The 61,661-nt window shown below is 31.4% G+C and overlaps 1 pseudogene; it reads left to right on the forward strand.

Moving 5' to 3' along the window:
- Window positions 1-32,314: 32,314 nt before the first annotated feature.
- On the forward strand, window positions 32,315-41,092 carry LOC111289167 (receptor-like protein kinase FERONIA; annotated as a pseudogene).
- Window positions 41,093-61,661: the final 20,569 nt, after the last annotated feature.

Below are 61,661 nucleotides of genomic sequence, written 5' to 3' on the forward strand. Positions count from 1 at the left end.
AACGAAATTATTATGCAACGTTTTCAAAATATAAAATTATATTAAAAACAATCATAATTTTTTTTAACATTTACGGTTAAATATGAAATTTTTAATTTTTCCTTATTATTGTTATGTTATTATTTTATTATTTTTATAATTTAATATATTTAAATTAAATCTCCATTAAATAAAATTTTGGGCTAGGCGACTATGTACTTCTTTTCTATAGAAAAAAACAAAACAAAATCAAATTTCTCAAATATTTCTAAAAATATAAATATTAAAATATTTGTATAAAAATTAAAAAATATAAAAATTCAATTTTATATAAAAAATTTTTCTTCATAATTCTTTTAACATTTTTCATATATAGTTGTTTTAGAAATACTTTTTATCTAAAGTTCAAAAGGATGTTTATTCAAGTTTACTTTTGGGATGGTGTAATTAAATAAATTTATTGTGCCTAAACAAAAATATATCACATAACTTCAAATAATAAAAATGAATTTGATATCTTAAAAAAAATTGAATCTTTATATTATGCTTTCAAAATTAATCTAAATCTAAAAACTTAAATAAAAATTTTCAAATTTCAAATAAGCTTACTTGACCACACTAAAATAAAAGAAAGTAAAAAAAATGTTTATTTAGTTTTTTTAGTAAAAATCTTATTGTGAAATTTACACTAAATTAACTTAGATCTCATTTTCCACAATTTTTTCTTTTCTTTTATTTAATTGTTCGATTCCTAGCAAATAGTTATTTTTCTTTCACCCATTATAATTGTTTTTAAGAATCTTCTAAACTTTTTGAAATTCTTTTTTTTTAAGATTTAATACCAACAAAAATAAAAAAAAAGTTATTATATTAACTACCAATAATAATAATAATTTTATATTTACGTTATGAACTATTATTTTACTCAATTATCTTTTTGATTTTGTTAATATATTTTTATGCCTTTCAATATAATAAAAGACCTATACTTAAATGCTGTTTTACAAATTTGTGGGGGAAAAAAACCAAAATTTAAAAATTTTGGATTTGTTTTTAATAATTCTACTTCTTTTTTTTAGATTTTAGTGGGGAAATCATTAAATTTTTTGGTGAATTACTAATAACAAAATTTATTTGTCAAGATTCCAGATGGGGTAGCTGCCTTGAACTCAGGCTTCGTCCTACCTAAATAAAATATATATAAATTATTATAATTGTGTAATATATACGTGAATTATTTTAATATTTTATTTTTTTAAAAGGATATTTTTTATTAGATAAAATTTTTAAATTAATTTAAATTTTGAGTTGAATTTTAGACAATAAATTTAAAACTCAAGCTTTGACTAATCCGATGTGAATAAAATATATAATTTTATATTATATATATATTTTTATTTTTTTAAAAATAATTTCTTTATTTTTTAAATTTTTATTATATAAATTAAATTTCAATGGATAAATTTAGATAACATTAATTCAAGCAAAAAAAAAATTTTTTTAATTCAAAATATTAAATTAAATTTAAATAAATAATAAATTATTAATACTAAATATAAAGTTATAATAAATCCCCACCCTTCCGGTGAGCATCTATACAACTAAAAATTCAACATTGTGACCACCTCTACACCTTCTAGATGTTTCATGACAACTTGCTTTTTGGTTCATTTGTTATATAACATTTTTTTTTTTTTTTTTGTAAAACTTGTGCGCTCAGCGAGTTTTAATTTTAATAAAAAATAAGGACCCCAAAAAGATCAGCATTGAGTCTTTAATTAATTAGCTATTTTTTAATCAAAATTACTTAGCTTTTAAACAAAAAAAGGATGAAAATTCTGTATATCTGTGTCTGACAACTGAGTCAAAAGAATCACCACATAAAAATTAATTATATATTCCAAAGTTGGAAACGATTATAATTTTCTATGATAGATAATGATACATTGATACTTCGAAACCGATCACGATCGAACATCTAAGGTCTGACTTGAACTAGTGAGGAAAAAAAGAGAAACAAGAAAAAAAAAAAAAAAAGAACGTAGTAGGGAAAGGGAGGGGGCCGAAGGGGAAGATTTTATACCCTGTAAGCCACTGAATATTGGCAAATCAACAACTCATTTGCGCTGTTGGTGGCAGCCACGATTGAACGTACTCCCTTTGCAATTTTCAGATCTTTTAACATCTGTATTACCTGGTGGAGTGCACAAGTTGCCGAACTTATCACGACCACAAGCTGCATTGCCAGGATTAAGGGTGTTGGTGGAAACTCTACCTCTCTGCTGCAGCCTTCTTCTTGTTTCTGATAGAATTTAAGTCAATACGGAGATTATTAAAAATAATAACTCAAATTTCATAAGAGATTTATTTGAGATTTATTAAATATTATTTGATGGATAAAAAAATTATAAAAGAAGAATTTAAAAAAAAATCTTAATAGATAAATTTGACTTACTAAAAAAGAATTTTAAAAGAAAAAAGATTCTTAATAAGTAAATTTGTGTGATTATAATGTTGAGCTAAAAGTCTCCAATCCAATCACACCAGCGAAAGTGAAATCAAACAATAAATCAAACACACAAGAGATAACAATTTAACGTAGTTCGGTCTAATTGACTTACATCCACGGATGAGAAACAAGATCCACTAGTTGTAGAGAATTACAAACATACATCATATCATCAACCCTACTCAACAATCAATACTCGTAAGACACTCTCAATCTCCTCTAGTTCTATGAAGTATTCTTTACCCAAACAAACACAAACCCAAACCCTAGTGCACCCTTTCAACATAACCAAACACATACCCATATGTTCCCATACATCATACTTATGTGGACCCTCTCAGTCTCCTCTAGTCCACTCATAAACAAACATACACACCCATAAGACGTAGAGCCCCAATACTCCTATGGGATGTCTATCCCACAAAATCCTACAACTCTCTTACATCTTTTTTCTCATACCTAACCCTGTAGAGACTTCACATATTTATAACCATACAAACTTGCTCATTAAGAATCTCTCTCCTCTTAGAATTCTTCTACTGTAAGTCAAACTTGCCTATTAAGAATCCTTTTCCTTTTAGAATTCTTCTCTTGTAAGTCAAACTTACCTATTAAGAATCCTCTTTCTCTTGAAATTCTTCTTTTGCAAGTCTTCTTGTCCATCAAGCAATATCTGATAAATCTCAAACAAATCTCAAACAAATCTCTTATCAGATTTGAGTCAATATTCCCAACAATCTCCACCTTGACTCTAATTCCATCAATTATCTGTCTTCATGTTAGACATCCTTGGCTCCACCTACAATGGAAGTCTTACAATCATATTCTCTTCTCTTGTGTCTTCACGCTTCATACAAACCAATCCTCAATCTTCAAAACTTGAACTCGAACTCTTCTCTTGAATCGAGCTCTTTTGGATTTGCTTCTTCCCATGTCTCAAACCATGAACTTCCCAAACCTCGAACTTTCAACTCTTTCCCGTCTCGAACCTTCGACTCTTTCCATATCTTGAATCTTCAACTCTTCTCACGTTTTGAACCTTCAACTTTGATACCGCTTGTTGGGGAACACCACAACTCTGATACTATTTGTTGGGCTAAAAGCCTCCAATCCAATCACACCAGTGGAAGCGAAATCAAACAATAAATCAAACACACAAGAGACAACAATTTAACGTGGTTCGGTCCAACTGACCTACATCCACGGATGAGAAACAAGATCTACTAGTTGTAGAGAATTACAAACATACATCATATCATCAACCCCACTCAACAATCAATACTCATAAGACACTCTCAATCTCCTCTAGTCCTATGAAGTATTCTTTACCCAAACAAACACAAACCTAAACCCTAGTGCACCCTTTCAATATAACCAAACACATACCCATATGTTCCTATACATCATACTTATGTGGACCCTCTCAGTCTCCTCTAGTCCACTCACAAACAAACATACACACCCATAAGATATAAAGCCCCAATACTCCTATGGGGTGTCTATCCCACAAAACCCTACAACTCTCTTACATCTTTTTTCTCGTACCTAACCCTGTAGAGACTTCACATATTTATAACCATACAAATTTGCTCATTAAGAATCCCTCTCCTCTTAGAATTCTTCTCCTGTAAGTCAAACTTGCCTATTAAGAATCCCTTTTCTTTTAGAATTCTTCTCTTGCAAGTCAAACTTACCTATTAAGAATCCTCTTTCTCTTGAAATTCTTCTTTTGCAAGTCTTCTTGTCCATCAAGCAATATCTGATAAATCTCAAACAAATATCTAACAAATCTCTTATGGGATTTAAGTCAATATTTCCAACATATAAATAAGTGAAGTCTCTACAGGATTAAGTATGAGAAAAATATATAAGAGAGCTTTAGGGTATTAAAAGATAAACATCTCATAAGATTACTAGAGATTTACGTCTTATAGGAGTGGATGTTTGTTTATAAGTGAACTAGAGGAGACTGAAAGAGTCCATATAAATATAATGTATGAGTGCATATGAGTATGTGTTTGGTTATGTTAAAATGGTGCACATAAATAGGTGTTTAGTTTGGTTGAAAATACTCCGTAGGACTAAAAGAGCTGGAGAAGGCATGTGGGTATTGATTGTTAAGTGGTTGATATGTTTTGATATATGTTTGTAATTCTTTATAACTAATGGATCTTATTTTTCATCCGTTGACGTAGGTCAGTTGGATCAAACCATGTTAAATTGTTATCTCTTGTGTGTTTGATTTATTGTTTGATTGTGTTTCTACTAATGTGATTGGATAGCGACTCTTTAGCCTAACAAGTGGTATTTGAGCTATGGTGATCCCTAACAAATGATATCAGAACATGGTTCAAAACATGAAAAGAGGCAAGTTTAGAAGAGCTCGATTCAAGGAAGAAGTTTGAGTTCGTGTTATGAAAATCGATTTGTATAAGGTGTAAAGGCATACAAGAGAAGATGATTGTGAGACTTCTATTATAGGTGGAGCCAAGTATGTCTAGCATGAAGATAGATTATTGATTAAATTTGATCAAAGTAGAGATTGTTAAAAATAATAACTTAAATCCTATAAGAGATTTATTTGAAATTTATTAGATATTACTTGATGGACAAGAACACTTACAAAAGAAGAATTCTAAAGGAAAATAAATTTTTAATTAGCAAGTTTAACTTACAGAAGAAAAATTCTAAAAAGAGAGAGATTCTTAATAAGCAAGTTTATATAGTTAAAAACATGTGAAGTCTCTGTAGGATTAAGTATAAGAAAAAGATATAAGAGAGTTGTAGGATTTTGTAAGATAGACACACCATAAAACTACTAAAAATTTACATCTTATAGGTATATATGTTTGTTTGTGAGTGGATTAGAAGAGACTGAGAGGATCTACAGAGGTATGATGCATAGGTACATATGAGTATATATTTGGTTGTATTGAAAAAGTGTACATAGATATATATTTGTTTGGATTAAGAATATTCTGTAAAAATAGAAGAAATTAAGAGGGTTTATAAGTATTAATTATTGAGTGGTTGATATATTTTAATGTATGTTTGTAATTTTCTACAACTAGTAATCTTATTTTTCATCCGTAGATATAGGTTAATTGAACCAAATCATATTAAATTATTGTCTCTTATATATTTGATTTATTATTTGATTATACTTTCGTTGGTGTGATTTGATAGAGGCTTTTTAGCCTAACAATTTCAAAAACCATTTGGCTCGTTTCCAGCTCCAACAAGAACTCGAATCCTAAGTCGTGCTGATCATGACGGGCGAAGCATTCAGTGGATGAGCCATTGCAATAGAAGAAGCTGAGGCTATTGCTTTCGTGTGAACTGACTGAAGCATGGCTTCTACATGTTGGAATCATTGTCATCATCGTCAAAATCAAGAATTGCAAAATATAAACCTGTTTTTTTAAGGTCTCCCATGTTCTTCTTCTTTTCTGCCAAAGCAAAATTCTCTTACCTTGGCATGTTCAATTACTACTTTAGAAGTGGCTGATTAGGCGGCTATAATAAAGAAGTATGTACCAAGTGGATTGAGTGATTGATTTTCTGCCATAGATGGAGAAAAGTTGTAGCCCCATAATTGAGCACATCACATGTGCTTGATTTAATGATCTGTCCGCAAGTTTTTTGTTTTCTACTTTTTTTTTTTCTCGTGTTGTTCCGCATGTAGTGGGATACAGCTTGAGCCACCATGTTTCGCAGACGTTTTAGAGGAAGTTTTTTTAAGTAAAATTTATGAAAATTTAATTAAAAATTATTAAATAAAAATTAAAATTAAAAGTTAAAATTGATAGGTTAAAAATTTTTTTTATATAAATCAAGTATGTAAATTTTGAAAAAAAAAAAAATAAATTTTGATATATTTTTACATAATTATTTTTAATAAAAATTTTATCAAAATATTTATTATTGAATATGTATTGATTGAATTTGAATTTTAAACAGTATTTTAAATATTTTTTAAATATTATTAATTTTTTCATTAAATTCTATTAATATATCGGTTTGGTTTTTTTTTAATTGAATCATTTATATTAAAAAATTTCATGAATTTTTCCTAAAGACCTTTATTTAGGTTTTTTTCTCACGCTGTTATCTTGTGATAGTTTACTTAGAGTGTTTAGTGTGAGGTGATTCGTCTAAAAACTACAATAATTTGTACTCAATAATTACATTATCTTATTTCATAACAATTTAAAAATTTTGTGACAGAAAACTTATATAAATGGGGTGATAAATTATTACATTGGGATTGACTCGATTTTATCATTATGAGAAAGTAATTTTTAATACTATTTTTTGACAAATTGATCTTGATGAAAAATATAATTAACATTACCCCCAAAAAGTTGAGTGCTAAAAATTTTAAAAAAACCAATTTTTAATCACTTATTCTAAAAATATTTTATGATATAAATTTATATTAATTAAAAAAGATAATAAAATTTTTTAAAAATTATTTTTATCAAAATTGATTTATACTTTTTAGTTTTTTATAAAATAACATTTAATTATTTTATAAATTGTTGATTAAATAAATATTAAATATTTTTTCTCCCTTAATTTGTAGATTGAGAAATTTGATTTTTTTTTTCAATAAGAAGATGTACACAGTCGCCTAGCCCAAAATTTTATTTAATGGAGATTTAATTTAAATATATTAAATTATGAAAAATAATAATAACAACAAGAACAATACTAATAAAAACTAAAATTTTGATATTCAATCATAAATATTAAAAATTTATAATTATTTTTAATATGATTTTTAATTTTAAAAGCATTGCGTAATAATTTTGTTATCAATTTTTATTTATGTTTGTAATTTGAAAAAAATGTAAAATCTATTTTGTGGAAAATAGGTCAAAGTGAATTTTAATTACTTTAAGAATTTTTTTCAATAAATGCCTTAAAAAAAGTAAAATGAAATTTTAAGTATTTTAATAATTTTTTTAATGAGACTCAAAAAATTAAATTTTAAGAAACCTTTTTTAAGCAGAGCTCAACCTCTCTAGAGCCTGTAATGAATTCACCCTTACCCCACGAAAAGCACAATAAACTTAAAATATTTTTTTTCAGTACGGCTCAAATCCTCGTTCACCCCGCTAATCTCCGTTCTTGAATGTACAATATCACTAAAATCAAAATATTATATCCAAATATCAAGATTATATAAATTATGCATTAAAAAATTTTTTTTGCACGATCTTAAAGGTTTTGCGTCAGATATATATATATATATATATATATATAGAGAGAGAGAGAGCGAGAGAGAGAAAGAGCTAAAAGATGGGTACTTTTAGCATCCTGTAATTACCAAAACTAAATTTGGAGATTTGAAATTGAAAAAAACTTGGTATATTATAATCAATAAAATGGACGTGTTTGTTTTCAAATAAAAATCTTTATATAATAAAATCATGAATTCTGTCAAATCAGTGAAGAATATTTATTGATTTAATTTTTTAAATGGAATCTAACAAATTATTGAGAAATTTTATAAATCATTTTTTTTTTTCAAAAAATGATAATAAAAAATAATAAAAGATATTTTTTATCTTTTAAATTATTAGAAGATTGCTTCTTAAATTAAGTCTTACCAAACTATTAGGAGACTTAATGAAATTCACAAAATTTTTAAAATATTTTTGTAATAAAATCTCTCTAAACTATTGAAAGATCTGCTTTAAAATAAGTCTTACCAAACTATTTAAAGACTTTAATGATTTTTTCGAATAAAGAACCTTAATAAATTCGATGACAAAGCCTTTTCAGAGTGTGATACTAATTTACATTAATACTCTTGAGATGAAAGAATTATCTTAAATTATACTAAACTATTGGGATAATTTTAAGACTAATTTTCAATATTTAATACTTTGATAAAAGTATAAACATTTTCAAGGCTTAGATAATTTGAGATCAAATTGGTACCATCTTTTGAATGGGCACTATGGGGGTGCTATAACCTTCTTCACGCGTAACCGTACTTCTGAATCTAAACTCTAATTTTGTAGATCATAATCTATTAATTAAAGATACTTAAATTAATCTTGAGACTCCTCTTTAAATAGGACAGATGCAATTAAGTGGGCAATTATACCTAATCAAAAAAGATTGGTGATGACTCATCTAATCCATGTCTAGCGATACGTACATGAATCTATATATTATGACAATATAATGACTTCATTGGGGACATTGAGAGTTAGGCTAGTGAACAATTTCTTATCATCCAAGCCTTGCCTAATAAATTTGGAATTTTTTTCTCTTTCCTATTTATTTTTTTTCATTGCTTATATTTGTTAGTTATTCATTTATTTATTGTATATATTTGTCATTCATTTGTATATACATAACATAAAGCTTTTCACCTGGGCTCTACCATTAAGAAAAAGTGAAGTACCTATGCTCTTATGAGACTTCATATCTCTCTATGGGTCTGTGAAACACTCCCACTTAAAGTGAACCCTTTCTGTTTGTAGCTTATGATGGGTGAGGATTGGGGTGCCTTACTCGTCTGTGATGGACTATGATGTAAAGAATAATTTGAGAATTTTTTACAAATAATCCAAACCTTATGTAATTAACTTTAGAAGCCTAACCATAGATAGAGCCATGTCCTTCCACCCTTTATAGATAACCCAAAATTTAGGGTCATGTTATTATTTTGCTTGCTTTATAGTGTTTATTCTTTATTTTTTTATTGAGGTGACTAATAGATTTGCTTGTCTTATTTTTTTTTTCATTCTTTTTGTGCATACTCATAAACATACATGCGGATTACATATTATGCGTACTAACCTTTTTTTTGTTGTGTATGCATGCATTCATTCTCATGCATAATCTGATGGGTCCATAAACATCATTCTAAATTTGTACCATAATTATGGAAAATCAAGGTTCAAGAATAGCTCAACACCAATACTATACTCGAGCTAGAGCCAGGAAGATGGAGCAAGACAATGAGAATCGATTTGAGAGGTTAAAAAAAGCCTAAGAAGTAATTGAAGGGAAGTTAAGCAAGATTTTCAAAGCTTTAAAAAAGATAAATAGAGGGAAAACAATAGAAGAAAACATCTTACATAAAGGTACTTAGCCACTATATCCTCTAAGTTTTGCTCCACATTAAGCCCAAACTAGTTTAAACCTTTAGCAACAACAAAACCACATTCCTAAATTATAAATAAGGGAATGTTCAGAGCTATACCAATCCTATCTTTGCTGAAAAGGCAAATGAGCCCATCCAAATACCTAAAATGAATAAAACAAAAAAAAGTGAAGTTGCAAATAGCTACACCTCTAGAAGACCCTAAGACTGATCAAGCCATGAGTACAATTGAAGAAAGATTGCAGTTTGTGGAAGGCATTGATTTTTATGGATCTATGAATGCTGCTAACCTTTGTCTAGTTCCAGATGTTGTGATTCCCCTAAAATTCAAAGTATCAAAATTTAATAAGTACGATAATACTAAATGGCCCATTACACACATCACGATGTATTATCGTAAGATGATGACACATGCTAGTAATGAGAAGTTGCTCATGCATGTGTTTCGTGATAGCTTAACCAATTCTGCTACGAGGTGGTATGTTCAGTTGGACAGGACTCGCATAAAGTCATAGAAAGATTTGACTCGATCCTTCATTAACCAATACCGTCACATCATATATATGGCCTCTAATCACTTTTCATTACAAGAGATAAAGAATAAAGCATCTAAGTCCTTCAAAAAATATGCCCAAAGATGACAAGATGTTGCTGCCCAGGAACTACCTCCCCTAATGGAAAAGGAAACGATAGTGTTATTTGTAAGTACTCTAAAGTCATCATACTATAAGAAGATGATAGGGAACACGACTAAGAATTTTACTAATATGGTAGTTTTAAGGGAGATCATTGAAAATACAATCAAGAACGACAAACTGAAAGAATGAGAATTATCTATTGTTAAATAGATGCCTACAAAAAAATGTGAGACTCAAACTGTGAGTTTCAACAGGTAGTAATCTAGAAACTACCATCAGTCAATCTATCCCACATATTATTCTCTTACAAGTAATATCTCTATTACAGTTTTTCAATCAACTCCATGACTTTTTTATCCATCCATACCTAGGCCCTCTGTTCGTCCAACTACCTCACTAAGTGGTGTGTGAGAATCACGAAACCAAGAAAAGCCAACATTTGACCCTATTCCTATGAGCTACACAGATTTGTACTAAGACATTTACAAAAACTATTTGATTCCTTTTGTTTTTGCAAAACAACCTGAACCTCCATATCTCAAATGGTATGACTCCACTGCTCACTATGACTATCATTTTGGGGTGGCAGGCCATTCGATCAAAAATTTTATCCCTCTTAAACATATGGTGCAGAGTCTAATCAAGGGAGGACTGATAAATTTCGATACTGGTGGAAATATGGCATCCAATGTCAGTGGTAACCCATTGTCCAATCATCCAAGGGTATAATTTTGGAGAGATTGATTGAAACTGCTTATCATTTTAGGCTTTTTAAGAATATAGATCTTTTTTTTTATGTACTTGAATTTCGTATTATCTTTTATCATTTTAATGAAACTGATAAACCTAATGCATTTCCATGACATTATTCTTTTATGTGAATACCCATTATTTACTTTTACCTTTTCATGCCTATTTTCATACCTTTTTTTTTCGATTTCGAATAAGGGTAGACACCCAATTTGGTCTAGTCCCGGATCAATTGGGTCTAGTCCAAATGGGTAGGCCCATTTTATTTTTTATTTTGTATTTTATATCTTTATTTTATATTCATATTTATATTTTATATTTTTTTTGTATCTTATGTATTTATTTATTATTACTATTTATTAATATATATTTATTTTTTATCTGTTAATATTTATATATATTTATCTATTTATATATTTTTAATATTTATATATGTTTATCTATTTATATATTATAATATATATGTATTTATTATTATTTATCTATTTATATATTATAATTTAACTATTATTATTTTTATTTATCTGTTAATATTTTTATTTATCTAATTATTTTTCTTTAATTATCTATTAACATTTTTTATTTGATTTGATTTTCTTTTTCTTTTTATTCGACTGAGATTGGAATGAAATTTGAGGAATCCTACCGTGAATTTGGGATTCAATCAAAGTCCATATTGGATTCAATGATTGAATCACAATCCAAGGAGGAGTTGGGATTGATCAGAAACTCTTCTGATCAATCCCTATAAATAGATCCACGAATCAAAGGACCAATAGACACAAAAAGGCAGACACTGGCTGAGAGAGAGTGAACAGAGAAGAAACAGAAGCTAAAAAAGGGTTTTTGTACATTAGAATAGCTTTAGGAATCTGTGGGAATTTTTTAAAAACTTTGATGAATTTTTTTTTTGAAAATTTCTAAAAAATTTCTAGATTTCAATTGAATTTTCCAGTGAAGTTTGAATTTTTCAGTGACTTTTTCGGCCAAGTTTGAATTTTCTGGCCAACTTCCCAGTTTTTGATGACTATTTTCAAAAATCGATCAGCTTTACAATGAACTTTTATCGAAAAACCCAGATTTCGATGAAAATTTCTAGAATCTGATGAGAATTCAATTGAAGTTCTTCATCTGTTTAGAGAGAAGGGAGAGGAAAAGAAGGAAAGAGAGAGAGAGGGAAGGCTCGGTCTGCTAAAAAATAGAGGAATTAGCCTTTTTATATCCAATGAAAATGACATCGTTTTGGCGTTACTGTGCCTAGAGGATCCGCGCAGTTTGAAATCGAGTGACCCGACCCGAGCGTCAACTTGCTTTCGATCCGTATTCAACCCGAGTGCGAGCCATTTTCGAAGTCGAGCCGATTCGAGCCGAGTTGCACCTTCAAGCCGTCTTTTCTTCCTCAAGCCGTGTCGAGCCGAGCCGCTAAGTCGAGCCATTTCCAGGTTATTTATTTATTATTATTATTTTTATTATTTATTTATTAGATTATAATTTTTAATACATTTTATTTTATTTTGTTTTATTTTATTTTTATTTTATTTTTTTAATTTTATTTTCATTTTAATTTTAATTTAATTTAATTTAATTTTCTTTAAATAAAATTTTAAAAAATATATTTTTGAGGAAAATTTGAAAGTATCAATTTTCCTTGAAAATAAGTTTTCTAAAAAAATATTTTTGAGGAAAAGATGAAAGTATCAATTTTCTTTGAAAATAAGCTTTTCTAAAAAATTATTTTTGAGGAAAAGATGAAAGTATCAATTTTCCTTGAAAATAAGCTTTCTAAAAAAAAATATTTTTGGGAAAAAGTTAAAAGTATCAATTTTCCTCGAAATTAAAGTTTCTAAAAAAATTTTTGAGGAAAAGTTGAAAGTATCAATTTTTTTTGTACAAAAGCAATTTTTTTCCTTCTTTTTTATTTTCTTGAATTTTCTTTAATGTTAAATAATCCAACAATGGAGCCTCTGTAAATGAAACAATAGTTTTCTTTCATACTCTCGAGGTGAGGGAATTTTTTCAATTTTCTGCTAAAAGTATTAGAGTCAATTGAGAATAATTTTCAATAATTAATTACTTGGTAAAATTTTAAGGTTTATTGGATAGTATAAAATTAAGCGGGTACCATCTTTCGATGGGCGTTGTGAGGGTCCTATAACCTTCCTTACACGTAACCAAATCCCGAATCCTTTTCTGGTTAGTAGACTTGAACCTATTCTTTTAGGGACCCTTAAACTTAGATGTTCATTGAAATGATAGATTCCTTAGGTGGCCAATTGCACCTAGATAAAAAAGATTGGTGACGACTCCTTCAAGTCAATGTCTAGTGATGGATCCTCGGATCTAGACGTTATGACAGCTTGGCGACTTTGCTGGAGACGTCTGAGAGTCAGGCCAGCAAATAAATTTGTGTTATCAAAAAGCCTAATAAAATTGAACCTTTTGTATAGATTCTTTTATTCATTCATGTTTATGTACTTTATTAATTATGTCATTCATATGCATATGCATAACATGAGCTCTATACTCGAGCTCCGTCCCTCTAGGAGGGAGTAAAATACCTATTGCTTTCGTGAGGTCTAATGCCTCCACAATGGCTAGCGAAATACTCTCACTCAAATTGAACTTTTTTGCTTGTAGCTTGTAATGGGTGAGGATTAGGGTACCTTACTAGTTTGTAATGGACAATGATGTAAGGAGCAATATGAAAACCTTTAGACTTTAACCTCAAACCACATATAGTGAACTTTAAGAGTGCCTAACCTATAGATAGAGCCATCATTCTTCTTTTTTAGAATTAACCAAAAGCATAGGATTCATTCCTCTTATTCTTTGTGATGTTTTAATTTACTTAGTTATTTATTTATTCTTTTTTTCTGGGTATACTGACCTTTTCTCTCATCCTTTTGCATTGGTTCATACTTATATCATAAAGTTGCATAAAAAATATTTGCTTGAAAGACGGTCTTCAACAAAAATTTTTCATGGACTCCACAGCATGACTAGTTTATTCTTCATCTGTATTAACACCTTGTAAGTCACCCAACGAAGTAAGGGTCCAGTCAGAAAAGATTCAACTGAAGATGGGGGATTGTTTACCAATTAGATATGATTCAACTTTATCTAAAGAAACATTTATCTTTCTCAAACAAAATAATTTAAAGGATTTGGTTGACATATGAAAGAAGATGAGTCTGTCAAGACAAGAGTAGTTTTGCCAGAAACATAGGCATATAGCATACCTTCTTGCAGTAGTCATCGATGATCAATTAATCAGAGCTGTAACGTAATTCTGGGATCCTGCATATAAGTGTTTCATCTTTAATAAAGTTGATATGACACCAAGCATCGAAGAATATTCAATTTTATTGGGTTTGCACCTCAAGGCTCCTGATAAGATATATGCCAAAAAACACAAGTCAAGATTTCATAAGGGTTTGGCTTAACTCATGGGGATAGACAAAGAAGTTATGGATTCTCATACAAAGAAGAAACAAGAACAGGTTTGCTTACCTTGGAAGTTCTTTCATGAGTTTCTAGTGCAACATGCCAACGAAGAACGGGGGTTAGATTTTGCCTTAGTCATATACGAAATAGTGATCTTCCCAAAAGTTTTGGGTTATATTAAGATAGCAGTGGTTGACTTCTTCGAGAGTGTGATCAATGGCTGTAACCCTTCAATGGTAATATTAGCAGAGACTATCAGATCTTTGAGTTACTGTCGTCAAAATAGAAGGCGTTTTATAGGCTATATGCAGTTATTATACTTATGGATAAAAAGCCATTTCGAATGGGAAAAAGGTGCTTTCTTGAAGCTTTATATTCGTAATCGAGCTTCGATTAAGGAATTCTATGAAAGTGGGTGGTCAAAACAAAAGTCTAAAAAGGAATGGATAACTTTTCTACAAAGATTGACCAGTGCTGAAGTAAGATGGTTGGCCCCATGGATGAATCATGAGCCTATGTTGTATCAATGTAGGGATAATACAGTGGCCCCACTTTTGGGTTTATAGGGAGCGATAAATTATGCACCACTCCTAGTGAGAAGGTAGTTTGGGGTAGAACAGTTCATTCCTATGACGCATGGGCTTCATCAGTTAAATTTCTCTTACAGTGAGCTAAAAGCATTTCAGAGGATGAATAAGATGATTAAAGCATGAAAAAATCCTCGAAGAGTGAGTCCTTGACCGTTTACTAATAAAGTCACTCCAGGGTATTTAGTTTGGAGAGCAAAACGAAGACAAAAAATGGCATTCACTTATGAAAGCTTTCAACCACCAACAGAAGAAAAACTTGAAGAGACACCATCATAATTAGAGCTTGCGACAAAAGAATTTGAGTCTGAAAAGGGTAAGTTAAAGCAAGAAATCCAGAAGCTTTGAGAAGAAAAAGACCGATGGAAAGATAGAGCTAAAAGTCATGAAGCTAGAGTTCGCAAGATTGCTAGAGAACGTGATACAGCTGTTGAAGACTTAGCAGAGCTACACCAAGAACATAAAAGGTTATGTGTGAGAGAAAAGGCCAAAGAGATAACCATTGTTGAGCTGACTGAAAAGAATGCAAAATTGAAGCACGGGTATGCTGAATTGGAAGAAAAAAGTACCCAAGTACAGACAAAGAATAACATGCTGAATAGCTATTTAGGCAGGCTGAGACAAAAGCTGAATGAACAAGAAGACCATATTGCTGCACTAGTTAGGGAGCATAGAGAGTTATCATACCAAATCTAGTATGGTAAGATAGAGAACTTTTGAAGACAGAAATACATTGAGCACCTAACAACCCAAATTTGTAAAGGGGTATGCAAGGTAAGAGAGATGGTGAAAAAGACAGAGGCATTGAAACAAGTGGTGGCCCCAATAGAAGAATATGGACATCGTCTGTTAAACTTCATCGAAGAAGTAGAAGCCCAGTATGAACAGATCAAGCAATTTTATGATTATAATTCTAGGATGATAAACTCAATGTAAATAAAAGTTTTTTGGAATAAATGAAATCTTTTAGTTAAATATCGTTTTTAAGGCAAATGTTCTTTGCATACATGCATTCTCATTTATTGCATTCTCATTCATTACACTTAATAAAGTAACCATGAGATAGTCATGCAAATTTACTAATTCTAAGATATGGTACTTAAGGTTCAAGGATAGCTCCATTTAGCGAAAACCCTATTCATCGATACAACACAAGAGCCAGAGCCAGACAAATAGAGCATGAAAACTCTTACAGATATGGAAAGCTAGAAAAAGCACAGAAAAAAATTGGAAATGAGTTGAGCAAGATTCTAGATGCTCTCAATAAGCTGAACAAAGAAAAATGAGTAGAAGAAAACACAAGCCAACAAGTTCCCCTATTACAAGAAGTGACTGACCCTTTGTATCCTTCAGGTTTTGGTCCACCTCAAGCCTCGTCTACACAAGAGGTTCCACCACAACACTTTGCATATCCTACATATCCTAGAATGTTATCAGCTTTCAATCTAGCGCATTACCATAGCTATGTAAATCTTGTCTTTATTGAAAAAGTAGTAGAACCGATTTCTGACCTAGATGACATGAAAAATAAAGAGAAAGTAAAAGTGACAGAGTCTTAAGAAGATACAAAGATTAGTATGCTAGAACAAAGGTTACGGGCTGTGGAAGGGATTGGATTTTATGGTTCTGTTAATGCTGTTGGGCTGTGCTTAGTCCCAGATGTAGTCATTCCACCAAAGTTCAAAGTATCAGAATTCAAAAAATATGATGGTACGAAATACCCCAAAACTCACATCACCATGTATTGCAGAAAGATGGCAGCTCATGCTCATGATAAAAAACTCTTGATGTATATTTTTCAAGATAACCTTACAGGCTCTACTACTAGGTGGTATGTTCAGCTAGATAGAACCCGCATTCGCTCTTAGAGCAATATTGCTCATGACTTTATCAGTCAATATCGACATATTATCGATTTGGCTCCTGATCGTTTATCTTTATAGAACCTAAAAAAAAAAAGCAAACGAGTCTTTTAAAGAATATGCCCAGAGATGGAGGGATGTAGCTTTTCAGGTACAACCTCCTCTGACTGAGAAAGAGACTACAGTGCTATTTGTTAGTACTTTAAAACCTCCCTATTATAAAAAAAATGATAAGGAATACAACCAAAAATTTTACTGATATGGTAATTTTGAGAGAAATTATTGAGAGTGCCATCAAGAATGGCAAGTTGAAAGGAGGTGAAGCATCTAACAAAAGAGTCCCGAAGAAGAAAGAGACTGAAGTTCAGGTTGTGGGCTTTGATAGAGCAATTTGGAGGTTATCAACCCTACTCACCACAAGGATACCTTCTATATTACCCTACTGTAAATAACATTTTCCCTTACCCATACCAACCATTTGTATAGTCACCTTATCCCCAGACATATCAAACTCATCTTAGGCCTCAGAATACCATATATAGCCCTAACACTCAGCCTATCCCAAGACCTCAAACTCGTTCAGCTAACCCAATTGGTGGTTCACGAGAGCAACGAACTATTTACGAAAAACTTATATTTGACCTAATCCCAATGACTTATACAGAATTATATCAAGAGCTTTACAACAGTCATTTGATTGCTCCTAGTAAGTTAGAACCCTTCAAGCCACCTTGCCCTAAGTGGTACGATCTTACAGCCTATTATGACTATCACTATGGGATTGCTGGTCACTTCATTGAGAATTGCACTGCCTTGAAACATAAAGTACAGCGATTGATCAAAGATGGAATGATTAGCTTTAATACAGGAAGGGTGACTGCACCAAATATTAGTAGCAATCCCTTGCCTAATCATAATGTGAATACTTTAAATGAAGAATAGGAGTGCCATTTGAAGAAAAAAGTGACAGATATTAAGACACCTCTCAGCCAATTGTTTAATGTTTTATGAAAAGCTGACATGATACAACCAGTGGGTCCACACAACTATCATGGATATATATAGTCGGTACTAGTTGTAAATATCATAGTGGGACAATGGGTCACTCTATTGAAACTTGTGAGTAATTTTGCCAAGAGGTGCAAAAATTCTTGGATTCATATCAGATGGAGGTCTATGAAAGAGGAGAAAACTTAGAAAGTATTGAGGTGTCCATGACTGGTAAGCCTGTAAAACTATTTCTAAAGCCAGTGACAATTCATTGTGGGAACAAGCCAAAGTCAATCATAGACAAACTCATTCCCAGGTCGGTAACTTTTAAAGTTTTGACTCTTTTCCCATACAAGGATGATAAAGCTATACCCTAGAAATATGGCTGCGATATAGTAGTTTAGGGGTAAGAAAGGGATGTCTCTAAAGCTGACACTTTCAATATAACTGGTGTAGGAGGTATTACTCGAAGTGGAAGGTGCTATACTCTAGAAATATTAGAAAAGGCTAAGAGAGAGAAAGCCAAGGAAAGAGAAAGATGAAATAACCCCGAAGTAGAACCTAAGGAAGATCGCCAGAAGTCGGTGTCAGAAAAAGAGGTTTGTGAATTCTTGAAGCTGGTAAAATATAGCAAGTACTCAATTGTTGAACAGTTGAACAAAATGCTAGCACAAATCTCATTATTATCACTACTATTAAATTCAGAGCCATACCAAAATGCCCTGCTGAAAGTGTTGAATTGAGCATACGTGACACATAATGTATCTGTTGAATATGTGAACCACTTGGCTGAAAATCTAGTCATGCTGAATCACATTTCATTTAGCGATGATGAGATTCCCTTGGAGGAAGAAAATGCCAAGGCTTTGCATATCACGATCAAGTATAAAAGCCATACCATAGCCAAGGTCTTTATTGATAATGGCTCTACTATTAGTGTCATGCCTATGTCAATTTTGACAAGGTTACCCATTGACTACTCTTATATGAAAGACAATCAGATGATCGTGAGAGCTTTTGATGAGACCAGAAGAGAAGTCTTGAGGGATATCGAGATGCCTTTGTAAATTGGGCTGTGCACTTTTAATATGAAGTTTCAAGTGATGGATATCTCTCCCTCCTACAGCTATCTACTGGAAAGGCCATGGATTCACATGGTAGGTGCTGTGCCCTCTACCTTGCACCAAAAGATTAAGTTCAATGTAGAAGGTCAATTAGTAGTGGTAGTTAGAGAGGAAGACATGCTAGTAACCCAACCATTGAATGCTCCGTATGTAGAGGCTGTCAAATAAGCATTAGTATGCTCCTACCGATCTTTTGAGCTAGTTAATTCTGTAGGTAAAGGACTTAAAAATCAACATTTTTCAAGGATAATGATGAGCTAAGTCATCAATAAGGGTTGGGATCCAGGATTAGGGCTGGGCAGGAACTTACAGGGAATAAAGAAACCCCCGATGGTGATAGACAATAACGAAAGGTTAGGCCTAGGCTATGAGGTAACAGAATGGGAGATCAAGAGAAGGCCAGTAGGAAAAACAACAAGACTAATGGTTATCCCACACATGTACGAGACTTTAAAACCTAGAGGATTCATGTACCCAGATATAGGAAAAAATGTGAAAAAGACTTTTGCCCAGCTAACCATTAATGCTATTGAAGATGAAGTGGGGCTTAATCAATAAGGGTGGGTTTGCCTTTGTCCACCAGATTATGAGCTGAGCAATTGGAGTACCATTGAAGTGCCTGTGACTTTTGAAACTAATACAATGTAATTGTAACATCCCAATAGCTATTGCCCAAGGCATTGGGGTGATCTTTCTTATTTGGGTCATTTATCTTTTATTATTTTAATAAAAATTAAGAAGGATGCATTTTCATTCATCTCTTCTTGTGTCTTCATTATTTCTATCTTTTCAAACACATCTTGCTAACATATCCCATTTCATCTAATTTCAGGTCCTTAAATGAACATGAAGATAATCATGATAACAATCAATAGGTTAGATTTGAGAATTCAATTAATAATGATGAACTTTATAATGAAGAGAATTTTGAGGAATATGTTATGCCTCCGGATCTAATGAGATTGATTAAACAAGAAAATAAGCCAATTGAGCCTCATCAGGAGATAGTTGACTTAGTGAATCTGGGAGATAAAGAGAATAAGAAAGATGTCAGAATTGGCACTTCACTTTCATTAAGAGATAGACAACATTTGGCATATTTACTTCAGGAATTCATGGATGTATTTGCTTGATCTTACCAGGATATGTCAGGGCTGAGCACGGAGATAGTAAAGCATAAATTACCCCTGAAGCTAGAATGTAAGCCAGTCCAGCAGAAACTAAGAAAAATGAAACTTGAAATACTACTAAAGATCAAAGAAGAGGTGAAGAAACAGTTTGATGTAGGTTTTCTACAAGTGGCCAAGTATCCAGAGTGGGTAGCCAATATACTACCCGTTCCTAAGAAAGATGAAAAAGTATAAATATGTGTAGACTATCGTGATTTGTATAAAGCTAGTCCAAAGGATAACTTTCCTTTGCCTCATATTGACACACTAGTGGATAACATGGCTAGGCATTCAATTTTCTCCTTTATGGATGATTTCTCAGGGTATAATCAGATAAAAATGGCTGTAGATGATATGGAAAAAACCACTTTCATGACCATATGGGGAACTTTTTGTTACAAAGTTATACCTTTTGGGTTAAAAATTGTTGGGGTGACATATCAAAGGGCTATGGTAATATTCTTCCATGACAAGATGCACAAAGAGATCGAGGTGTATATAGACGATATGATTGTAAAATCTTACGAGAATGAATATCATGTCGCCAGCCTTAAAAAGTTATTTGAGAGATTGAGAAGGTTTCAGCTCAAGTTAAACCCAGCTAAGTGCACCTTTAGGGTAAAGTCAGGGAAGTTACTAGGCTTTGTGGTCAGTGAAAAAGGAATTGAAGTCGATCCAGACAAGATACGGGCCATTCAAAATTTGTCACCTCCGAGTACACCAAGAAAGTTCGAGGTTTTCTGGGAAGATTAAACTACATTTCTCGATTTATCTCTCAGCTTACCTATAAATATGATCCCATATTAAGCTTTTCTGTAAGAATAATCCTGAAAAATAGAATGAGGAATGTGAAGTGGCTTTTGATAAAATTAAGCAATACTTTCAAATCCTCCAATGTTGGTGCCACCTATTCCAAGAAAACCCTTAATTCAATGGAATATGTGCTGGAGCAACAAAACGAGTCTAGCCGAAAGGATAGAGCTATTTCCTATCTGAGTAAAAAGTTCACAGAATATGAATCCAAGTATTCCTCATTAGAGAAAAAATATTGTGCATTAAAGTGGACTGCCAAAAGACTCAAATAGTATATGCTCTATCATACCACATGTCTCATAGCAAAACTGGATCCGATTAAATATATCTTTGAAAAGCTTTCTTTGTTTGGAAAAATTGCTGATGACAAGTAATACTCTCAGAATATGATATTATATATGTGAGCCAAAAGGTAACAAAAGGGGGTGCTATAGCGAAGTTCTTTGCAAATCGCGCTACTAATGAATATGAACCAATGAGGTTGAAATTCTCTGATAAAGATCTAATGACTATTTTCCAACTGAAGAAAGGGGAGCATGGAGAAAAATGTTGGAGAATGTATTTTGATGGAGCTACCAATGCCTTGGGATATGGAATTGGGGCAATTCTGATCTTTCCAGAAGAACAATACTACCCTGTAACAGCAAGGTTAAATTTTAATTGCACAAATAACATTACTGAATATGAGGCATGTGTCATGGGCTTACAAGCTACTATAGATAGAAAAGTGAAAGCATTAAAAGTGTTTGGGGACTCAGCTCTAGTTATATATTAGTTGAAAAGGGAATAGGAGACGAGGGATTCAAAACTCGTTCCATATCATAAGTATATTCTAGAGGTGATAAAATAATTTGAAGATATCCAGTTTGATCATTTACCTCGAGAAAAGAATCTGATTGTCGATGCATTAGCTACTCTAGCTGTAATTATTCAAATTAATGACAATACTGACATTCAACCCATCAGGCTAGATGTTAAGGATATGCCAGCTCATTGCTCTAATGTAGAAGAAGAGGAATATAGGAAGCCCTGGTATTATAATATCTTATAGTATATTAAAGATCAGCAATACCTAGTTCAAGCAATAAAAAATGATAAAAGGGTCATCTGAAGATTAGCTATGAGCTTTTTCTTGGATGTGGATGTTCTGTACAAAAAAAATCGGGATCAAGTATTACTAAGGTGCATAAGTAAGGCTGAAGCAAGGAAAATCATTGAAGAGGTGCATGATGGAATTTGTGAGGTACATACCAGTGGACATATGATGACAAGATAGATTAAATGACTGAGACTTATAAGATTGGCATGAGAAGTTGCCATTTGCATTGCATGCATATCGAACGTCAGTTCGCACCTCTACTGGGACAACCTCATTTTTTTTTTGTTTATGAAATGAAAGCTATACCACCAGTGAAAGTGGAAATCCCATCCTTAAGGGTTCTAAAAGAAGTTGAGTTAGATGAAGCTGAATGGATTCAAGAATGCTATAAACAGTTAAATTTCATAGAAGAAAAGAGATTGACTACATTGTGCCATGGTCAGCTATATCAAAGAATAATAATGAGGGCGCATGATAAAAAGATTTGATCCCGTTGCTTTCGAGAAGGAGAGTTGGTCTTAAAGAGAATCCTTCTAATCCAGCGTGATAATAGGGGAAAATGGACTCTGAATTAAGAACGGTCGTATCTGGTAAGACAGGCTTTTTCAGGTGAAACACTGATACTAACTGAGATGGATGGAAATAATTTACCACATCCTATAAATTCTGATGCTGTGAAGAAGTATTATGCTTTAAAAAATGAAAAAATAAAAAAATAAAAAAAGAAGACTCAAGGCGAAAATCCTAAAAGGGCGGTTTGAGTCATAGGGGGTTTATCTAAGTTAAAAACCTGAAAAGGCAGCTTAGATAAAGAGAATACAGCATCAAATTTAAAAATTCGTTGACATGGAGACTAGCAAATTTGGAGGAGCTTTGAGTTGTTAAATACATCAGATGGTTGGGTTTTCAAAAAAAATCTTAAGATGTGTTATCATGATTATCCGATTGTTCATTTTTGGGCATGAAACTCCCCATACTTATCCTTGTATTTCTTTCTTGGCTAAAGTTTGCCAACATTTTGTTAATAAAAGACATTTTATTTCACTCTTTGTGTGCCTCTTCTGTTGACAGTTTCTCAACCATTCTTATTCTTTTCTTCTTGATACTCTACAATCGAAGAAATATGCAAATGCATTTTTACTTGTTGAGTTTGAAATAATGATTAATAAATGAATAATGGCATGAAAGACTTTTACATTACATTGAAAAAGTCAAGAGTGATAAAAGTATAATCGAGATGTTCAGTTCCTGATAAGGGCATTGAATTTGAAAATAGATTTTTTACAAGAAGAATGTGAGTGGAAGAGATGATTGAGAACTACACTGGCTCAATCTTAGAAGAGCAGTGTAATCTGGTTTTTAAAGAATCAAAGGGTTTGATGCCCAAGAAAAGAGCTTGAGAAACTTGAGTACCATAATTGAATAGGAATTAATTAGCCAACATTTACATAGCATGCATTGAATTTCATATGCATTACATAGCATATACTACATTCAAGAAAATATAGAGCATAAATTCAAGAAGCAGGGGTATTCCAACATCCCACATAGAGAAGATAGATGTGAAGACATTTTCAAATTTGAGAAAAAACTTGTCAGGTAAGTTTTTAATCCTTGAAATAGGATGTTTCTCGGTATCAGGATTGATTTGTAAGACCTTTGGCCATAATATCCTGAAATTCCTTCAAACACAATTTTTAACTCCTTTGGACTTGATTATCAAGGAGCAATTTTATTTTTCAAAGTTGTGATGCCTCTGTTCAGAGGAGCAATTTACTTTTCAAAAGTCGTTGAGCCTCTGATTAGAGGAGCCTTTTATTTTCAAAAGTCATTGAGTCTCTGATTAGAGGAGCTATTTATTTTCAAAGTCGTTGAGCCTCTGATTAAGGGAGCTTTGTTTATTTATTTTCAAAAGTCGTTGATCCTCTGATTAGAGAAGCTTTATTTATTTTCAAAGTCGTTAATCCTCTGATTAGAGGAGCTTTGTTTATGTTTTTCAAAGTCATTGAGCCTCTGCTTAGAGGAGTTTTGATCAAATTTGTAACACAAAAAATGAAAAAAAGAGGTCGAGTGAAGTCTTGAATGGGTGTTTATGTTTTTACGCAATTTCTGTTTCACAGAAAATGTACAAAGAGGGGCAACTGTAGACACTCAATTTAGTCTAGGCTCAGATCAATTGGGTCTGGTCCAAATGGGTAAGCCCATTTTATTTTTTATTTTGTATTTTATATCTTTATTTTATTTTTTATTTTTATTTTTTATTTTTTTGTATCTTATGTGTTTATTATTTATTTATTTATTGTTACTATTTATTAATATATATTTATGTTTTTTTATCTGTTAATATTTATATATATTTATCTATTTATATATTATTAATATTTATATATGTTTATCTATTTATATATTATAATATATATGTATTTATTATTATTTATATATTTATATATTATAATTTATCTATTATTATTTTTATTTATCTTTAATATTTTTATTTATCTAATTATTTTTCTTTAATTATCTATTAACATTTTTATTTGATTTGATTTTCTTTTTCTTTTTATTCGGTTGAGATTGGAATGAAATTTGGGGAATCCTACCGTGAATTTGGGATTCAATCAAAGTTCATATTGGATTTAATGATTGAATCCCAATCCAAGGAGGAGTTGAGATTGATCAGAAATTCTTCTGATCAATCCTTATAAATATATCTACGAATCAAAGGACCAACAGACACAAAAAGGCAGACACTGGCTGAGAGAGAGTGAACAGAGAAGAAACAGAAGCTAAAAAAGAGTTTTTGTATGTTAGAATAGCTCTAAGAATCGATGGGAATTTTTTAGAATTTTTGGTGAATTTTTTTTTTTGAAAATTTTTGGAAAATTTCTAGATTTCGATTGAATTTTTTGGCGAAGTTTAAATTTTTCAGTGACTTTTCTGGCCAAGTTTGAATTTTTCGGCCAGCTTCCCAATTTTCGATGACTATTTTCAGAAATCGATCAGCTTTTCGATGAACTTCTGGTAAAAATCCCAGATTTCGATAAAAATTTCCAGAATTCGATGAGAAGTCAACCGAAGTTCTTCATCTGTTTAGAGCGAAGGGAGAGGAAAGGAAGGGAAGAGAGAGAGAGGGAAGGCTTAGTCTGCTGAAAAATAGAGAAATTAGCTTTTTATACCTAGTGAAAACCACATCATTTTGGCGTTACGGTGCCTAGAGGATCCATGCGTTTTGAAATCAGGCAACCCGACCTGAGCTTCAACTTACTTTCGACCCGCGTTCAACTCGAGTGCGAGCCGTTTTCGAAGTTGAGCCGATTCGAGCCGAGTCGCATCTTCGAGCCGTCTTTTCTTCTTCAAGCCGCGTCGAGCCGAGCCGTTAAGCCGAGCCGTTCTTAGGTTTTTTATTTATTTATTATTTATTATTATTATAATTATTATAATTATTTATTGATTAGATTAGAATTGTTTAATACATTTTATTTTTATTTTATTTTATTTTCTTTAAATAAAATTCAAAAAAAAATATTTTTGAGGAAAAGTTGAAAGTATTAATTTTCTTTGAAAATAAGTTTTCTAAAAAAATATTTTTGAGGAAAAGATGAAAGTATCAATTTTCCTTTAAAATAAGCTTTCTAAAAAAAAATTTTTTTGGAGAAAAGTTGAAAGTATCAATTTTCCTTAAAAATAAGTTTTCAAAAGTGGATTTTTGAGAAAAAGTTGAAAGTATCAATTTTCCTCAAAATTAAAGTTTCTAAAAAATTTTTTGAGGAAAAATTGAAAGTATCAATTTTTCTTGTACAAAAGTAATTTTTTTCCTTCCTTTTTATTTTCTTGAATTTTCTTTAATATTAAATAATCCGACAATGGAGCCTCTGTAAGTGAAACAATAGTTTTCTTGCATACTCTCGAGGTGAGGAAATTTTTTAATTTTCTGCTAAAAGTATTAGAGTCAATTGAGAATAATTTTCAATAATTAATTACTTGGTAAAATTTTAAGGCTTATTGGATAGCATAAAATTAAGCTGGTACCATCTTTCAATGGGCGTTGTAAGGGTGCTGTAACCTTCCTCACATGTAACCGAAGTCTTGAACTCTATTCTGGTTAGTAGACCTGAACCTATTCTTTTAGGGACCTTTAAACTTAGGTGTTCCTTGAAATGATAGATTCCTTAGGTGGCCAATCGCACCTAAATAAAAAAGATTGGTAGTGACTCATTCAAGTCAATGTCTAGTGATGGATCCTCGGATCTAGACATTATGACAGGAATGTTTAGACAATTATGATGATAATTCAGGATTTGATACCATTCATAATGGTTTGATTGATAAATTTAAGATTGTTAGGATTGTTGGGTCAAAAAGACAACTCTGGTGAAAGTTTGGCTTATTAAAAGGTGAAAGTGATACAACATATAATCTTTGCGATTGTTCATTTTCAAGTTTGCTCTTAGTCAATGAATGTTCTTCATTGAGAGTATTTGTGTTCGAAATGAGAAATGACCATCTTTCTTCTATCCTTTCAAAAGAAAATCTCTTGCTATCTTATTTGAACCTATTAAAAATTTCTTTTTAAGAACCCCTACATTGGGGGGCAAAGCCATTTTATAATCAAGTTTTCTTTACAAATGAAAAAGAAAAGAAAAAAAGGAAAAGGAAAAGGAAAATGGAGAAATTGATAAGGTAAAATACCAATGTGCTCCACTAAAAAAAAAAAACAATGAAGTAGAAATTGATGGGACAAAATGCCATGTGCTCCATATGAAGAAATGATCCCTGGTTTGATTACCCGTAAATATAATTTGGGCTTGTTTTATCCATTGCTTTGGCAACCTTTACCCTAGCCTATGCTACATCTATTAAAAGTCCATTTTGATTGATATGAATACTCAGATTAAAGAATCATGATTTGAATTAATGCAAACTTGCCATCGGATTATTTGAGACTTTGATCAAAATGCCATTGATGAATAAATGGGAAAAGAGAAATAAAAAAGAAAGATTAAAAAAAGGTGAGCAAAAAAAAAAAGGGCAAAAACAAAAGAAAAAAAAAGTAAAAACAAAAAAAAAGAAAGATAAAATAAGAGAAGAAAAAACCAAAGTGAAAAAAGAAAAGAAAAAAGAGAAAAAAGGGAGACTTAGATTGAAAACCCAAAAGGGTGGTTTAAGTAAAGATGAAAACTTGGAAGCACAGTTTTATATGAGAGTCCTAGGAATGAAGATGAAATCGATGGAATCATGTTTTTGAAAGAGAATTTTGAATTTGAGTTCAAAATTGTCTGAATAGTCGTTATTTTGGATATTAATATCCTATTTGAAAATCATAGCATTTTGCCTTTGTTCACCATTAAGTTATTTTTTACACTAACTTTTGTTCTCTTAATAATAAAAACCCATTTTTCTATCCTTCACCAAATGAACACTGTTGAACAAACCAAGGAAATGTATCATGTTTGTCACTAATTTGAATGACGGCAAATAAATGAATGACATTTTTCATAAAATATTTTTCATTCTTTTGAAAGAAACTTGAGTTGAGATGAATAAAAGAAACATGAGAAAATGATTTACAAAGGAGTAAACAAGGTGATTCAGTAACAAATTCAGTGATAGATTGGTTGGCAGAACATGTGATCATGACCAGATGAAAAGAATGATATAGATCAACTGACGAAATTTGTTCTAAGGTTATTGATACTAAGAAGCTAAGAAGAACTGGTGGAGTCTTAAGAACTTTGTCACCATAATTAAAATTTCATGACATCAGCATTATATACATTATGTTTACATTTATATCCTAGTTAGGACATGAATTTGCAGTGTTGCATTATCACATATCACTCATTTGATCTTAACTCAGTTCAGATTATTTTTTTAACCTGCGATTCAATCTTGATCACTCATTTCAATCTCTGCTCAATCCAGATCATTTTTTTAACTCTTGCGAAACTTGTAGTCTTGTGAATCTTTCTTTTTTATGAATCTAAAAGTCTTTGCAAATCTAAAATCTTTATGAATCTAGAACTTTTGCGAAATTTGAAATCTTGCAAAATTTTCTTTTTTGTGAATTTAAAAGTCCTTGTGAACCTGAAATCTTTATGAATCTAGAACCTTTGCAAAACTTGGAGTCTTGTGAATTTTTCTTTCTTACGAATCTAAAAGTCTTTGAGAATCTAAAATCTTTACGAATCTGACACATTTGCAAAACTTAGAGTCTTGTGAATTTTTCTTTCTTGCGAATTTGTAAATCTTTGCAAACCTGAGATCTTTACTAATAAAAAACCTCTATGAAACTTGAAATCTTGTGAATCTTTCATTCTTGCAAATTTGAAAACCTTTTCAAATCTTGAATCTTTGCAATTTTGTGAAACTTGGGATCTTTCAACTTCTATTATGGAACATCACAAATTTTTGAATGGTCAAATTGTGAATCTTTGGATTTATAGTGAAAATTTGAACTATATTTTTCTAACCTATGGCATCATCCCAATCATCTAATCCCAGCTTAAGCCAAATCATTTGCTTGACTAGTGGCATCATCATGGTTATTCATCTTTAACCTCGACTCAATCTTGGTCTCTTTTAAACTCGTGGCATCATCTCAGTCATCCAATCTTGGCTCAGGCTAGATCATTTTCGTTACTTGTGGTATCATCCCGATCATTCATCTTCGACCACGACTCAATCATGATCACTTTTAGGCTCATAACATTGTCTTAGTCATCTGATCTCAGCTCAAGCCAAATCATTTTTTTAACTGACGACATCATCTTGGTCAGTTAAACTTAGGATCTTTCAACTTCTATTATGGAACCTCACAAATTTTTGAATGGTCAAATTGTGAATATTTGGATTTAGAGTGAAATTTTAAACTTTATTTTTCTAACCTATGGCATCATCCCAATCATCTGATCTCAGCTTAAGCCAAATCATTTGCTGGACTAGTGGCATCATCATGGTTATTCATCTTTAACCTCGACTCGATCTTGGTCTCTTTTAAACTCGTGGCATCATCTCAGTCATCCAATCTTAGCTCAGGCTAGATCATTTCGTTACTTATGGTATCATCTCAATCATTCATCTTCGACCTCGACTCAATCCTGATCGCTTTTAGGCTCACAACATTGTCCTAGTCATCTGATTTTAGCCCAAGCCAAATCATTTTTTTAACTGACGACATCATCTTGGTCATTCATTTGTGACCATTTTTAAACTTGCGACATTGTCCCGACCATTCATCTTCTACCTCGACTTGGTCTTAATCATTTTATCTTTAGACTCTTGGTTTTATCCTGGTCATTCGATCTCAGCTTAGTCGCGATCATCTTCCTAACTTCTCGATCTCAGCTTAGTCTAGATTATCTCTTTGACTTTTTTATTTTGATTATTTTTCTGGCTTGTAGTTCAGTCCCAGTCATTTCCATTTACTGCTTTGACTTTTGGAACATAATAGGTGTTTAGGCCTTTGCATTATCTCTGTCTAACAGGAATATGCAAAGATTAGAGCTACAACACCCATCTGTATCTGAGGTCAAGTTTCGTCATTTCTATTGTTATTCATTACTATTAGTAGTACTATTTTTTGTTATTACTATGGTTTTATATTATTATTATTATTATTATTGTATAATGTACTACTATAGTATAGTATTATGTTGTATATATATTATTACTATAATTTATTAGTATTATTATTATTTATTTATTTTTATTTATTTCCTTTCCTAATCAACAACCAAAGAAATGAAAATTTGGAATTGAATTTGGTCAAAGGTAAATTAGAACCCAAATCAAGAGATTTTTAATCAATCTGGGAAATTAGTAAGGAACCTAGACTTAATTAGAGGTCTAGGTAAAATCCAATCCCATGATTCAAGCCTTGGATTGGTTTTGTCCATTTTCTAAAATCCTGCTAAAGACTGCCCATAAATTGAATGAGGAATCAAAATAGAGGACATGTTTTGATTTTGAATGAAAACTATTAATGGTATTTAAAATTTGTAAAAATGCTTTTCGGGAGTCAGGTTTTTGAGATTTTGATTCTGGGAATTCTAGGTTTGGCTTTAAATTTATGAAAAAGATTTGGGTTTTGGATTTTATTTTAGAATGCGAGAATTAGGATTCTAGGATTTTTGGGTAGGAATTTAGGTTTTTTGAAAATTTTGGTGTTTTTTTGGGTTTTATGGGTTTTTAGGAAGAATTTTTAAAGTTTTTGATGAATTTCCCAATAGGGATTTGAATTTTCCAGTCATATTTTGACCAATTTTTTAGAAACTGGCAAAAAACATAGTTTTCGATTAAATTTTTGAAGAATTTTTAGAAAGAGGTCAGAGCTTTTGGGAAGCTAGAAATAGTGGTTTGGGGATTTTTGAAGCAAAAACGTTGAGCGTGGCTTATATAGCAACCCAAAATGGTAACGTGGTAACAGCCTAGGATCCACACTCTAACCCGTTGACTTGCGCGCAAACCTAACCTAATCATAAGGTTTCATTTTGTAACACCCCTAATCCTACATCGAAAAAATGTGTGGATAAGAAATGATATATGTGTAGAGATCTAAACCCAAATTTGTGATATGCCTTTTGTAAAATAAAACCATGAGACCTTCGAGTCAAAGCGGACAATACCTCGTAAGTTGAGTGCAGGTCTCCACAAATAGTATCAAAAAAGTCACTAGTCGGTGGCTGTAAGAGTCACTAGGTGCTACACGGTGGAGCTGTGGAAGTCACTAAGTGCTACATAGTGGTCTGGTGTGATCTTGGTCTTATAAATGGACTCAGCTTGACAAGAATGTCAAGCTTCAAAAGTAGAGAGATTGTAACGACCTTAATCCCACATCGAAAGAATGTGTGGATAAGAAATTATATATATGTAGAGATCTAAACCTAAACTTGTGAGATGCCTTTTATGGGACACAATAGTGAGACCTTCGAGTCAAAATAGACAATACCTCATAAGTTGGGTGTGAGCTCCATTCTTCCGATGTAGAATTGGGGGCGTTACACCTTTTTCCATTTTTATTTTACTTTTTTATTTTCATTTATTTTTATGTTTTAAAGTTTGTATTTTACTTTTAGTTATTATTATTATTATTCTACTGTATTTTTATATAAAAAAAATCTTTTCTTTCTAAAAAATAAAAGAAAAAACAAAAGAACAAAAAAAATAAAAGAAAAAACTTAAACAAAAAAAAATTTCTTCAAATAAGTTTTCAAAAAAAAAATCTTTTAAAAAAAATCCTTTCAATAAAAAATCTTTTTTCAAATAAAATTTCTTACAAAATAAATTCATAAATTATGCTAAACTATTGGAGAATATTCATTTATTTAATTTTTTAAATGAAATCCACTAAAGTATTGAGAAATTTCATAAATTATCTTTTTATTTCAAAAAATAATAATAAAAAATAATAAAAGATATTTTTTTATCCTCCAAACTATTGGAGAATTGGTTTTTAAATTAAGCCTTACCAAACTATTAGGAGACTTAATGAAATTCACAAAATTTTTAAAATATTTTTGTAATAAAATCTCACCAAACTATTGAGATATATGCTTCAAAGTAAGTCTTACTAAACTATTTGACAACTTTACTAATATTTTTGAATAAAAAACCTTAATAAATCCAATGACGAAGCCTCTTCTAGGTGAGACACTAATTCCATAAATACTCTTGAGGTGAGAAAATTATTTTAAATTGTTACCAAACTATTGAGACAATTTTAAGACTAATTTTTAATATTTAATATTTTGGTAAAAGTATAAACATTATTAAGGCTTGGATAATTTGAGATCAAACTGGTACCATCCTTTGAATAGGCATTGTGAGGGTGCTATAATATTTTACAAGCGTAACCATACTTTTGAACCTAAAATCTGATTTCATAGATCAAAATATACTATTTAAAGATACTTAAGTCAATATTAGGATTTCTCTTAAAATAGGATAGATGCAATCAAGTGACCAATCATACTTAAACAAAAAAGATTGGTTGCGACTCTTCTAATCCATATCTAATGATAGGTCCATAGATCTACACATTATGACATATATAAAAAAATAAATGTGAAATTGTAGTAAATTAACCCAAAAAAAAAGAGACGAAGAAGAAGGGAAAGAGAATGTTGTTTCAAAATTTCATTGAAATATAGTATTGACTCTTGGCTTCACCGTCCAGGAGTTAACTTTCAAGCTTTCTTGATCTTTGATCCCTATCCTCATATCTATCTTTCTATTTGTCTGTTTTTTTCCCCTGCAATGGAGAATATAAGCAAACGAAGTACCTTTTGCCTTCAAAACCTATTATTTCTCTTTCTTCCATTTCTCTTTTTCATAATTCAGTACCTTGCTGTCCTTGTTACAAGAGACTCCCTGGTAACCCCTTACAACCCCATAGAAAACAGCACTATTGACTGTGTTTCTTCCACAGATAACCAATCTCTCGATAATCGTCTTTGGATCAAAGATGGCAATGGAAAATTCACCCTCATAGAGCAACAAAACAATAATAATAAATCATCAGTGTCTTTAACAGCAACTCAATCGCTGCCCTCCTTAAATGATGGGGTTTCGTACTACACAGCTCGTCTTTCTTACTCAAAATTCACTTATTCAATTCCCCTCACTACTGGCCAAAAGTTTATTCACTTGTACTTCTATCCAACTTCATATCCAGGCTTTGACGACCCTTTTAATAAAGCTTTCTTCTCTATTAGAGCAGGTCCCTTTACCCTTCTCTGGAATTTTAGTGCTTTACTTCATGCTGGATGCGAAATTACTCTCATCAAAGAATTTTGTGTAAACATTGATAACGGCCAAAGGCTAAACTTAACCTTCACTCCAAATCCTTATATCTCTTATTCTTATACTTTCATCAACGGCAGAGATTTAAATAGCGGTTACTGTCACATTTTTGGTCGCGTCGCGTTTATCACGTTTTCAGATATAACTAAAATCATTGAAATCACTGCGGTCATCAAGGTTATGAAATTTATTTTTTGCACAATTTATTATAAAATGTAATAATTATAACTATAATTATAAAAACTCTTATTTAATGATTTTAAAAATAGTTTATGACACTATGTTTTTTATTTTCTAAAAAAATTATTCACAATTTTATTTAGATTATAAAAAGCATTCATTTTTTGTTTATCCACAAAATTTTTCTTGGCCAAGTTCATATTCAATATTAATTCTTAGACAAATCAAATATTAACAAAATATAATATGTTAAATACTAAGCATCTATATTTAATAAAATTACAAACTTAAAAATACAATAATTTCAAATTCTATCAACTACAATTATTGATATATATTTCAAAATTTACCACATGGTAGAATGACGAGGAGGATCAAATTTTCTATCTTCTCTTTGAGAGCCGAGTTGACTCAATCTCTATTCCTGAGGCCTTTGTTCTTAATACATTTAAAGTAGAAGATATATTTGATGATGATACATTTGTGGTAAATGATACATTTAAGTTGTAAGATACATTTGAAGAGGTGGAGGATACATATGAAGGTGGACTACCATAAAGAGGTCAAAAATTAAATTGTTCTGACAGATAGTCATGTCCTTAAGTACTAGTAGATGATTCATTATACTCAAAGTTACTAGAATTTGGTCTTCCACTTGAAGATGAAAAACCTCTAAAAATATCATAGTGGTGCTTCTTGGCTTTTCCTTTTAATCGACCTGTATATGCACTTTGACCCTTATTAGATTTAGCAAATGGATTTACTCCATATTTTGCCATATTAATGAAAAGTCCACCAGTAGCAGCAAGCCCAAATTCTCCCCCAAGTGGGTTGTAAGGTCGATCTGCATCCATATTATCACCAAAAATTACACCATCACCATCGCCATCATCATCATTATCATCTGGACTTAAACCACCACCATCATTATTCTAACTTAGTGTTGAACTTGAACTTGAATGAGACACATTCCTAACTTAAGATTGGCATGATTGTTCAACATCATTTCATTATCAGAATTATCTGCGGGCAACCAATCAGAGTTTTAACCATCTAACAAAGGATTTTTTTTCTCTTGTAGCCATTCTATTAGTGGATCATCATCTTCAAAAATATGGTCAAGGCTAATAGGATTAAAATTATTATTTATCTCATCAATGCTCATTCTTTTCTGATGTCTTATCTTCAATCTCATGTTATAATAGGCATATATACAAGTTTCTGAAATCTTTCAAACTTCAATCTGTTTCTTGCTTTGGTGTGAATATAGCTAAATGTGCTCCAATTACTTTCACAATTTGATGTAGATGTTGTTTGACTAAGCACTTTGATTGCTAGCTTTTGTAATTCAGGAACACAAGTGCCATATATCATCCACCACTCGGCTGTATAAAATTATTTAAATTAAATTTGAATATGCTATACAATTAAATAATATAAATAAATTATAATTATTTAATTTACTATTTACCTGGATTCATTTGTTTCCAAGCACTTTGTGCCTGTGGAGTACTAAATGTTTCATGCTTGTCTCAAAATAATAATAACTACATCAATTGAAAATACAAAAATAAATGAATAAATAAAAAATAATTCAATTTTTAATACATAAAATAAATGTTAAAGTTATAAAATAATATTAATACTAACCTGATTAATCATTCTGATTTGAGTTTCTATCAAAGGTTTTAATCTTTCAATAACTATTTTTGTGCCTTCTAATGTTTCTTTAAATACATTTGCAGAATGTTCCACTTCAAATTGAAATTGTGGATTTAGATAGTAACCTAAACATAATTCATAATAATATTATATTAAAGTAATAAAAAATAAATATATAAGCAATTTAAGTATAAAAAATAAATATATTTTTTAAATACCATCTATATTATAGGTTTACTTACTAGCTAAATGCAAGTCAGAGTGCATGAAACTCCATCTATTGTCAATAATCTTTTTATATTCAATAGAATAATGACAATTTTACTGAATTGCTTATTTAGCTTTATCCACAACCTCGTAAATAAAGCCCATTGTTGGTTTTTCATCACTATCCACAAAGTGCAACACTTTTACCAAAGGCTCATAAACTTTTATTATATCACCTACTTTTTTTCAAAATGATTTTTTTGGCTTCATAAGCAGGTCTTGATTTTTGTTTTTCCCATTTTGAATCTTTAAATTCCTATATTTCATCAATAAATGTTTGGAGTAATATATTTTAAATTAATATTTTAAACAATGATATCATAAAAAGGTGCTAGATTTAAATAGTTGTATTAATTACCAAGTACTAACCTTTGAATTAAACATCTCTCTCAAACCTTGCTTTTGCCTCATTATTTTTTCTAATTGTATAAAATGAGTGGCAAATCGGATAAGAGCAGAACGAACTATTTGCTTCCCTTGAGTATATTTCTTCATCAAATTAACAGTCCAAATGTGATTGTATATAAAATAATTCACTTTTTTTGCATCATCCAAAACCTTTGCCACATTTTTTTTCTTTCTAATATCTTCAAGGCACAAGTCCAAACAATGAGCTGAACATGTTGTCCAATACAAATGTTTTCTCTTCTCCATTAGTCTTTTTCTTGCGGCCTTAAGTGTTGTCTCATTATCAATGCTATTTGAACAATGTATTTTCTCCAATTTCTTCCATAACTTCATCTAATAATCTATAGTAAAAGTTTACATCTCTACTACGAATACTTAAAACATCTACAGATTTCCAAAAAATAGTCTATTTACTACATTAAACAAGAAAATTAATGATATGCATTTGATTTAAACTATTGGTCCAACCATTACACATCAAAGTGACACCCAATTCATTCCAATAAGTTTTTAATCCATTAACCCATTTATGAACTTGTTGATATTCAGACTCTAAATACACATCTGAGACCTTATAAAGTGTTGAAAGTTTTACATGTTGGCTAACTTCTGCTACCACGGAAATCAAATTATGCAATCATGAAAAATTTGCTAATTGAAAAGGAAGTTGATCATATATAAAAAATTTTGATACTGATTCACCCATATTTCTTCTTAATGACTTTAAAAATGAATCACTTACTTTTGGTTGCCTTGAACTCTTACTTCTAACCAATTCAGGTATAACTGCCCTTAATGAAAATTCAAACTCATTTGGGGTTGATTTCCTTGTTATTTCTTCAAAATATTCAGCAACTGGGCCATGAGAGCTTCATCTATCTTCATATATGTTACTCCAACCACTAGTTCTTTGTCTGAATTCTTGTCTTATGTGCTACTCATGTTGGGATTAGATACTATCTCGCACGGCTTGTTTAGTAAAAGTGTTGTGATTAGATACTATCTCGCACGTCTTCATCAATAATCTTTTATAATCATCTTCCCCTCTTAACTATGATAAAAATTTATTTTTTCTCCTTTTGTTGTCAACTTTTTTTTTATTTGCTTTCTTGAAGGAGTTTCATCATACTTTCTCTTACTATACCTATTAATAATATAATTTAAAAAAGGGGAGAAAATTAGTTGCATATGCTTATGTAATTTTATAATTTTTATTAAGAAATTAACAATAATATTTTCAAAGGAATTATAAAAATATAACATACAAGTAACGTTGGGTATGGTACAACATTGCCAATTTTATGAGCAATGTGTTCTTTGAAACATATTATTCGTCATTTTACAACTTTACCACAAAGTTTACATGAAATATTTCCTTTTGTATTTGGAACAAGTGTTCCAAAATGCCAAACTATATCATCACTTGACACGCCCTCTACTCCTTTACTCAAAAACTCTTCACGTGGTGGCATACTTACTATTTTGTAGAAAAACAAAATAAACTTATATTTAGAAATATTAATATTACTTATTACATCATTAAAAATTGATTTTACGCTAAATTTTTTAATTTTTAGTTTTCAATCTTAAGAATATTATTAAATAACTTAATCTTTTTTATACACTAATTGATATAAATTTTTTATCACAAATAACTTTCAATAATTATATAATAAATACAATCTTCAATAATTACACAAAAATAACAAGAATTAATCTAATATCGAAGAATCGACAACAATATAAATATCAAAACAAAAAAAATTATTAAATTTCATATAGGAAATTATAAATTAATATATAACACAATTAAAATATAATATTTAATTTTAATTAATTATCGTCTAACTTATACAAAAAAATTTATCAAAAATTTTCATCTAAAATCTCTATATATATCATATTAAATTATTAATCCCTTAATATTTTTAATTATAAATCTTTAATCCCTCTAATTAGATTTTATCTAAAAAAATTTAAAAAAATAAAAATTTTCAGACTTATATTTTAATAAAATTTTTAAACCTATATTTTTTATTTTTTAGTTTTTAATCTTAGTAAGAGTAATAGATCATAAAATGCTAAATTTATTAAATAATTTAATCTCTTTTATACATTAATTGATATAAATTTTTTTTATCACAAATAACTTTCAATAACTATATAATAAATACAATCTTCAATAATTACACAAAAATAACAAGAATTAATCTAATATTGAAAGAATTGACAATAATATAAATATCAAAACAATAAAAAAATATTAAAATTCATATACAAAATTATAAATTAATATATAACACAATCAAAATATAATATTTAATTTTAATTATTTTTCATCTAACTTATACAAAAAAATTAATCAAAATTTTTCATCTAAAATCTCTATATATATTATATTAAATTATTAATCTCTTTTTTTTTTAATTATAAATTTTCAAAACCTTTAATTAAATTTTATCTAAAAAAATTTTAAAAATTAATTACAAAATTAAATAAAAAATTCAACCCCCACCCCTCCCCAATGCCCCACCCCCCCAATACCCCACCACACCCAATCCCTCCTCATGTGCCCTAATGTTCCTCAATTTGTTTAATTCTAACAGAACCATCTAGAAACGCAGCTTGCTTTCTTCTATTCATCTTCTTCGTGCTTTTAGAGCTTGGCTTTCCAAAATTTTCTTCTTCTCTCCTTTTTTTTTTCATCTCTCATTTTCTCTCGCATTCCTTCATCATTATTACTTACTTAATACCTACGGCCTTATTCGTCTCTTTCAAACTCTCACAACAGACATAATTTTACAAAAATTTTGCAAAAAAAAAAGATAATTTAACTTTCTTTTCTTATCTTATTTGATCTTAAATGTTGATTGAAAACTTGAGGCTGATTTGAATTTAGGTGCCGAAGTGCCAATTGAATGGTTGAAACTTGAAATAATTTATCTATTTTCTAACTCGTTTTTGGATCAATTTTGATGCTAAAGATCTAAGTTTTGAGTTTTATTTTTTGCTTTTGCTTTTGCTTTTGTTTTTACTTTTACTTTTGCAGGCTTATCACTTTATTTTGTAGGGTTGAAAACTTGAAATTTTATTTTTTTCTCGAACTATTAGATCCATGAGTAGGAAAACGATATAGTAGCAATAACGGTCCGTTATTGTTGCTATTCTCCGTTACACCATTATTTTACGGTTGTTACACTCCGTTTTTGTTATAAATGAATTTCTCAACCGCATTTCATCCAATAGCAGTGGTGGGTGGTGATGCTACCGTAATTTTGCGGCCGCTATTCTGCTATTAAACCACTATTTGAATCCTTGGCCAGGACCATGGCAACGAATAAGACGGAGAATGAGAACTACAATCTGACAAGGGAGTTTCTTGTTGATTCTGGGTTCAAATACTTTGTAAGGTTACATTTTTGTGAGTTTCAGAGAGAGATAACAAAAGAAGGTGATAGAGTCTTTGAGATCTTCTTGGCCAATTTAACTGCAGAAACTCAAGCTGATGTTATTGTCTGGAGTGGTGGAAATGGGGTTCCAGTATATATGGATTATGTAGTGGCAGTAGGAACAAAAGGAAATCTAAAGCAACAAAGTCTCTCGATTGCTTTGCATCGTTTGCCGAAATGGAGGACTCTTTATTCTGATGCAATCTTGAATGGGCTACAAATCTTCAAATTAAGCAATAGTTTGGATCTTGCCGGAACTAATCCTGATCCAGTCCTCATAAATCCACCAAGAAATTCACCGCCAAGCTCAACGAAGCCCAAGAACACCAACAATACAACATTAGGAATTGTGGTAGGTGTAATAGCGGGCTTTGTTGTTCTCTCTCCTCTTTGTTTCTTCATTTTCTGGCGAAAGATAAGAGTCAAAGATTCAGGTTCCAGTGAGGGAGTTTCATGGTGGAGCCAATTTTCCTCTACAACAAAATCCATCAAGTCAACCAAGTCTCGTGGCTCATCTTTGCCCTCCGATCTTTGTCGCTACTTTTCACTGGCCGAGATCAAAGGAGCAACCACCAACTTCGACAATGTTTTCATTACTGGTGTTGGGGGTTTTGGCAACGTGTACAAAGGATTCATTGATGGCGGGGCTACCCAAGTTGCAATCAAACGGTTGAATCCTGAGTCTCAACAAGGGACTCATGAATTCAAGACCGAGATCGAGATGCTCTCCCAGCTACGCCACCTCCATTTGGTCTCATTGATTGGCTATTGCAACGATGGCGGTGAGATGATTCTTGTGTACAATTATATGGCCCATGGAACACTGCGTGATCAGCTATACAACACTGAAAATCCTCCTCGTCCATGGAAACAACGGCTAGAGATTTGTATTGGTGCCGCACGTGGATTGCATTATCTTCATTCAGGTGCAAAATACACAATCATTCATCGGGACGTGAAAACAAGAAATATCTTGTTGGATGAGAAGTGGGTTGCTAAGGTTTCGGATTTTGGGTTGTCTAGAGTGGGCCCCCACGAACATATCCAAAGCCCATGTTAGCGCGGTAGTTAAAGGCAGCTTCGGATACTAGGATCCAGAGTACTATCGTCGTCAACAATTGACAGAAAAATCTGATGTATATTCATTCGGTGTGGTCCTCTGTGAAATATTATGTGCTAGGCCACCAATTAGTCGCACGGTCGAGATGAAACAGGCAAGCTTAGCTGCATGGGCACAAAAATGCCATCGAAATGGAACTCTGTACAAAATCATTGATCCATTTTTGAGAGGTAAGATTGCGCCTGAGTGTTTGAAAAACTTCACAGAAGTGGCTATAAGTTGTTTGCTTGATGAAGGAATCGAAAGGCCATCGATGGGCGATATTGTGTGGAGCCTAGTGTTCGTGTCACGGACCTAAGGAGGAGTCCTGAATCCCACATTGAACATAATAGGAGGGTCCCTAGGGTATAAAAGGGTTCACACCATCTCCGCCTTGTGAGGCGCCTTTTGTAGGACAAAACCGTGAGGCCAGAGGGGGCCAGAGCGGACAATACCTCACAAGGGTGTGAACCGTGACGGAAGGCTGATCTGGGATGCCGGAAGGGTGAATGCCCGGGTCCCGGAGCCGCACGAGTTCGGAGCTTAAGTCTCGACCCGTGACAAGTGGTATCAGAGCCAGCCCTAAACCGTTCGATCCACGCCGAGCACCTTGAGGGAGGTAGGCAGGGTGGCCAGCCTCCGTGACGAAGGCGTCACGAGGTTGGGTGCGGGAGAATGTCACGGACCTAAGGGGGAGTCCTGAATCCCACATTGAACATAATAGGAGGGTCCCTAGGGTATAAAAGGGTTCACACCATCTCCGCCTTGTGATGCACCTTTTGTAGGACAAAACCGTGAGGCCAGAGGGGGCCAGAGCGAACAATACCTCACAAGGGTGTGAACCGTGACGAATAGACTGATCCGAGACGCCGGAAGGGTGAATGCCCGAGTCCCGGAGCTGCGCGAGTTCGGAGCTTAAGTCTCGACCTGTGACATTCGCACTACAAGTGCAAGAAAGCGGTGAGGAGGGGCTTAAGCCTAATGGTGGGCCGGGCATTGAAGAAGATATCGATGAGGGGCATTAAAAAATTTTGTATTGTAGCATCATTAATATTAGATTTGAGGGTAGGTTGATGTACCTCATTTATATTTAATGTTTTATGAGCCGGTTGTATAATTTAAGAATGCTTTTAATAATTGTGGCAAGTGACAGATTCAGAATTTATATTACGGAGGCAAATTATTAAATAATATTTGTTTACAAGAATTATTATAATTTAAAATATATTTATATAAAGTGAAATATTTCTAAAAATTTAAAATATCAAAATATTTGTATAAAAATTAAAAAGTATGAAAATTCAATTTTATATAAAAAAATTTTTTCATAATACTTTTAACATTTTTCATATATAGTTGTTTTAGAAATACCTTTTATCTAAAGTTCAAAGGGATGTTATTCAAGTTTACTTTTGGGATGGTGTAGTTAAATAAATTTATTGTGCCTAAATAAAAATATATCACATAACTTCAAAAAAATAAAAATGAATTTGATATCTTAAAAAATACATTGAATCTTTATATTATGCTTTCAAAATTAATCTAAATCTAAAAACTTAAATAAAAAGTTTCAAATTTCAAATAAGCTGACTTGACCACACTAAAATAAAAGAAAGTAAAAAAAACTGTTTATTTAGTTTTTTTAGTAAAAATCTTAATTTGATATTTACACTAAATTAATTTAGATCTCATTTTCCACAATTTTTTCTTTTCTTTTACTTAATTGTTCTATTCCTAGCAAATAGTTATTTTTCTTTCACCCATTATAATTTTTTTTAGAATCTTCTTAACTTTTTGAATTTTTTTTTTTAGATTTAATACCAACAAAAATCAAAAGAAGTTATTATATTAACTACCAATAATAATAATAATTTTATATTTACATTATAAACTATTATTTTTTATAATTGTTTTTTTATGTTGTTAATATATTTTTATACCTTTCAATATTATAAAAGACCTATACTTAAAATTTTTTTAAAAAAAAATTTGTAGGGAGAAAAAACAAAATTTTAAAAATTTTGGATTTGTTTTTAATAATTTTACTTATTTTTCAGATTTTAGTGGAGGAATCATTAAATTTTTTGGTGACTTACTAATAACAAAATTTATTTGTCAAGATTCTAGATGGGGCAGCTGCCTTGAACTCATGCTTCGTCCTACCTGAAAAAAATATATAATTAAATTATTATAATTATATAATATTTAAGTGAATTTTTTTTAATATTTTAATTTTTTTCAAAAAAAAGTTTTTTATTGAATACAATTTTTAAATCAATTTAAATTTTGGGTTAAATTTTAAACAACAAATTTAAAGCTCAAGCTTTGACTAACTTGAATAAAATATATAATTTTATATTATATATGTAAATTTTTATTTTAATATTTTATTTTTTCAAAAATAATTTTTTATTTTTAAAATTTTTTTATTTTATAAATTAAATTTTAAAGGATAGATTTAGATAATATATAGCTCAAGTAAGACAAAAAATTTTAAAATCCAAAGTATTAAACTGAATTTAGATAAATATATAAATTATTAACATGAAGGTATAAGAGCCCCACCCTACCGGTGAGGACCTATACAGCAAAAAATTCAACATTGCGACAACCTTCACACCTTCTAGATGTTTCATGACAACTTGCTTTTTGGTTCATTTGCTATATAACATTTTTTTTTCTTTTTCGTAAAACTTGCACGCTCAGTAAGTTTTAATTTTAATAAAAAAAAGGACCCCAAAAAGATCAGCATTGAATCTTTAATTACTTAGCTATTTTTTTATCAAAACTAATTAGCTTTTTCAAACCAAAAGAGGATGAAAATTCTGTATATCTGTGCCTGACAACTCAGTCAAAAGAATCACGACATAAAAATTAATTATATATTCCAGAGTCGGAAACGATAATAATTTTCTATGATAGATAATGATACATTGATGCTTCGAAACCGATCACGATCGAACATCTAAGATCCAACTTGAACTAGTGAGGAAACAAAGAGAAACAAGGAAAAAAAAAAAAAAGAAAAAAAGGTGCTTAGTAGGGAAAGGGAGGGGGCCAATGGGGAAGATTTTATACCCAGTAAGCCAGTGAATATTGGCAAATCAACTACTCATTTGCGTTGTTGGTGGCAGCCACGATTGAACGTACTCCCTTTACAATTTTCAGATCTTTTAACGTCTTTGTTACCTGGTGGAGTGCACAAGTAGCCGAACTTATCACGACCACAAGCTGCATTACCAGGAACAAGGGTGTTGGTAGAAACTCTAACACTCTGCTGCAGCATTCTTCTTGTTTCAGGAAACATTTGGCTTGGTTCCAGCTCCATCAAGAACTCGAATCCTAAGTCGTGCTGATCATGACGGGCGAAGCATTCAGTGGATGAGCCGTTGCAATGGAAGAAGCTAAGGCTATTGCTTTCGTGTGAACTGATTGAAGCATGGCTTGTACATGATGGAATCATTGTCATCATTGTCAAAATCAGAAGAATTGCAAAATATAAACCTGTGTTTTTAAGGTCTCCCATGTTCTTCTTCTTTTCTGCCAAAGCAAAATTCTCTTACCTTGGCATGTTCAATTACTACTTCGGAAGTGGCTGATTAGGTGGCTATAATAAAGACGGATGTAGTAAGTGGATTGAGCGATTACTTTTCTGCCATAGATGGAGAAAAGTTGTAGCCCATAATTGAGCACATCACATGTGCTTGATTTAATGTTCTGTCCGCAAGTTCTTTGTTTTCTTCTGTTTTTTTTTTTTTTTCTCGTGTTGTTCCGCATGTACTGCGCTACAGCTTGAGCCATCAAGTTTCGCAGAAGTTACAGAGGAAGTTTTTTTAAGTAAAATTTAGGAAAATTTAATTAAAAATTATTAGAAAATTAAAATTAAAAGTTAAAATTGATTAATTAAAAAATTTTGTTATATAAATCAAGTGTATAAATTTTGAAAAAAAAATAAATTTGATATTTTTTTATATAATTAATTTTAATAAAAATTTTGTCAAAATATTTATTATTAAATATGTACCGATTAAATTTGAATTATAAATAATATTTTAAATATTTTTAATAAACCATTTGGCTCGATTCCAGCTCCATCAAGAACTCGAATCCTAAGTCGTGCTGATCATGACGGGCGAAGCATTCAGTGGATGAGCCATTGCAATAGAAGAAGCTGAGGCTATTGCTTTCGTGTGAACTGACTGAAGCATGGCTTCTACATGTTGGAATCATTGTCATCATCGTCAAAATCAAGAATTGCAAAATATAAACCCGTATTTTTAAGGTCTCCCATGTTCTTCTTCTTTTCTGCCAAAGCAAAATTCTCTTACCTTGGCATGTTCAATTACTACTTTAGAAGTGGCTGATTAGGCGGCTATAATAAAGAAGTATGTACCAAGTGGATTGAGTGATTGATTTTCTGCCATAGATGGAGAAAAGTTGTAGCCCCATAATTGAGCACATCACATGTGCTTGATTTAATGATCTGTCCGCAAGGTTTTTGTTTTCTACTTTTTTTTTTCTCGTGTTGTTCCGCATGTAGTGGGATACAGCTTGAGCCACCATGTTTCGCAGACGTTTTAGAGGAAGTTTTTTTAAGTAAAATTTATGAAAATTTAATTAAAAATTATTAAATAAAAATTAAAATTAAAAGTTAAAATTGATAGGTTAAAAAATTTTGTTATATAAATCAAGTATGTAAATTTTGAAAAAAAAAAAAATAAATTTTGATATATTTTTACATAATTATTTTTAATAAAAATTTTATCAAAATATTTATTATTGAATATGTATTGATTGAATTTGAATTTTAAACAGTATTTTAAATATTTTTTAAATATTATTAATTTTTTCATTAAATTCTATTAATATATCGGTTTGGTTTTTTTTTAATTAAAATTTTAATTGAATCATTTATATTAAAAAATTTCATGAATTTTTCCTAAAGACCTTTATTTAGGTTTTTTTCTCACGCTGTTATCTTGTGATAGTTTACTTAGAGTGTTTAGTGTGAGGTGATTCGTCTAAAAACTACAATAATTTGTACTCAATAATTACATTATCTTATTTCATAACAATTTAAAAATTTTGTGACAGAAAACTTATATAAATGGGGTGATAAATTATTACATTGGGATTGACTCGATTTTATCATTATGAGAAAGTAATTTTTAATACTATTTTTTGACAAATTGATCTTGATGAAAAATATAATTAACATTACCCCCAAAAAGTTGAGTGCTAAAAATTTTAAAAAAACCAATTTTTAATCACTTATTCTAAAAATATTTTATGATATAAATTTATATTAATTAAAAAAGATAATAAAATTTTTTAAAAATTATTTTTATCAAAATTGATTTATACTTTTTAGTTTTTTATAAAATAACATTTAATTATTTTATAAATTGTTGATTAAATAAATATTAAATATTTTTTCTCCCTTAATTTGTAGATTGAGAAATTTGATTTTTTTTTTCAATAAGAAGATGTACACAGTCGCCTAGCCCAAAATTTTATTTAATGGAGATTTAATTTAAATATATTAAATTATGAAAAATAATAATAACAACAAGAACAATACTAATAAAAACTAAAATTTTGATATTCAATCATAAATATTAAAAATTTATAATTATTTTTCATATGATTTTTAATTTTAAAAGCATTGCGTAATAATTTTGTTATCAATTTTTATTTATGTTTGTAATTTGAAAAAAATGTAAAATCTATTTTGCGGAAAATAGGTCAAAGTGAATTTTAATTGCTTTAAGAATTTTTTTCAATAAATGCCTTAAAAAAAGTAAAATGAAATTTTAAGTATTTTAATAATTTTTTTAATGAGACTCAAAAAATTAAATTTTAAGAAACCTTTTTTAAGCAGAGCTCAACCTCTCTAGAGCCTGTAATGAATTCACCCTTACCCCACGAAAAACAAAATAAACTTAAAATATTTTTTTTCAGTACGGCTCAAATCCCCGTTCACCCCGCTAATCTCCGTTCTTGAATGTACAATATCACTAAAATCAAAATATGATATCCAAATATCAAGATTATATAAATTATGCATTAAAATTTTTTTTTTGCACGATCTTAAAGGTTTTGCGTCTGATATATATATATATATAGAGAGAGAGAGAGAGAGAAAGAGAGAGAAAGAGAGAGAAAGAGCTAAAAGATGGGTACTTTTAGCATCCTGTAATTACCAAAACTAAATTTGGAGATTTGAAATTGAAAAAAACTTGGTATATTATAATCAATAAAATGGACGTGTTTGTTTTCAAATAAAAATCTTTATATAATAAAATCATGAATTCTGTCAAACCAGTGAAGAATATTTATTGATTTAATTTTTTAAATGGAATCTAACAAATTATTGAGAAATTTTATAAATCATCTTTTTTTTTTCAAAAAATAATAATAAAAAATAATAAAAGATATTTTTTATCTTTTAAATTATTAGAGGATTGCTTCTTAAATTAAGTCTTACCAAACTATTAGGAGACTTAATGAAATTCACAAAATTTTAAAATATTTTTGTAATAAAATCTCTCTAAACTATTGAAAGATCTGCTTTAAAATAAGTTTTACCAAACTATTTAAAGACTTTAATGATTTTTTCAAATAAAGAACCTTAATAAATTCGATGACAAAGCCTTTTCAGAGTGGAATACTAATTTACATGAATACTCTTGAGATGAAAGAATTATCTTAAATTATACTAAACTATTGGGATAATTTTAAGACTAATTTTAAGACTAATTTTCAATATTTAATACTTTGGTAAAAGTATAAACATTTTCAAGGCTTAGATAATTTGAGATCAAATTGGTACCATCTTTTGAATGGGCACTATGGGGGTGCTATAACCTTCTTCACGCGTAATCGTACTTCTGAATCTAAACTCTAATTTTGTAGATCATAATCTATTAATTAAAGATACTTAAATTAATCTTGAGACTCCTCTTTAAATAGGACAGATGCAATTAAGTGGGCAATTATTATTATTATTTATTTATTAGATTATAATTTTTTAATACATTTTATTTTATTTTGTTTTATTTTATTTTTATTTTTTTAATTTTATTTTCATTTTTAATTTAATTTTATTTAATTTTATTTTCTTTAAATAAAATTTTAAAAAATATATTTTTGAGGAAAAGTTGAAAGTATCAATTTTCCTTGAAAATAAGTTTTCTAAAAAAATATTTTTGAGGAAAAGATGAAAGTATCAATTTTCTTTGAAAATAAGCTTTCTAAAAAATATTTTTGAGGAAAAGATAAAAGTATCAATTTTCCTTGAAAATAAGCTTTCTAAAAAAAAATATTTTTGGGAAAAAGTTAAAAGTATCAATTTTCCTCGAAATTAAAGTTTCTAAAAAATTTTTTGAGGAAAAGTTGAAAATATCAATTTTTTTTTGTACAAAAGCAATTTTTTTTCCTTCTTTTTTATTTTCTTGAATTTTCTTTAATGTTAAATAATCCAACAATGGAGCATCTGCAAATGAAACAATAGTTTTCTTTCATACTCTCGAGGTGAGGGAATTTTTTTAATTTTTTGCTAAAAGTATTAGAGTCAATTGAGAATAATTTTTAATAATTAATTACTTGGTAAAATTTTAAGGTTTATTGGATAGTATAAAATTAAGCGGGTACCATCTTTCGATGGGCGTTGTGAGGGTGCTATAACTTTCCTTACACGTAACCAAATCCCGAATCCTTTTCTGGTTAGTAAACCTGAACCTATTCTTTTAGGGACCCTTAAACTTAGATGTTCATTGAAATGATAGATTCCTTAGGTGGCCAATTGCACCTAGGAAAAAAAGATTGGTGACGACTCCTTCAAGTCAATGTCTAGTGATGGATCCTCGGATCTAGACGTTATGACAGCTTGGCGACTCTGCTGGAGACGTCTGAGAGTCAGGCCAGCAAATAAATTTGTGTTATCAAAAAGCCTAATAAAATTGAACCTTTTGTATAGATTTTTTTATTCATCATGTTTATGTACTTTATTAATTATGTCATTCATATGCATATGCATAACATGAGCTCTATACTCGAGCTCCGTCCCTCTAGGAGGGAGTAAAATACCTATTGCTTTCGTGAGGTCTAATGCCTCCACAGTGGCTAGCGAAATACTCTCACTCAAATTGAACTTTTTTGCTTGTAGCTTGTAATGGGTGAGGATAAGGGTACCTTACTACTTTGTAATGGACAATGATGTAAGGAGCAATTTGAAAACCTTTAGACTTTAACCTCAAACCACATATAGTGAACTTTAAGAGTGCCTAACCTATAGATAGAGCCATCATTCTTCTTTTTTAGAATTAACCAAAAGCATAGGATTCATTCCTCTTATTCTTTGTGATGTTTTAATTTACTTAGTTATTTATTTATTCTTTTTTTCTGGGTATACTGACCTTTTCTCTCATCTTTTTGCATTAGTTCATACTTATATCATAAAGTTGCATAAAAAATATTTGCTTGAAAGACGGTCTTCAACAAAAATTTTTCATGGACTCCACAGCATGACTAGTTTATTCTTCATCTGTATTAACACCTTGTAAGTCACCCAACGAAGTAAGGGTCCAGTCAGAAAAGATTCAACTGAAGATGGGGGATTGTTTACCAATCAGATATGATTCAACTTTATCTCAAGAAACATTTATCTTTCTCAAACAAAATGATCTAAAGGATTTGGTTGACATATGGAAGAAGATGAGTCTATCAAGACAAGAGTAGTTTTGCCAGAAACATAGGCATATAACATACCTTCTTGCAGTAGTCGTCGATGATCAATTAATCAGAGCTGTAACGTAATTCTGGGATCCTGCATATAAGTGTTTCATCTTTAATAAAGTTGATATGACACCAAGCATCGAAGAATATTCAATTTTATTGGGTTTGCACCTCAAGGCTCCTGATAAGATATATGCCAAAAAACACAAGTCAAGATTTCATAAGGGTTTGGCTTAACTCATGGGGATAGACAAAGAAGTTATGGATTCTCATACAAAGAAGAAACAAGAACAGGTTTGCTTACCTTGGAAGTTCTTTCATGAGTTTCTAGTGCAACATGCCAACGAAGAACGGGGGTTAGATTTTTCCTTAGTCATATACGGAATAGTGATCTTCCCAAAAGTTTTGGGTTATATTAAGATAGCAGTGGTTGACTTCTTCGAGAGTGTGATCAATGGCTGTAACCCTTCAATGGTAATATTAGCAGAGACTATCAGATCTTTGAGTTACTGTCGTCAAAATAGAAGGCGTTTTATAGGCTATATGCAGTTATTATACTTATGGATAAAAAGCCATTTCGAATGGGAAAAAGGTGCTTTCTTGAAGCTTTATATTCGTAATCGAGCTTCGATTAAGGAATTCTATGAAAGTGGGTGGTCAAAATAAAAGTCTAAAAAGGAATGGATAACTTTTCTACAAAGATTGACCAGTGCTGAAGTAAGATGGTTGGCCCCATGGATGAATCATGAGCCTATGTTGTATCAATGTAGGGATAATACAGTGGCCCCACTTTTGGGTTTATAGGGAACGATAAATTATGCACCACTCCTAGTGAGAAGGTAGTTTGGGGTAGAACAATTCATTCCTATGACGCATGGGCTTCATCAGTTAAATTTCTCTTACAGTGAGCTAAAAGCATTTCAGAGGATGAATAAGATGATTAAAGCATGAAAAAATCCTCGAAGAGTGAGTCCTTGACCGTTTACTAATAAAGTCACTCCAGGGTATTTAGTTTGGAGAGCAAAACGAAGACAAAAAATGGCATTCACTTATGAAAGCTTTCAACCACCAACAGAAGAAAAACTTGAAGAGACACCATCATAATTAGAGCTTGCGACAAAAGAATTTGAGTCTAAAAAGGGTAAGTTAAAGCAAGAAATCCAAAAGCTTTGAGAAGAAAAAGACCGATGGAAAGATAGAGCTAAAAGTCATGAAGCTAGAGTTCGCAAGATTGCTAGAGAACGTGATACAGCTGTTGAAGACTTAGCAAAGCTACACGAAGAACATAAAAGGTTATGTGTGAGAGAAAAGGCCAAAGAGATAACCATTGTTGAGCTGACTGAAGAGAATGCAAAATTGAAGCACGGGTATGCTGAATTGGAAGAAAAAAGTACCCAAGTATAGACAGAGAATAACATGCTGAATAGCTATTTAGGCAGGCTGAGACAAAAGCTGAATGAACAAAAAGACCATATTGCTGCACTAGTTAGGGAGCATAGAGAGTTATCATACCAAATCTAGTATGGTAAGATAGAGAACTTTTGAAGACAGAAATACATTGAGCACCTAACAACCTAAATTTGTAAAGGGGTATGCAAGGTAAGAGAGATGGTGAAAAAGACAGAGGCATTGAAACAAGTGGTGGCCCCAATAGAAGAATATGGACAGCGTCTGTTAAACTTCATCGAAGAAGTAGAAGCCCAGTATGAACAGATCAAGCAATTTTATGATTATAATTCTAGGATGATAAACTCAATGTAAATAAAAGTTTTTTGGAATAAATGAAATCTTTTAGTTAAATATCGTTTTTAAGGCAAATGTTCTTTGCATACATGCATTCTCATTTATTGCATTCTCATTCATTACACTTAATAAAGTAACCATGAGATAGTCATGCAAATTTACTAATTCTAAGATATGGTACTTAAGGTTCAAGGATAGCTCCATTTAGCGAAAATCCTATTCATCGATACAACACAAGAGCCAGAGCCAGACAAATAGAGCATGAAAACTCTTACAGATATGAAAAGCTAGAAAAAGTACAGAAAAAAATTGGAAATGAGTTGAGCAAGATTCTAGATGCTCTCAATAAGCTGAACAAAGGAAAATGAGTAGAAGAAAACACAAGCCAACAAGTTCCCCTATTACAAGAAGTGACTGATCCTTTGTATCCTTCAGGTTTTGGTCCACCTCAAGCTTCGTCTACACAAGAGGTTCCACCACAACACTTTGCATATCCTACATATCCTAGAATGTTATCAGCCTTCAATCTAGGGCATTACCATAGCTATGTAAATCTTGTCTTTATTGAAAAGGTAGTAGAACCGATTTCTGATCTAGATGACATGAAAAATAAAGAGAAAGTAAAAGTGACAGAGTCTTAAGAAGATACAAAGATTAGTATGCTAGAACAAAGGTTACGGGCTGTGGAAGGGATTGGATTTTATGGTTCTGTTAATGCTGTTGGGCTATGCTTAGTCCCGGATGTAGTCATTCCACCAAAGTTCAAAGTATCAGAATTCAAAAAATATGATGGTACGAAATACCCCAAAACTCACATCACCATGTATTGCAGAAAGATGGCAGCTCATGCTCATGATAAAAAACTCTTGATGTATATTTTTCAAGATAGCCTTACAGGCTCTACTGCCAGGTGGTATGTTCAGCTAGATAGAACCCGCATTCACTTTTAGAGCAATATTGCTCATGACTTCATTAGTCAATATCGACATATTATCGATTTGGCTCCTGATCGTTTGTCTTTATAGAACCTAAAAAAAAAAAGCAAACGAGTCTTTTAAAAAATATGCCCAGAGATGGAGGGATGTAGCTTTTCAGGTACAACCTCTTCTGACTGAGAAAAAGACTACAGTGCTATTTGTTAGTACTTTAAAACCTCCCTATTATAAAAAAAATGATAAGGAATACAACAAAAAATTTTACTGATATGGTAATTTTGAGAGAAATTATTGAGAGTGCCATCAAGAATGGCAAGTTGAAAGGAGGTGAAGCATCCAACAAAAGAGTCCCGAAGAAGAAAGAGACTGAAGCTCAGGTTGTGAGCTTTGATAGAGCAATTTGGAGGTTATCAACCCTACTCACCACAAGGATACCTTCTATATTACCCTACTGTAAATAACATTTTCCCTTACCCATACCAACCATTTGTATAGTCACTTTATCCCCAGACATATCAAACTCATCTTAGGCCTCAGAATACCACATATAGCCCTAACACTCAGCCTATCCCAAGACCTCAAACTCGTTCAGCTAACCCAATTGGTGGTTTACGAGAGCAACGAACTATTTACGAAAAACTTGTATTTGACCCAATCCCAATGACTTATATAGAATTATATCAAGAGCTTTGCAACAGTCATTTGATTGCTCCTAGTAAGTTAGAACCCTTCAAGCCACCTTACCCTAAGTGGTACGATCTTACAGCCTATTGTGACTATCACTATGGGATTGCTGGTCACTTCATTGAGAATTGCACTGTCTTAAAACACAAAGTATAGCGATTGATCAAAGATGGAATGATTAGCTTTAATACAGGAAGGGTGACTGCACCAAATATTAGTAGCAATCCCTTACCTAATCATAATGTGAATACTTTAAATGAAGAATAGGAGTGCCATTTGAAGAAAAAAATGACAGATATTAAGACACCTCTCAGCCAACTATTTGATGTTTTATGAAAAGCTGACATGATACAACCAGTGGGTCCACACAACTATCATGGATATATATAGTCGGTACTAGTTGTAAATATCATAGTGGGACAATGGGTCACTCTATTGAAACTTGTGAGCAATTTTGCCAAGAGGTGCAAAAATTCTTGGATTCATATCAGATGGAGGTCTATGAAAGAGGAGAAAACTTAGAAAGTATTGAGGTGTCCATGACTGGTAAGCCTGTAAAACTATTTCTAAAGCCAGTGACAATTCATTGTGGGAACAAGCCAAAGTCAATCATAGACAAACTCATTCCCAGGTCGGTAACTTTTAAAGTTTTGACTCTTTTCCCATACAAGGATGATAAAGCTATACCCTAGAAATATGGCTGCGATATAGTAGTTTAGGGGTAAGAAATGGATGTCTCTAAAGTTGACACTTTCAATATAACTGGTGTAGGAGGTATTACTCGAAGTGGAAGGTGCTATACTCTAGAAATATTAGAAAAGGCTAAGAGAGAGAAAGCCAAGAAAAGAGAAAGATGAAATAACCCCGAAGTAGAACCTAAGGAAGATCACCAGAAGTCGGTGTCAGAAAAAGAGGTTTGTGAATTCTTGAAGCTGGTAAAATATAGCAAGTACTTGATTGTTGAACAGTTGAACAAAATGCTAGCACAAATCTCATTATTATCACTACTATTAAATTCAGAGCCATACCAAAATGCCCTGCTGAAAGTGTTGAATTGAGCATACGTGACACATAATGTATCTGTTGAATATGTGAACCACTTGGCTGGAAATCTAGTCATGCTGAATCACATTTCATTTAGCGATGATGAGATTCCCTTGGAGGAAGAAAATGCCAAGGCTTTGCATATCACGATCAAGTATAAAAGCCATACCATAGCCAAGGTCTTTATTGATAATGGCTCTACTATTAGTGTCATGCCTATGTCAATTTTGACAAGGTTACCTATTGACTACTCTTATATGAAAGACAGTCAGATGATCGTGAGAGCTTTTGATGGGACCAGAAGAGAAGTCTTGAGAGATATCGAGATGCCTTTGTAAATTGGGCTGTGCACTTTTAATATGAAGTTTCAAGTGATGGATATCTCTCCCTCCTACAGCTATCTACTGGAAAGGCCATGGATTCACATGGTAGGTGCTGTGCCCTCTACCTTGCACCAAAAGATTAAGTTCAATGTAGAAGGTCAATTAGTAGTGGTAGTTAGAGAGGAAGACATGCTAGTAACCCAACCATTGAATGCTCCGTATGTAGAGGCTGTCAAATAAGCATTAGTATGCTCCTACTGATCTTTTGAGCTAGTTAATTCTGTAGGTAAAAGACTTAAAAATCAACATTTTTCAAAGATAATGATGAGCTAAGTCATCAATAAGGGTTGGGATCCAAGATTAGGGCTGGGCAAGAACTTACAGGGAATAAAAGAACCCCCGATGGTGATAAACAATAACGAAAGGTTAGGCCTAGGCTATGAGGTAACAGAATGGGAGATCAAGAGAAGGCCAGCAGGAAAAACAACAAGACTAATGGTTATCCCACACCTGTACGAGACTTTCAAACCTAGAGGATTCATGTACCCAGATATAGGAAAAAATGTGAAAAAGACTTTTGCCCAGCTAACCATTAATGCTATTGAAGATGAAGTGGGGCTTAATCAATAAGGGTGGGTTTGCCATTGTCCACCAGATTATGAGCTGAGCAATACCATTGAAGTGCCTGTGACTTTTGAAACTAATACAATGTAATTGTAACATCCCAATAGCTATTGCCCAAGGCATTGGGGTGATCTTTCTTATTTGGGTCATTTATCTTTTATTATTTTAATAAAAATTAAGAAGGATGCATTTTCATTCATCTCTTCTTGTGTCTTCATTATTTCTATCTTTTCAAACACATCTTGCTAACATATCCCATTTCATCTAATTTCAGGTCCTTAAATGAATATGAAGATAATCATGATAACAATCAATAGGTTAGATTTGAGAATTCAATTAATAATGATGAACTTGATAATGAAGAGAATTTTGAGGAATATGTTATGCCTCCGGATCTAATGAGATTGATTGAACAAGAAAATAAGCCAATTGAGCCTCATCAGGAGATAGTTGACTTAGTGAATCTGGGAGATGAAGAGAATAAGAAAGATGTCAGAATTGGCACTTCACTTTCATTAAGAGATAGACAACATTTGGCATATTTACTTCAGGAATTCATGGATGTATTTGCTTGATCTTACCAGGATATGTCAGGGCTGAGCACGGAGATAGTAAAGCACAAATTACCCCTGAAGCTAGAATGTAAGCCAGTCTAGCAGAAACTAAGAAAAATGAAACTTGAAATACTACTAAAGATCAAAGAAGAGGTGAAGAAACAGTTTGATGTAGGTTTTCTACAAGTGGCCAAGTATCCAGAGTGGGTAGCCAATATACTACCCGTTCCTAAGAAAGATGAAAAAGTATAAATATGTGTAGACTATCGTGATTTGTATAAAGTTAGTCCAAAGGATAACTTTCCTTTGCCTCATATCGACACACTAGTGGATAACATGGCTAGGCATTCAATTTTCTCCTTTATGGATGATTTCTCAGGGTATAATCAGATAAAAATGGCTGTAGATGATATGGAAAAAACCACTTTCATGACCATGTGGGGAACTTTTTGTTACAAAGTTATACCTTTTGGGTTAAAAATTGTTGGGGTGACATATCAAAGGGTTATGGTAATATTCTTCCATGACAAGATGCACAAAGAGATCGAGGTGTATGTAGACGATATGATTGTAAAATCTTACGAGAATGAATATCATGTCGCCAGCCTTAAAAAGTTATTTGAGAGATTGAGAAGGTTTCAGCTCAAGTTAAACCCAGCTAAGTGCACCTTTAGGGTAAAGTCAGGGAAGTTACTAGGCTTTGTGGTTAGTGAAAAAGGAATTGAAGTCGATCCAGACAAGATACAGGCCATTCAAAATTTGTCACCTCCGAGTACACCAAGAAAGTTCGAGGTTTTCTGGGAAGATTAAACTACATTTCTCGATTTATCTCTCAGCTTACCTATAAATATGATCCCATATTAAGCTTTTCTGTAAGAATAATCTTGAAAAATAGAATGAGGAATGTGAAGTGGCTTTTGATAAAATTAAGCAATACTTGTCAAATCCTCCAATGTTGGTGCCACCTATTCCAAGAAAACCCTTAATTCAATGGAATGTGTGCTGGAGCAACAAGACGAGTCTAGCTGAAAGGATAGAGCTATTTACTATCTGAGTAAAAAGTTCACAGAATATGAATCCAAGTATTCCTCATTAGAAAAAAAAGTTTTTTGCATTAAAGTGGACTGCCAAAAGACTCAAATAGTATATGCTCTATCATACCACATGTCTCATAGCAAAACTGGATCCGATTAAATATATCTTTGAAAAGCTTTTTTTGTTTGGAAGAATTGCTGATGACAAGTAATACTCTCAGAATATGATATTATATATGTGAGCCAAAAGGTAACAAAAGGGGGTGCTATAGCGAAGTTCTTTGCAAATCGCGCTACTAAAGAATATGAACCAATGAGGTTGGAATTCTCTGATAAAGATCTAATGACTATTTTCCAACTGAAGAAAGGGGAGCATGGAGAAAAATGTTGGAGAATGTATTTTGATGGAGCTACCAATGCCTTGGGATATGGAATTGGGGCAATTCTGATCTCTCCAGAAGAACAATACTACCCTGTAACAGCAAGGTTAAATTTTAATTGCACAAATAACATTACTGAATATGAGGCATGTGTCATGGGCTTACAAGCTACTATAGATAAAAAAGTGAAAGCATTAAAAGTGTTTGGGGACTCAGCTCTAGTTATATATTAGTTGAAAAGGGAATGGGAGACGAGGGATTCAAAACTCGTTTCATATCATAAGTATATTCTAGAGTTGATAAAATAATTTGAAGATTTCCAGTTTGATCATTTACCTCAAGAAAAGAATCTGATTGTCGATGCATTAGCTACTCTAGCTGTAATTATTCAAATTAATGACAATACTGACATTCAACCCATCAGGCTAGATGTTAAGGATATGCCAGCTCATTGCTCTAATGTAGAAGAAGAGGAATATAGGAAGCCCTGGTATTATAATATCTTATAGTATATTAAAGATCAGCAATACCTAGTTCAAGCAACAAAAAATGATAAAAGGGTCATCTGAAGATTAGCTATGAGCTTTTTCTTGGATGGGGATGTTCTGTACAAAAAAAATCAGGATCAAGTATTACTAAGGTGCATAAGTAAGGCTGAAGCAAGAAAAATCATTGAAGAGGTGCATGATGGAATTTGTGAGGTACATACAAGTGGACATATGATGACAAGACAGATTATAAAAGTAGGATACTACTGATTGACAATGGAGAGTGATTGCATTGACTATGCTCGTAAATGCCATAAATGCCAAATATATGCTGATAAGATCCATGCTCCGTCATCTGTTTTACATGCTATAGCACCACCTTAGCCATTCTCAATGTGAGGTATAGATGTTATTGGTCCTATCACCCTAAAGGCTTCTAATGGGCATAGATTTTTTTTGTGATGATAGATTACTTCATAAAATGGGTGGAGGTAGCATCATATACAAATGTAACATGATCTGTGGTTTGTAAGTTCATAAAAAGAGAGATTATCTGTAGATATGAACTTTCAAAGAGAATCATTTTAGATAATATCAAGAATCTAAATAGTAAGATGATGTAAGAAATATGTGCTCAATACAAGATCAAGCATCATAACTCGACACCATACCGTCCGAAAATGAATAGGGCAGTTGAGGCAGCCAACAAGAACATAAAAAGAATTATTGAGAAAATGACTGAGACTTATAAGATTGGCATGAGAAGTTGCCATTTGCATTGCATGCATATCGAACGTCAGTTCGCACCTCTACTGGGACAACCTCATTTTTTTTTTGTTTATGAAATGAAAGCTGTACCACCAGTGAAAGTGGAAATCCCATCCTTAAGGGTTCTAAAAGAAGTTGAGTTAGATGAAGCTGAATGGATTCAAGAACGCTATGAACAGTTAAATTTCATAGAAGAAAAGAGATTGACTGCATTGTGCCATGGTCAGCTATATCAAAGAATAATGATGAGGGCGCATGATAAAAAGATTTGATCCTGTTGCTTTCGAGAAGGAGAGTTGGTCTTAAAGAGAATCCTTCTAATCCAGCGTGATAATAGGGGAAAATGGACTCTGAATTAAGAAAGGTCGTATCTGGTAAGACAAGCTTTTTCAGGTGAAACACTGATACTAACTGAGATGGATGGAAATAATTTACCCCATCCTATAAATTCTGATGCTGTGAAGAAGTATTATGCTTTAAAAAAATAAAAAAATAAAAAAATAAAAAAAGAAAACTCAAGGCGAAAATTCTAAAAGGGCGGTTTGAGTCATAAGGGGTTTATCTAAGTTGAAAACCTGAAAAGGCAGCTTAGATAAAGAGAATATAGCATCAAATTTAAAAATTCGTTGACATGGAGACTAGCAAATTTGGAGGAGCTCTGAGTTGTTAAATACATCAGATAGTTGGGTTTTAAAAAAAAATCTTAAAATGTGTTATCATGATTATCCGATTGTTCATTTTTGGGCATGAAACTCCCCATACTTATCCTTGTATTTCTTTCTTGGCTAAAGTTTGCCAACATTTTGTTAATAAAAGACATTTTATTTCACTCTTTGTGTGCCTCTTCTGTTGACAGTTTCTCAACCATTCTTATTCTTTTCTTCTTGATACTCTACAATCGAAGAAATATGCAAATGCATTTTTACTTGTTGAGTTTGAAATAATGATTAATAAATGAATAATGGCATGAAAGACTTTTACATTACATTGAAAAAGTCAAGAGTGATAAAAGTATAATCGAGATGTTCAGTTCCTGATAAGGGCATTGAATTTGAAAATAGATTTTTTACAAGAAGAATGTGAGTGGAAGAGATGATTGAAAACTACACTGGCTCAATCTTAGAAGAGCAGTGTAATCTGGTTTTTAAAGAATCAAAAGGTTTGATGCCCAAGAAAATAGCTTGAGAAACTTGAGTACCATAATTGAATAGGAATTAATTAGCCAACATTTACATAGCATGCATTGAATTTCATATGCATTACATAGCATATACTACATTCAAGAAAATATAGAGCATAAATTCAAGAAGCAGGGGTATTCCAACATCCCACATAGAGAAGATAGATGTGAAGACATTTTCAAATTTGAGAAAAAACTTGTCAGGTAAGTTTTTAATCCTTGAAATAGGATGTTTCTCGGTATCAGGATTGATTTGTAAGACCTTTGGCCATAATATCCTGAAATTCCTTCAAACACAATTTTTAACTCCTTTGGACTTGATTATCAAGGAGCAATTTTATTTTTCAAAGTTGTGATGCCTCTGTTCAAAGGAGCAATTTACTTTCCAAAAGTCGTTGAGCCTCTGATTAGAGGAGCCTTTTATTTTCAAAAGTCATTGAGTCTCTGATTAGAGGAGCTATTTATTTTCAAAGTCGTTGAGCCTCTGATTAAGGGAGCTTTGTTTATTTATTTTCAAAAGTCATTGATCCTCTGATTAGAGAAGCTTTATTTATTTTCAAAGTCGTTAAACCTCTGATTAGAGGAACTTTGTTTATGTTTTTCAAAGTCATTGAGCCTCTGCTTAGAGGAGTTTTGATCAAATTTGTAACACAAAAAATGAAAAAAAGAGGTCGAGTGAAGTCTTGAATGGGTGTCTATGTTTTTACGCAATTTCTGTTTCACAGAAAATGTACAAAGAGGGGCAACTGTAGATACTCAATTTGGTCTAGGCTCGGATCAATTGGGTCTGGTCCAAATGGGTAAGCCCATTTTATTTTTTATTTTTTATTTTATATCTTTATTTTATTTTTTATTTTTATTTTTTATTTTTTTGTATCTTATGTGTTTATTATTTATTTATTTATTGTTACTATTTATTAATATATATTTATGTTTTTTTATCTGTTAATATTTATATATATTTATCTATTTATATATTATTAATATTTATATATGTTTATCTATTTATATATTATAATATATATGTATTTATTATTATTTATTTATTTATATATTATAATTTATCTATTATTATTTTTATTTATCTTTAATATTTTTATTTATCTAATTATTTTTCTTTAATTATCTATTAACATTTTTATTTGATTTGATTTTCTTTTTCTTTTTATTCGGTTGAGATTGGAATGAAATTTGGGGAATCCTACCGTGAATTTGGGATTCAATCAAAGTTCATATTGGATTTAATGATTGAATCCCAATCCAAGGAGGAGTTGAGATTGATCAGAAACTCTTCTGATCAATCCTTATAAATATATCTACGAATCAAAGGACCAACAGACACAAAAAGGCAAACACTGGCTGAGAGAGAGTGAACAGAGAAGAAACAGAAGCTAAAAAAGAGTTTTTGTATGTTAGAATAGCTCTAAGAATCGATGGGAATTTTTTAGAATTTTTGGTGAATTTTTTTTTTTTGAAAATTTTTGGAAAATTTTTAGATTTCGATTGAATTTTTTGGCGAAGTTTAAATTTTTCAGTGACTTTTCTGGCCAAGTTTGAATTTTTCGGCCAGTTTCCCAATTTTCGATGACTATTTCCAGAAATCGATCAGCTTTTCGATGAACTTCTGGTAAAAATCTCAGATTTCGATAAAAATTTCCAGAATTCGATGAGAAGTCAATCGAAGTTCTTCGTCTGTTTAGAGCGAAGGGAGAGGAAAGAAAGGGAAGAGAGAGAGAGGGAAGGCTTAGTCTGCTGAAAAATAGAGGAATTAGCTTTTTATACCTAGTGAAAACCACATCATTTTGGCGTTACGGCGCCTAGAGGATCCACGCGTTTTGAAATCAGGCAACCCGACCTGAGCTTCAACTTACTTTCGACCCGCGTTCAACTCGAGTGCGAGCCGTTTTCGAAGTTGAGTCGATTCGAGCCGAGTCGCACCTTCGAGTCGTCTTTTCTTCTTCAAGCCGCGTCGAGCCGAGCCGTTAAGCCGAGTCGTTCTTAGGTTTTTTATTTATTTATTATTTATTATTATTATAATTATTATAATTCTTTATTGATTAGATTAGAATTGTTTAATACATTTTATTTTTATTTTATTTTTCTTTATTTTTATTTTTATTTTATTTTATTTTCTTTAAATAAAATTCAAAAAAAATATTTTTGAGGAAAAGTTGAAAGTATTAATTTTCTTTGAAAATAAGTTTTCTAAAAAAATATTTTTGAGGAAAAGATGAAAGTATCAATTTTCCTTTAAAATAAGCTTTCTTAAAAAAAAATTTTTTGGAGAAAAGTTGAAAGTATCAATTTTTCTTAAAAATAAGTTTTCAAAAGTGGATTTTTGAGAAAAAGTTGAAAGTATCAATTTTCCTCAAAATTAAAGTTTCTAAAAAATTTTTTGAGGAAAAATTGAAAGTATCAATTTTTCTTGTACAAAAGTAATTTTTTTCCTTTCTTTTTATTTTCTTGAATTTTCTTTAATGTTAAATAATCCGACAATGGAGCCTCTGTAAGTGAAACAATAGTTTTCTTGCATACTCTCGAGGTGAGGAAATTTTTTAATTTTTTGCTAAAAGTATTAGAGTCAATTGAGAATAATTTTCAATAATTAATTACTTGGTAAAATTTTAAGGCTTATTGGATAGCATAAAATTAAGCTGGTACCATCTTTCAATGGGCGTTGTAAGGGTGTTGTAACCTTCCTCACATGTAACCGAACGCTTGAACCCTGTTCTGGTTAGTAGACCTGAACCTATTCTTTTAGGGACCTTTAAACTTAGGTGTTCCTTGAAATGATAGATTCCTTAGGTGACCAATCGCACCTAAATAAAAAAGATTGGTAGTGACTCATTCAAGTCAATGTCTAGTGATGGATCCTCGGATCTAGACATTATGATAGGAATGTTTAGACAATTATGATGATAATTCAGGATTTGATACCGTTCATAATGGTTTGATTGATAAATTTAAGATTGTTAGGATTGTTGGGTCAAAAAGACAACTCTAGTGAAAGTTTGGCTTATTAAAAGGTGAAAGTGATATAACATATAATCTTTGCGATTGTTCATTTTCAAGTTTGCTCTTAGTCAATGAATGTTCTTCATTGAGAGTATTTGTGTTCGAAATGAGAAATGACCATCTTTCTTCTATCCTTTCAAAAGAAAATCTCTTGCTATCTTATTTGAACCTATTAAAAATTTCTTTTTAGGAACCCCT

Source organism: Durio zibethinus, chromosome 21 (genome assembly GCF_047325235.1).
Source record: "Durio zibethinus cultivar Kanyao isolate XHJ-2024 chromosome 21, ASM4732523v1, whole genome shotgun sequence".
NCBI lineage: Eukaryota > Viridiplantae > Streptophyta > Magnoliopsida > Malvales > Malvaceae > Durio > Durio zibethinus.